The sequence below is a fragment of the Coregonus clupeaformis genome, chromosome 31 (genome assembly GCF_020615455.1).
Source record: "Coregonus clupeaformis isolate EN_2021a chromosome 31, ASM2061545v1, whole genome shotgun sequence".
Taxonomy (NCBI): Eukaryota; Metazoa; Chordata; class Actinopteri; order Salmoniformes; family Salmonidae; genus Coregonus; species Coregonus clupeaformis.
In genome coordinates, this window is record NC_059222.1 from 27780211 (window position 1) to 27841158 (window position 60948).

General features: G+C 45.2%; 1 protein-coding gene across 37 annotated transcripts; it reads left to right on the forward strand.

The window, feature by feature from the left end:
* Window positions 1-2802: 2802 nt before the first annotated feature.
* LOC121547350 (neurexin-1a) lies at window positions 2803-54373 on the forward strand. 37 transcript variants are annotated; one of them, XM_045209825.1, is made up of 29 exons: window positions 2804-3099; window positions 3903-5210; window positions 8095-8109; window positions 9455-9484; window positions 11770-11781; window positions 18114-18415; window positions 18953-18976; window positions 22097-22258; window positions 23840-23911; window positions 24072-24296; window positions 24441-24606; window positions 25667-25797; window positions 25896-26080; window positions 26709-26776; window positions 28854-29057; window positions 30063-30089; window positions 32056-32178; window positions 32467-32616; window positions 38578-38809; window positions 39276-39466; window positions 39638-39811; window positions 40157-40183; window positions 40841-40960; window positions 41083-41264; window positions 41430-41601; window positions 42586-42675; window positions 45063-45373; window positions 51068-51146; window positions 51600-54373. In XM_045209825.1, exons 2-29 carry the CDS (start codon window positions 4466-4468, stop codon window positions 51902-51904), a joined length of 4524 nt encoding a protein of 1507 aa, XP_045065760.1. In that variant the 5' UTR covers window positions 2804-3099; window positions 3903-4465; the 3' UTR covers window positions 51905-54373. The 37 variants fall into 37 exon arrangements, with proteins under 37 accessions (XP_045065782.1, XP_045065760.1, XP_045065761.1 ...); XM_045209826.1 differs by having other exon boundaries at window positions 51603-54373; XM_045209827.1 differs by having other exon boundaries at window positions 24444-24606.
* The last annotated feature ends 6575 nt before the right edge of the window (window positions 54374-60948 follow it).

Here is a 60948-nt window from a genome sequence, read left to right on the forward strand (position 1 = left end):
CACCTGCATATGGCATTTACACACACACACACACACACAAACACACAAACACACACACACATACTGGCACTCACTCTGTATGCTGACAGCTGAGGTTTTATTTTTGGCTGTATTTTCTCTCTGCCGGCAGTTCACATAAATACACACCCGTACACACGCACACACACACACACACAAATGGACATACACACAAACACACACAATAACACATACACAAACAGTGTGCCCTGACCTTCTCTCTGCTGAGTGGGCAAAGAGTCAGGGGTCACTGCTCACTGTCAGCCTGTCAGAGAGAAGGAGGGAGGGAGGGGATGGAGGGAGAGGAAGAGGGGTGGAGGAAGGGAAGGAGGGAGCAGCAGGGCCAGGGAGAGAGGGGAAGGAGAGGTAGAGAATGTTAAGCCAGTGTAAAGCCTGTGTTGATGCTGAAATGTAGGAGCTTATAAAAGGCTGTGGCCACATAGACATTTAATTACCTGTCAAAAGCGCTTTTCCACTTCCTGGCCCACAAGCTTACCGGGAGTTCTCGTATCAAAATGGCCGTAGGGTGATGGCGTGAATACAGCATCAATAGGAACACATAATTAGATACTTCCAAGCACAATCAGTCATTGTGTGTGTGTGTATGTGTGTGTGTGTGTGTGTGTGTGAAGCTGTGCATGCAGCAGCAGAGCTCAAGAGAGTGGGCAGCAGCTGTGGTATGGTACCCAGAGAGACCGTTCTGATGGACAAGACTCAGCTGGGACTCCCTCTCTTGAACAGATACAGTGGCTTGTGAAAGTATTCACCCCCCTTGGCATTTTTCCTGTTTTGTTGCCTTACAACCTGGAATTAAAATGGATTTTTTTGGGGTTTGTATCATTTGATTTACACAACATGCCTACCACTTTGAAGATGCAAAATATTTGTTATTGTGAAACAAACAAGAAATAAGACCAAAAAAAACAGAAATCCTGAGTGTGCATAACTATTCACCCCCCAAAGTGTATGTCTCTAGAAGCTTGGCACATATAGCCACTGTGATTTTTTCCCATTCTTCAAGGCAAAACTGCTCCAGCTCCTTCAAGTTGGATGGGTTCCACTGGTGTACAGCAATCTTTAAGTTATACCACAGATTCTCAATTGGATTGAGGTCTGCGCTTTGACTAGGAATTCCAAGACATTTAAATGTTTCCCCTTAAACCACTCGAGTGTTGCTTTAGCAGTATGCTTAGGGTCATTGTCCTGATGGAAGGTGAACCTCCGTCCCAGTCTCAAATCTCTGGAAGACAGAAACAGATTTCCCTTAAGTATTTCCCTGTATTTAGCGCCATCCATCATTCCTTCAATTCTGACCAGTTTCCCAGTTCCTGCCGATGGAAAAACATCCCCACAGGATGATGCTGCCACCACCATGCTTCACTGTGGGGATGGTATTCTCGGGGTGATGAGAGGTGTTGGGTTTGCGCCAGACATAGCGTTTTCCTTGATGGCCAAAAAGCTCAATTTTAGTCTCATCTGACCAGAATACATTATTCCATATGTTTGGGGAGTCTCCCACATTACTTTTGGAGAAAACACCAAACGTGTTTGCTTATTTTTGTCTTTTTTCTGGCCACTCTTCCGTAAAGCCCAGCTCTGTGGAGTGTACGGCTTAAAGTGGTCCTATGGACAGATACTCCAATGTCCGCTGTGGAGCTTTGCAGCTACTTCAGGGTTATCTTTGGTCTCTTTGTTGCTTCTCTGTTTTGGTGGGCTGCCCTCTCTTGGCAGGTTTGTTGTGGTGCCATATTCTTTCAATTTTTTTTATAATGGATTTAATAGTGCTCCGTGGGATGTTCAAAGTTTCTGATATTTTTTTTAGAAGCCAACCATGATCTGTACTTCTTCACAACTTTGTCCCTGACCTGTTTGGAGAGCTCCTTGGTCTTCATGGTGCCGCTTGCTTGGTGGTACCCCTTGCTTAGTGGTGTTGCAGACTCTGGGGCCTTTCAGAACAGGTGTATATATACTGAGATCATGTGACAAATCATGTGACACTTAGATTGCACACAGGTGGACTTTATTTAACTAATTATGTGACTTCTTAAGGTAATTGGTTGCACCAGATCTTATTTAGGGGCTTCATAGCAAACGGGGTGAATACATATGCACGCACCACTTTTCCATTATTAATTTTTTTGAATTTTTTGAAACAAGTTTTTTTCACATCACCAATTTTGACTATTTTGTGTATGTCCATTACATGAAATCCAAATAAAAATCAATTTAAACTACAGGTTGTAATGCAACAAAATAGGAAAAACGCTAAGGGGGATGAATACTTTTGCAAGGCACTAATTAATCCGAAATGCACAACTCACTGTAATAAACAAGTTGTGTGTGTGTGTGTGTGTGTGTGTGTGTGTGTGTGTGTGTGTGTGTGTGTGTGATGGGGAGAAAAAGAATAGAGAGCTAGATAATTGATGGCAGGAGCAGAAGGGAGAACGCCGCTTGAGCGGGAAGTAGAAACACCACTGTTGTTTTTCTCCCGCAGTTTCCTATCTCGAGCCATGAATGTTCTCTGTTCAAAAGTCTCTCTTGAACAATAAGTGATTAATTCATGACTAACGATTAATCACCTTAGATTCTTTGCAAATACTTTATCACACCGACAGTCATTATCATAGCGAATTGGGTAATGACTCGGATGTTGCCGCCGTATTCGGTGAGTCGTCTCCGGTATTCAGACGGTGAGCGCGCGCTGTCCAAGGTGCTGCAGCAGAGCGGCCCCGCCCATCCTCTCCTCCTCTTCTCTCCCCTTCATAATCCACGTGATTCACGGAGCAGCAGACTGCACCTTCGCCTCCTCCTCCGTAGAGAGAGAGAGAGTGAGAAAGAGAGAGAGAGAGAGAGAGAGAGAGAGAGAGAGAGAGAGAGAGAGAGAGAGAGAGAGAGAGAGGTACCACTGGGCTGTTTGATCGAGAAGAGGCTGCGATTGTTTCCGTAGGCCTATCTAACAGGTATTTACCGGGAAAGGTTTGGTTGCACTCAGCATCTCCTCTCACAACGCGGTGATTGTTATCAGATGACAAGGAGAAAATCGATGAGTAGCCACAACACCGACCAGAAGATGTGTGTAAGGTAGGCTGAGACGTTTTTATCTCGGTGTGTATTTGTGTGTGCGTGCGTGTGTGTATTATATTAGGGCTTTGCTGTAGGCTATATATACCTATTTAATTATAATAGCCTAATATGGGCGTTTTTCTCGCAGCTGCGTTTTCGGTATATGGATTCTTTCGCGCAGGTGAGGTAGATGGAAACCCGGAGTAACGGGCGAGCTCGAGCTCACAGGAGGAGAGGAATAGCCTACGCACGCACGCACGCAGGCACACACACACACACACACACACAGGGAGAGAGACTCTTAGGAGGGGGAGAGGAATGGCCGCTGATCGAGAATCGATACTTAAACCTGCTCTCATCTCACCGCGTCTATAAATACTGTGATTTGGAACCCTAATCTCAACCACATCACTACAGAGACAGACGCCGGAGATGTGTGTGTGTGTGTGAGGCGCTTTTTTCCCGTGGTGTGGTGAAAAAGGGGATAATTCGATAAACAAGGCGCATTTGAGTCATCCTCCGCATCGGACGAGAAACCGTTATTTGTGGCGCTTCCGAATCCCTTGCGGAGGCAAGAGGTTGTCATGTTGGAATGTTCAAGTCTTTTGCCGTCAGTGAGGTAAAACGTAAAGAACGTTGTAGATATTAACGAAATGAGCTGAAATGATACCCTGTTCTACCTGACTGACAATAAGTTATATACAACACATGAAATGCATCTGAATATTCTGTATCTTCCTGAAAAGACCCACCGGTAGAGAGAGTGTGTTTCCATGCATGTATCTGACCCAGGGTGATAGTGCTGTCTATTCCCTCTGTAGGTCGGTGGAAAGAAAAGAGTGATGACTCGGCAGTGAGGGACATGCTCACAGCGCTCAACCCATGAGCTCCTCTGATAGAGACAAAAAAGAGGGGGAGATGCTCTGATAGTCTCTCTGTTTACGGTGTGTGACAGTGTATGACCGTATTCTCCCTCTCTCTGAGGGGAACAGGCACTAACGAAGGCACCGATATGGTTCTCACACTGAACCCCTCATTTCTCTAACACACACACACCATTGAAGGAAGACAGTGGAGGAGGAACGAGGAGAGACCAAGACTAGAAGATAGAAGACTAGAATTAGGAACACTTGGAGCTCTATAAGGAGCCAGCTCCCTCACTCGACTGGCAGACAGAGGAACACCTATGGAGGGTATAGGGTGCTACTAACGAGGCTAAGAAGACTGTTGGGTGCTAGGAAGGGCCCTAGGAGGACTGTAGGGTGCTACAAAGGGTCCTAAGAAGACTTAAGGGTGCTCTCAAGGGTGTTTGCGCCATGAGCTGTAGAGCAGTTTGTGCTGCCCAGCTCTAGCCTTTGTGTGTGCGTGTGTGTGCGTTGTGTGTATGTGTTTGCGCGTGTGTGTGATGGCGGTGTGTGTGTGGGCCGCGGCCCCCCTACTGTGTGTTTGGCTTTGCCTCTGTAGCCTTGGAGGATCCAGAGGGGAGGTGCTAGAGTTTGGGGGGGTGTCGGGACAGTGGGGGCGGTTCCCGGTGTGGAACGCGTGCTGCGAGAGTATCCTGTCGTTCAGAGTTAGAACTCACAGTGAGGACGGACTGCTGCTTTACCTTGACGACGAAGGATTCTGCGACTTCTTGGAACTGTTGTTGCTACGTGGGAAACTCCGCCTACGATTCTCCATCTTCTGCGCCGAGCCGGCTGAGGTGAGTTCCGGGGTCGCCGTGAGCGATGGACACTGGCATGCCGTTCATGTGAAACGGGACTGGAGGAACACAAGCCTTGAGGTGGATGGAAGGATGGAGGGATGGGCGGAGGTGAAGAGCAAACGGAGAGACATGACAGTGTTTAGCCACACCTTTATGGGCGGGGTTTCCCCAGAGCTCCACGCCTCCCCTCTCCGCCTCACTTCCCCTGATGTCAGAGACCATGCCCCCTTTTCTGGCTGGCTCACTGCGGTGACCGTCAATGGATCGGCGGTTGTATTGGAAGGATCGGAGGGCGTTACTGTGGGGGGAGATGGGTGTGGGCCGGACCACGTGTGTCAGAATGGAGGGGTGTGTTCTGTCGTCGAGCAGAGGGCCGTCTGCGACTGTACCGACACCGGCTACAAAGGCAACGACTGCAGCGAAGGTAAGGCCTTACCCAAACCCTACCTTGAAACATTGTGATTTCAGCTCGCACACACACACATTTACAAACACACACACAGGGCCAGCTCTAGCCTTTTGGGGGCCCTAAGCGATATTTGGTTGGGTGGCCCCCCACCAAGTGCCAAAAATAAAATTGTGGCCCCCATCGTGACGGCGTAGAGACATTTTTTGCAGTTTTCTGCAGTTCTACACATTTTGCCATGGGACGGAGGGAACGTTTTGCAATTTTATAACAAATTTCATGCAATTCTACTTATTTTGCCATGGGGCAGAGATACATTTTTGCAGTTTTAAAGCAAGTTTTCTGCAGTTCTACCCATTTTGCCATGGGTTGGAGAGAAATTTTTGCAGTTTGAAAGATAATTTTATGCAATTCTACACATTTTGCCATGACTTATGCCATGTAAATGATATCTGAGTGAGAGTGACAAAATCAATGTGGGCCCCCTGGAGGTCAGGGCCCCTGAGCAAGTGCCCGACCTGCCTGATCAGTATCCGGACATGATTACTACAAGTTTAGATAACTGGCTAGACTAATTTACCAATCTCAAAATTGTTAGCTGACATGGCAAAAAATTGCTAATGCACCACCAAATTTCCAACCTTGTGTATTCTACTATTCTAACTCTCAACAGTAAGTTGAGACCCCGACGGAGGCCCTAAGCGACCGCTTGTGCCTGGAGCCGGCCCTGCACACACACACACACACACACACACACACACACACACACGCACACGCACACGCACACACACACACAGACCTCCCCCACACAGACCTCCCCCACACACAGATTGAAACTACTGGTGTCCTCTGTTATTTGAATTATTTAGTGTAGAACATTGAAACCCATATCTCTAAATAACTGTTGCATAGTGAATCACAGCACAAGCCATTCTTCCTGTCCTATACAGTATTGTTAGGGTTGAAGTCTCTCTGACTGGGTTAGCAACTTGTCCTGTTCCTAGATCCTAGTGGTGATCACCTCTGTGGTGATCAGTAGATCCTAGTGGTGGTCAGTAGATCCTATTGGTGGTCAGTAGATCCTATTGGTAGTCAGTAGATCCTAGTGGTGTTCAGTAGATCCTAGTGGTGTTCAGTAGATCCTAGTGGTGGGCTGTAGATCCTAGTGGTGTCTAGTAGATCCTAATGGTGTTCAGTAGATCCTAGAGGTGGTCAGTAGATCATTGTGGTGGTGGGTTGTGTTCAGAAACAAGCTTGTTTGTGTTCATCAGCTCTGTGTGTGTGTGTGTGTGTGTGTGTGTGTGTGTGTGTGTGTGTGTGTGTGTGTGTGTGTGTGTGTGTGTGTGTGTGTGTGCGTGTGTCTTTAGTCTAGGCCCCTCCTTTGTCTCCATAGCAACCCCGTCCCCTTTCTGCTGAACAAGTTACCATGGAGACAGCAGGGCTCTGAAAGAGAGACTCAGTTACATATGCTGCCCTATGTCTCTATCCCTCTCCCTATTTATCTATCACACCCTCTATTTACACCTCTTTTCAGTTTCATCCTTCTCTAATAGGGCGGTCAATCGATCAAAAAATTGTTTATTCCTTTGGATTAATTGGTTGGTAAATCTAGGTTTGAAACGCAGTGTCATAGTGTGTAGTATGTTGTTGTGTCATAAGAACATGAAATATGTGGCGAGTGTAGCGTGTTGATTAATGTGTTGGAACAAAGGCAAGTGACATATGTTGGCACGACAATTGTTTTAACAATACTGCAGCGCGGAGCACATTTTCGAGCACCGGGACATAAGCTGAAATTGGTGCCACATTGCTTAAACCTATCCAATTATTTCAGATCAATGGATAGGCACTGCACTGGGCATTTAATTAGTGAAAACCAAGCTATTAGCTTTTCTTTTCACTATTTCAAGGCCCAGTGCAGTCAAAAATGTGATTTTCCTGTGTTTTATATATATTTCCACAGTATGAGGTTGGAATAATATTGTGAAAGTGTGAAAATTGTTTTCACAAGTTTTCCCTTCCCCACTCCCAGACAGTCCAAGCAAAATTATTGCTTGAGAAAATGCTCTTTGCTAAGAAGCAATTAATTTTCTTTTTGACCATTTTATTTGAAAACAATCACAGTAGGGTACTTAATTGTTACCCAGAAATGATTCAATATTGAGATAAAAACGGCTGTATTGGACCTTTAATAAGGGACAGAGGAAAGGGACATTTGGTTCCGAACACATACACTCCAGTACTGACCCCAGCACTGCTATTTTCTATTATCAATTACCCATTATCCATTGATCTATTCATTACTGCAATGGTCAATGTGTGTGTGTGTGTCTGAGTGTGAGCGTGTGTTTGTGTGTGTGTGAGCGTGTGTGTGTGTGTGAGAACATGTGCATGTATTCTGTGCTCTGGTACAGGAGGCTGTAAGGTAAGTTCTGGGTGAATAAAATGTTCCAGATTCCAAACACACAGGTAGGAGCGTCCGCTTTCATCCACCCTGACCACTGTGTGTGTGTGCGTGCCTGTGTGCGTGCCTGTGTGCGTGCCTGTGTGCGTGCCTGTGTGAATGCGTGCGCTTGGTTTGGGGCAATTCAGTCGATTCCGTGTATTGAAATTCAAGTAATGTATTGGTAGGCATTTTCAATTAATTGAATTTTGATTAACTTCCTGAATTGACTAAATTGGCCGCAACCCTGGTGTGTGTGTGTGTGTGTGTGTGTGTGTGTGTGGAAGAATGTAAGGCTATCAGTGCCACATGTATCATGGTGATGTCTGGGTGGATCTGCATGTGTGTAACCAAGGTAATGGTGTGGGTGTGCATCTGTGTACCCTTGGTAACAGACGGCTGTGCATGGCGTGTTAATGAATGTCTGTCTCTCTCTCCCCTTCGTCTGGACGCTCCCAGAACACTACAACCCAGGTGGGTCTCTCTCCCTCACTTTCTCTCATCCCCCTCTCCACCTCTCCCTCTCAGTTCTCTTCTTCTTTATCCCCATTCCTTCTTCCATGTCTGATTTGGGCACTGAAAGGTGTGTGGGTTGTGTGTGTGTACTGTATGTGGGTTGTGTGTGTGTACTGTATGTGGGTTGTGTGTGTGTACTATATGTGGGTTGTGTGTGTGTACTGTTTGTGGGTTATGTGTGTGTACTGTATGTGGGTTGCAGTCAGACGGTAAGTAGACTCCCTTCATGGACAAATAAGTAGATGGATTCATGGACATACCTGAGGTTTCAAGTGGCTCTCCACTAAAGGTTAGAGACACAGTGTAATAATAATAATTATACATTTTATTTGCACCGTTCAAGATACCCTAGGACAATTACAAAGTCAAAATGTAATAAAATAGCAAATATAAACATGACATTACTAAGGTCAAAGTACAAAAAAACTGTATGGAACAAAAAATGGATAAGAGAGCAAGACCAGTGTGTGTGTGTGTGTGTGTGTGTGTGTGTGTGTGTGTGTGTGTGTGTATGTGTGTGTGTGTATGTGTGTGTGTATGTGTGTGTATATGTGTGTGTATGTGTGTGTGTGTATGTGTGTGTGCATGTGTGTGTGTATGTGTGTGTGTATGTGTGTGTGTGCATGATTCCACAGTTATTTGATATATGTAGAAGCCACACATATATACACCAACATGTGTAGACAACCAGTTTAAACATGGCGTGTGTCTTAGACGTGTGGGTGGCAGGGTTTGTTGTAGAACCTCCTCTGCCAGCTGTTGGTGCTCCACACAGATCAAAGGTGCGTTCAAAAATACTTTCATTTGCAGCGAACTGTCAGCTTGTAACAGTTACAGTTGAACGATTTGAATGAATATTCCCAGATTTTACAGAATGCGTCACTAGGTAAGGATAACCCTTGTAGTGTCTACAATTTATTTGTCAAAAATTGAAGTATCTACAATTTCCAAATTGTAATTCATGTCTACAATTTAAGTATCTACAATTTCCAAACTGAGAATCACTGTGCTATTCTAACTGTATACAGTATTTACTAGAAAGACTACATCTTTATCTGTGTGTTTATAGTGACAGTTTAGACCCTAAATTCCAAAACAGACACTTATGTTCACCGCACACTACCATTACTGTTAGCAAATGTTAGCAACGGTAGCTATGATGATTGTGTGTGTGTGTATGTTTGAGCGTGCGTGTGTGTGTGTGGACACGTGTGTGTGCCTGTGTGTGTATGTATGTGTGCGTGTGGACAAAATCACCCCATGCTCCTCTGCTGTGCTGACTGTGCTCTTGTCTTCCTTTAAGGTCTGGCTCACCTGATGATCGGCGACCAAGGTACGACCTATTACATCACTATGACATCACTTCCTGTTCCCGCTGCTCCCCCATCACCTCCCCACCTCCCCACCCCCACCACACCCCTCACCCCAAACCTCATCATCGCCGGACCCTAGACGCTGATCCAAGGTCAGGTTTGACTTTTCTCTATATTGGGTTATTTTGGGTATATTAGGATATGGAGAGGCTTAACTGATCCCAGATGTGTGGTTAAGGTGAGAATATGGGTTTAGTGTTAGGATATTAACTGATCCTAGATCAAGGTCTGGTTCCATGGATGGTTTGTTGTGTGTGTGTGTGTGTGTGTGTGTGCGCATGCGTGTGTGTTAGTGATGCATGGGTTGACTCATAACCTGCAGTCCCCCCGGTTATATCTGCGGGTTTAGGGTCTTGAAATATTGGTTGAATAAAGAGAAAACAATGCATTAAAAATCCATGAATGTATAATTCTTGTTCAATTCATATCTATAGGCTACATTAAGGTTTTTATTTCATTCTTTTGATTTGCCTTTAGTGCGTAGCCTAAACCTAAGCTTTAGGGCCTATCTGTACGCTCGCCAAATATACAGCAATTGCCAAATGGTTTTTGGAACTTGGGCAGAAAAGGTTAACGTCGATCCACTATGGCAAATAGGCCAATGTCGGAGTTTAATTCAATAAGAGAAAAGGTGCGAAATGGAGAGTTAAAAATAAATCGAAGGGAGGCCAGAACAGTAGCTTAATGTTTGGGAAAGATTTGGTGAAGTTCTAAAAAAGGATGATTGCAGTGGGTTAAATGGAACAGTAGCCTGAAATCTGGACACTGACTATGGTTCTATAACCTCTCACATAGCCTAATATAATATTAACTCCTGTAGAATTAAGCATTTCTTGTAGTAAAATGATACACCAAATGTACATTTTAACTCGGGAACAGGAGTGGAGAAATATGATTGATTTATTTCAGCATCTTGAGAGAATGAATGCACGGTTAGGGACCGTCTGTAAAAGTGCTATCGTTATCAGCGTCATAAAAGTTGATAGTATTTCAACCACATAAAATATGTTTCCAAGCCAAACTGAATTCTTATCAGAAAAAAGTTGGGTAGTTTTCACAGATTTTAATTTCCTTAAAACCGGTCCCTATTTTTTTGTTTGCTATTGCATTTTCTCCCCGGTCCCTAAACATCTTTGCTGATTGAGAGAAGCAGAGATGAAAGAGAAAACGTTACAGATGTCAACTAGATTGAAGCATTCATTCTATCGATTTATGACATCATTCTGGTGAGAAAAGGTTTATTTAGTATTCTAGGGCAACAAGTAATGCCAGAAGAGAAGCTGCATGTATTTAATTACAGAGAAGTTGACTAACAAATAGCCGCTGCAAATAAAATGTTGGAAATTAAAAGCAAGAACATAGGCTTATCTAAAAGGCCTGTCAAAAAATTGCTCCACCATCTCTGTACAGCGCATTTTCTATATTTGCGGGTTAGGGTCGGGTCCGGGCCTCAGATTTTCACTTTATCACATATAGTCGGGCGGTTGCGGATGGGTTTTATTAGCAATTGCGGGAGGGTGTGAGTGAACAAACAGCTGACCCGCGCACCACTAGTGTGTGTGTGTTGTTGCGGCTTGAATGTCTGTTGCAGGTTTTTGGTGCCTCATCCTAACCCCTCCCCGCTGCAATCCCTTCCCCTCCCATTGCCTGCCTCCTGCACATGGAACTCCCCTCTTATTGGCCAGTTCTCTGTTCATGTAGTTTTTAACGGTGTATGAAAATAAATACAAGTGTATAAAAGCAGTGCTGTCAAACACACCACTGTAGCTCTGTCAAATCTGTACAGGCACATGACAACTACACAAACACACCACTACTACTTTTATTGCTTATACTACTATTACCACTGCTCACTTTAGTGGTACTGAACCGTACTGCAACACACCACTTCAAACTCTGAGGTAGTCAAACACAGTTTGTAATGCATCAGTGACAGAATTTTGTAGTTTGTATCTCTTACATTCTAAACCTTCATAAAGCATAGTTGGTGGTGGGAGTGCTACTTAGCTTACAGTGTGGTAGGCATAGAGATATCTATAATACAATACAGTGTAATAGTGTTCTAATAAACTAGTATTCTGCTCCATTAGGAGTATTTGGGTCTTGTTTGACGCCAGTGCTGCTTTTCTACCTTTTCAAAATGGTTCCCCTTTGCTTTCTTCGTTTCACACAACCAACACTTACTCTCTCCCTCCGTCCTCCCTCTCTCTCTCTTTCCCCTTCTCTCTTCAATATCTGACTGTAGGAAAGCTCAGAGGTATACTATTCCTTCCTGCTTATGGCTATGTATGGCTATGAGCTCGAATGTATGGCTGTGAGCTATACTGAATGGCTACAAACTGTAATAATGTAAGATGCTGTATTTGTGTAGAATTGGAATGTTTCTTTGTTCATGTAGCTACTGTACATGCAGGTGGGTGTGTGTGTGTGTGCCAGTTGATTGGTGGAGTTATCTTCATCATTGTTTATGCGGGCTGTATAATGTGGGAGCACACAGTGTTGATTGGCTGAACTAAGATTAGTGTGACTGACTGGGTTTGAAGCCTGGTGGTCTGCACGCCACAAAAACGGTGTTATCCCACTGAACTAAAGCCTAGGAATTAGCTTAGGATTTATCTTCAGGTCTCAGGCAAGGTTACTTATCACACAAGCGTGGTGTGTGTGAGTTTGTGTGTGTGTTTGTTTGTGTGTTTGTGTTTGTGTTTGTGTACGCGTGTGTGTGTGTGTGCATGCAGAAATGTAAAGGCAGTCAGATGGAGCTGAAGTGGCCGTCGGCTCAGAGTAAAGAGGCTTTCTAAAGCTGACTATCTGAAATGAGTTTCTCTGAAGAAGCGGGGGAGCGGGGATTGTCTGTGGGCGTGAGAGAGGGGAGGGGGTAGATAAAGAGCGAGAGAGAGGGGAGGGGGTAGATAAAGGGCGAGAAAAGAAGTGAGAGGAAGGGAGAGAGAGAGCGCGAGAGGGAAAGAGAGAGAGAGAGATGTTAAGTCCTTAGATGTCTTGGGTCTGTATCTCCAAAGTGCCAGTCAGTCAGCCCTGCTCCAGTCAAACTCTCTCTGACATCAGTGTGTGCGTGCATGCATTCGTGCATGTGACTGGTGTCTGTCTCATCGGTCCCAAGGGAATGAAGTGTGTTGGATTTTATTTAGAAGACTACTCGTGTGTCATGATGTAAAATTCAAGTGTGTAGTTACATTGAGCTATCTAGACAGCATATCAAACACAAGTAAGACACAGACACGCAGTCTAATTAGCGATTTAATGTTATTCTTGAATAAACATTGCAAACATTGGCTAAGCAGGAGGCAGACAGGCAGTCAAAGTAGTAGTGGCTAGTGGCTACGATATGGCAACAACTACAAAGATTAGCCTACATCATCACACAAAACGCAGATTGTTTTTGCTCCAATGCAATGTGTAGGGACTGTCCTGCTTGTGCAACTGCAATATCTGTTACAACAGACAGAGAAGGTTGTAGCCTTCATAATGGCCTTGAATGTTCATTTATTTCAGCTGTTCAGAAATACAAACCCCATCTCCCCTCAATGGATTTCACTCATTCATCCCGTCATTCATTCATTCATTCATTCATTACGATTACAGTAACATTTACTTTTTACAGTATATACAGTCAATTTTATGGTATTGTACTGTTTCATTACACAGTACTTGCTTTGATACTGTTTTTAGATTACAGTAGGTGTACTGCAATATGAAATAGAGTAACTTACCACAAATTCATGGCAACCCCTTTACAGTGTGGCTGTGGTTAGCTAGTATAGGTGTGTGTGTGCATGTATGTGTGCTACAGAGAGGACAAACCAAACCATATCATCACACAACAAGTGCTCTCTAAACATGACCTTTGAGACACACACACAAGCTCACAGACACACACACAAATAACCTTTATCGAGTGCCTTCTTTCTGTGTGTGTGTGTTGTGTAAATATGCATGAGTATGTGTGTGTGTGGGGGGGCGTATGCACTGCAGGCGCATGAGTCTTTATGTGTTAAGAGGGAGGTGGATTGTGACTCATCACTTTTGACTCATAAAGTGTTGGCAATCAAAGGCACTAATTTTACACACACACACACACTCACTCACACATACACACACAAGCACACTACTAACCCTCACCACTACATAGACAATACACACACCAGACCGACAGAGAGAGGGGGAGGACGAGAGAGGGCAATGGAGAAAGGGAAAAGGAAAGAGGGGGATGTATTGGGAGGGGTTTCAAAGGAGGAGAGAGAAAGAATAGTGAAATGGGGATATAAGGGAGAGAGGGAAGGTCAGAGAGAGAGAAAGAACATCAATGGGCAGAGCCCTGATGTACCTGAGAGAGACAGAACAGCCCTTCTGATAAGAAGGGGGAGAAGGTAGGGGAGGGAGAGGGGACAGACAAGGTACAGTATATATCTGGGCAGAGATAGTCTTCACCAGTCTGTACACCATAGAAGAACAGGCTTGGCTGTCCTATTTGGCTGTCCTCCCAAACACACACAGACACAAACACAAACATGTACTGTACTTATGCTGCGTCCAACTAGGCAACTCATGGCGGCAAGACGAAGCTGGATGTCATTGTTTTCAATTAAACATCGACAGCGAATTCGACCGAGGCAGGTGGAAACAATAAAACAATCAATGTGTAACTGATGTTTTATTCTCAGGATATGTTTAGCAGGGCTTTCAGGTGATAATAAAAAAGTTGTACCTATCTTTTCCCAGGAATGTGCTTGGAATTTAGTAATACTGTGTTATAACATTCATCTGTCAACTGGCTATAGTTACTACCTAATGGCAGCTTCATCTTCCCAATGGTTTCACTTACTTCCTTTGTGCTAGCTAAATGGCTAGTTACTGGGCATAATCAATCGCCAAAGGTAAAGTTATGTTTCATGGCTGACATAGATAGCCCCCGACTAATTCACAACTTTATTGTAATATAGAATATTAGAAAGGTTCAATTTGGGTCAAGTGCCTAACCAATAGACCTTATTCACACAGGGGATAACATGTTTTAAAACAACAACATTGTTGCCTATGTGGGTGCAACATCATTCATTGCACTTGTCAGTTGTAACTAGGCCAGCTGAAGTAGCCAGACCATTATTTATAAGCCCATTATGTTATTGATGCCCATTCCGAAGCTGTTTCTGACTTTATCATAATTTCTTAATGACCTGCTTTAAGGGGTTTGTGTGTGTGTGAGTGTGTGTGTGTGTCTTGGGATAAAACTGATCTCATCCAGCTCATCATCTAACTGGAGAGATTGTCATGGCAACAGAGAGGGGGGGCGACTAGGGGTAGAGAGAGACAAGGCTATAGGTGACAGAGACCAGGCTGTAGGTGTTAAATAGTGCTAGAAGCTAGTGTGTACTGTATATTTTAAGGGTTCTAGTTTTAGGGCGGCAGGTAGCCTAGCACTTAGAGCGTTGGGCCAGTAACCGAAAGGTTTGAATACCCGAGCCAACAAGGTGAAAAATCTGTCGATGTGCCCTTGAGCAATGCATTTAACCCTAATTTGCTCCAGGGACACCGTACTACTATGGCTGACCCTCTAAAACAACACATTTCACTGCACTTATCCGGTGTATGTGACAAAAATATATATATTGTTTTAAAGAGGCGATTTGCCTGGCTACCAATCCACATCGCTCCGGCTAAGTGATGTTTCTTCTCCAAGATGAGTCTGGATTTGTCTCCCTCCCTGACGATTTCTAGAATGTGAACACAGTCTTACCATTCTGATTGGTCCCAGAAACCGATGGGTTGGGCCAGAGCTGGCCTTCATGATGATGTCATCAACATTGATACCTCTGATTGGTTAGATGTATTAGAGACCATCCAAACGCTGATGAATTTGTTTTGTACAATGCCCCTCATTTTGAAGTCAAACAAACGACTTCTGGGATGGCAGTTTCAGACTGAATGTATGTAGCGATCAATAGAGCAGTGGAAATAAATTCTGGGTGAATCGTCAGACAACTAGGTGCTAGGGTGCACGTGTTAAGGGGGTAGGATACAAGTGTAAAGGGTTTAGGGTGTAACTTGGCTGTATGTACCAGACTGAAAATTAATATCTGGAGTCTCCATGTATTAGCAAACATTAGCATCACAGGCAGCTGGTGGCACCTTAATTGGGGAGGACGGGCTCATAGTAATGGCTGGAATGGAATAAATGGAATGGTATAGACACATCAAACACATGATTTCCTTGTGTTTGATACCATTCCATTCAGTCATTATTATGAGCCGTCCTCCCATCACTAGCCTCCTGTGATTAGCATACATTCTAGAGCTGGACATCCATTTGTATGTGTGGGCGAGTGTCTCAACATATGCGTGTGTTAGCATGCACACATGGTGTATGTACGACGTGTAGACTTGTGTGTATATGCAGTATGTGTGCTCATTCATGTGTGTGTGGAGGCTGAATGGAGCTGATAGAATAAGTGCATGGTTAGCTGAAATGAGGTGCAGTGTGTTATCTCCACGACTACAGGACTACTACTGTGAATTTAGATACACCAGCATATGTCTCTCTCTCTCTCTCTCTCTCTCTCTCTCTCTCTCTCTCTCTCTCTCTCTCTCTCTCTCTCTCTCTCTCTCTCTCTCTCTCTCTCTCTCTCTCTCTCTCTCTCTCTCTCTCTCTCTCTCTCTCTCTCTCTCGCTCTCTCAGGTAGTGTTGTCAGCCTGCTGTTTCTCGATCCGCCATTTTGATTCAGTACAGCTGTCCCTGATAATGTACCGTTCACTCAATCACCCTCTCTCACAAACACAAACACGCGCGCACACACACACACACACAGCTGTAGCCCTATTGCATGGGGTTACCATGGAAATGGCAAATGAGTATGTGAGAGGCTGAGAAGGAGAGAAAAGAGCCGCTACATCAGCTGCAGTGTGTGTGTGTGTGTGTGTGTGTGTGTGTGTGTGTGTGTGTGTGTGTGTGTGTGTGTGTGTGTGTGTGTGTGTGTGTGTGTGTGTGTGTGTGTGTGTGTGTGTGTGTGTGTGTGTGTGTGTGAGATAGAATAGTGAACTGGCCCACAGATCGATGTAGAGATGTTTTATGTGCTGCTGTCTGATCTAATGACATGACTGTAAATAGCCAAAATGTCAGAATGGTTGCCTGAAATTGAACGGCATGACAGTAAACTAGATCTAGAATGGTGGTGGACAGGTCTGTGTTTTCTTCATTGTGAGAAATTGTCTTCTCTCACACTCAGCCCTGTCGTGTGTGTGTGTGTGTGTGTGTGTGTGTGTGTGTGTGTGTGTGTGTGTGTGTGTGTGTGTGTGTGTATGTGTGTGTGCGTACGTGTGTTTCCTGCTCACTCTCGCTCTCCCTCCACGGTAAAGACTCGCCGCAGGCTCTGAGTTGGTAATAGCTTTCCTGATTCAAATACACCAATATTTACACACACACACATACACACACACACTCTGGGAGGGAGGTAATTACACCCAGAACACGGTCACACGCATGATCACACGCTGGCAAATACATTTCTGTTCACACTTATATCCTAGCACACATACTGGAATACATTTGCTTTTACAATGTTAAAATATATTCTTATCGTTACATTTTCTTGTATTGTATTACATTGTAGATCATTACATTCTATTGTAGTCAGTAGTGACGTGTAGAGGATGCTGCCAATGCCAGAGGCTCAGGAGGTTGCCTTAGATACTGCTGGAAGGAGGACAGGAGAGGAGGGAGGTGTGAGAGATAGCAGGGAGAGTGATAGAGGAAGCGGGGAAGGATGACTCGGAGAGGGGGATGGGTGTGAAAGAAAGATAGATAATGTTGCCTCACTCATCTCTTCCCGGTGTGTGTGTGTGTGTGTGTGGTTGTGTGTGCGCGTGTGTGATGTGTGTCTGCCTGCATGCGTGTGTGTGTATGTGTGTGTGTGTGTGTGCGTGCGTGAGTGCATGCGTGTGTGTGCGTTTGTGTGATATACAATGAGATAGTCTGGTGTCCTTGAGGGTCAGTAAAGGTGGACATGGTAAGTAGCTATATTGGCTTGAGGCTGTCTGAGCTGTGGTTGGCTGTTCTGGATGTCTGAGCTACTGGGCTGTGGTTGGCTGTTCTGGCTGTCTGAGCTACTGGGCTGTGGTTGGCTGTTGTGGCTGTCTGAGCTACTGGGCTGGCATTGCTGGTTGCTGATAGGTGCTTAAGAACACATCACTTCAAACTACACAGCATTCCTCTGTAAACAAGATTACAGATTTCATAATGACTGTTGAATGCATCAGAAAGCGAAGTATCACGACAGATCCACATGGTTTAATGTCAACCCACTCATGAATGATCCAGTCAACTCATACCAGACTACTGGATGAGCAACCAAAGAGTTAGATATAGAAATGCCTCATGTTCACACATTCAAAATGGGGCTCTTGATATCATATTATAAACATTATTACATATTAAAAACAAACATTGAATGTTTTCTATTTCTCTTTCTCCCCACTTCTTTCCCCATCCTTTCCTCCCTCCCTCCCTCCCTCCCTCCCTCCCTCCCTCCCTCCCTCCCTCCCTCCCTCCCTCCCTCCCTCCCTCCCTCTCCCCTCCAGCCCGTGAGGACTACTTAGCAACATTTAAGGGATCAGAGTATTTCTGCTATGACCTGTCTCCCAGCCCCATCCAGTCCTCCAGCGATGAGATCACCCTGAGCTTTAAGACCCTGCAGAGGAACGGCCTGATGCTCCACACAGGCAAGTCGGCTGACTACGTCAACCTGGCCTTAAAGAACGGAGCCGTGTCACTGGTCATCAACCTGGGGTCCGGGGCTTTCGAGGCCCTGGTGGAGCCGGTTAACGGGAAGTTTAACGATAACGCCTGGCACGATGTCAAGGTCACGCGCAACCTGAGACAGGTAACCTGGCAACAGCAGGGGAGGGGGATTTGGGAAGGAGGGGAGAGAAGGGAAGGGAGAAAGAGAAAGGGATAAAGAGGGTGAGATGGAAAGACAGGCAGAGAGAAAGAGGGTGTGTGTGTGTGTGTGAGAGAGAGAGAGCGAGAAAGAGACAGCGAAAGAGTGAACGAGGGCGTATCTGTGCTAAACTCACTATGTATGTACAGTATGTACGCGTGTGTGTGTGAGTGTGTATGTGTGTGTGTGTGTACACTTGCATGTGTGTGTGTTAGCGTCAGGGCTGGGGATACTATGGTGCTGCTAACTGTAGTCTTCTGCTGTTTGCCTGTGTGTGTGTACCAACTACTAACTACTAACTGTACTTACTAACCTGCTAGTAATACTAACTAACCTCCATCCATGGAATGTGTCATACTACTAACCTGTTGCCTTCTCCACTCCTCTCTAACCTTCACTGGCCTTCTACCTTTTCTTTTCCTTTACGGAAGTTGTTCTGTTCACACTTTTTGCTTTCCTTTCTCCCCGTCTCCCACAAAGCACTCAGGCATTGGACACGCTATGGTAAACAAACTCCATTGTTCGGTAGATACCATTCTAATCGTTTCTTAGTTTGGGTTTGTCTATTTTCTTTTTCTGAGCCGTAGAACAACTAAAACTATACTAGAACAGGATGATGGCGGTTGGTACTCTACGCTTATCACTCCCCTCCTCCTAGCCACTCTATTTTTTTCTACCTTTCCTTTGACCTTTTTCCAACATTCACCCCATCTCCCTGTGGTTGATATGTAGGCGTGTCCTGATTGGCTCATCCCTCAGTTGCACGCGACTGGCCACTCCCCCTGCATGGTACAACTTCATGGTGCCTCTCTGATTGGTCCATTAGACACAGAGAGAGGCCAACCCCCCTCCCCCCTTTTTAAATTTGATCCTATTCTCTCTCTCCATTCCTCCTCTGCATGCTGTCCATCATGCTGCTGAGCCCAGGCTCTTCTGTTGTCATTTGTTTTCTCGTTCCTGTCTTCCTCCTGCTGTTGACTGCATGCAGAGAGAGGAGGCTGCATGTGTGTGGAATGACTAACCCATCTAACTTTGCGTGTCCGTGTGTGAGTCAGTATGTGTGTCACATCATTCAGACCTACTGATCTGACTAACTCTCCACTCCACACACTCACATACGCACACACAATCTAACCCATCACCCCTACCCCCTCACACACTTTAACCCCCAACACCATCATCACTACTAACATCTTGTTTATCACTAAACTCTACACTACTAACCGCATTAACACCATTTACTATCACACTACTAAATACCATTACTAACACACTACAAACTACTATTCTACTAACCTGGAACTGACTACTAACTACTAGCTAACACACTAACAGCTACACGCTCACTAACACACTAACTGATTGTGGCTGCTGAGCCTCTGTTGAGGCCTTACTAACACTTGCCTGATTTACCTGGTTAGCTACTGATGTTAATGCTATATAGTCAGGGTAATCCTTGTTAGCTACTGATACTAGTGTTATATAGTCAGGGTAGTCCTGGTTAGCTACTGATGCTAATGCTACCTATAGCCACTGTAATCCTGGTTAGATACTGATGCTAATGCTACCTATAGCCAGGGTAATCCTGGTTAGCTACTGAGGCTAATGCTACCTATAGCCTGAGCTAGCTACACATGTTACTGTAAACTACCCAGTGGGTTAGCCTTTGTTGCTAATCAACAACAAGCTTGTTTGCGTTTTATAGAACCAATGTTATTCCGTTGGTTGTTCTCATGGCAGATCGATTACAATTGGTCCTTGCAAAAAGATCAAGAGGTGTTGTGGATTCACTGACAAAGAAGACTGAGTGCTGCTTTTCTTTAGCATCAACGTTGCCATAAGAAGTTAAAACTCTACACATATCTTATTACTGCTTTAACTGGAGCCTGAAAATGATTGAAAATAGCATTTATTGGGTGACTAGATTCCCTAATGCACAATAGGGGACATTGCTTTGGGGCAGATTCCGCCTCACGTTGAGCAGAGTAAGCTCAATACACCTAGTAGGGTTGGGTGGTATCCAGATTTTCATACCGTCATACAGTTTCTGTACCATATCGGGGTATATGGTATTACCGGAACAGCACACGCTATACTTAAAAAAAAAAATATTTGATTGGAGGATAGCTGTGAGGGTTATCGAATTAGGTTTAACTCCTCTATATAGAATGTTCATATTTGAAAATGGCAGAAAGGCCAGTCTCTATGGCAATGGCATGGAGTGGAATGTTAGCTAAAGAGACTGGTACTCAGGCTAGAATGTCTCTGCTGTAACCAAGAAGCTTGATCTTCACATCTAGCCACTTAGCTAGCAAGTTAGCAAACCAAATGCAAAGCTGGAGCCCTGAGCTGGACATAATTAATTGATACATCTTAGATTTCTTATAGTTATACTTAACTTATAGTTATAAGCAGTGGTGTAGCACACACTCCCTCAGCCCCCGGGAGGCGGGGGTGCCCCCAATGGTATTGAAAATTCGTATCTTCGATATTTCGAATTACCCCAGTATATGGTATAAAGGGTTATCACTTAAGCCTGATATTTAGGCAGAGCAGCAGAGAATTTATGCTTTTTGCGCTCTTCAGAGTGGTGATACAGAAGTGAGGCAATGAATCTACAAGAAACACCTCCACCAATTCGCCAACACACCATTGTCTGTGGATGAAATAGGGAGTTCCACATTCCCTCCATGCAATGCTCCACGCAAGAAGTATAAATTACCTATTAGTCAGCTAATATTAACTACGTGGCTAGCAATGCTACGCTAATACCATACCTGGCAAAATAATGAACGTAGATCGCTAGCGTGTAGCTAAATATTGGAACTGACTGTTAAGATTCATATTGCCACGAGGAAAGAAATGTATGGGTGAGGGCAAAGGACTTCAAGCACAAATTGGTTAAATGGTTTTAGGGCAGTGTTGTAGTAATCGAGTCCAGGACTCTACGATTTCCATGACTTGGAGCTTGACTCGGACTTGGCCATTGTTGACTTGAACTTGGACTCGGACTCAAAGACTTGTGACTTTGTCAGGTAAATTCTCTCCCTAGCATTACATGTATATCCAGTGCAACATCCTAGCTACAACAGCAAATGTTAGGTAGCTACAGTATTAGCTAAATATTTCAAATGATGAACTTATCTTGAAAGATTTTTGGACCGCAGCATTTAGCACTAACAAGGGAATTGTGACTCGACTAGAGCTTGTGTATAAAGGACACGGACTTGGACATTTGTTCTGCCTCCATGACAGATCTGCCCTGAGAATGGAGTTGGTTCCATAATACTCCAACGAGCCCAAACCACCTCATGACACAGACAGGAAACAGGTCCAAACACAGCTAAACCAATGAAATCAGAGAATAAACACAGTTAGACCAATCAAATCACACAAACCAAACACAGCTAGACCAATCAAATCACAGACCAGTTCCAAACAACTGAACAACCAATCTAATCCAACTGACCAACCAATCCACTGACCAACCAACCACAGCCAAGACCAGACCACCTCCCCAGACCCTACCAAGCCAGAAGGGGGCAGACTAATTCGGCTGGCTAGCGCGTAGCGCTGCATTTGGTGTGAGTATAGCGTGTCCTTTCCCTGTGCTTTGTTGTATAGGTGACAATCTCTGTGGACGGCATTCTGACCACTACGGGCTACACCCAGGAAGACTACACCATGTTGGGCTCAGATGATTTCTTCTACGTGGGAGGAAGTCCCAGTACTGCCGACCTCCCTGGATCTCCTGTTAGCAACAACTTCATGGGCTGCCTCAAAGAGGTGGGGAGTACACACATACACACTAACACACTTGTACACATCTATACATCATACACATGCATACACACATCTACATTTGCAAATATCATTCACATACAGAGCTAGGCCTACAGGCTTATCTACACACTCATGATCCCATACTCTATACAGTAATAAGGGACACAGAGAGATACACACACATTTGGCAGCGACACACAAACACACACACACACACATTTGGCAGAGGCACACACACCCATCCTCCCATGTGCAGGCTGCAGCATCAGAGAGAATCAGCGATGAGTGTTGCTGAGGGAGCAGACGCAGCGCTAAGCGCTAACATGCTAATTAGCTCTGCCACCGAGACCCTCTATCCATCCGCTCTGCTCCAAAAAAGGGCCAACAGCTCACACACACACACACAAACACACACACACACACACACACACACACACACACACACACACACACGGACATATGCACACAAATGCATGTGCACATACACACACACACACAAATAAACAGACACATAAAAACTCACAAACAAACAAACTGACAGATGATGTGCCAACAGAGTGATATCAGTAATAGTAGCATGTGGGGGGGTTGGTTATTCTATCCTTGTGGGTACCTAAAATCCCCACAATTCCCCACAAGGATAGTAAAACAAGGAAAATTTCACCCTTGTGGGGACATTTCCCACATCCTCATGAGGAGAGAGGTTTTTTAGGTTAGGTTTAGGGTTAGGGTTAGTATTAAGGTTATGGTTAGAATTATGGTTAAGGTAAGGGTAAGGGGTTAGTGGTTAGGGTTAGGAGTTAGGTTTAGGGGTTAAGGGAAAATAGGATTTTGAATGGAAATTAATTGTAGGTCCCCACGAGGATAGAAGAACATAACGTGTGTGTGTGTGTGTGGTTGATTGGGACTGATGGTGTTGTAGGCAGGCTGCTGTCAGAGATACATTTACATATTGAATGTGATCATATGCTAATCCATGGGAAATAATTAAGATGTACGACTGAACACACTCGCAAGACTGATCATCAGCCCTGTACAACATTTCATGCACACCAACACACAAACCCATGCACATACACACACATATATACACACAAGCACATTCTTTCTCTCCCTCACACACACACACAAAAGGGTATTTCAGTGATGCGTATTGCTGAGTTCTGCACAGTTCACAGACAAAGGTCTGACGTATGAAAGCAGAATGTTTGTGTGTGTGTGACATTGCAGCCATAATAATGCTGCTCACATACTTGGAGACAAAGATGGAGAGAGAAAGAGGTTCTATATTGAACCCTAATAAACTGAAGCCTTGCGCTGCACCTCATAAGTTATTCTTCTCCTCGTCTCCTCTCCTCGTCTTCTCTCCTTTAGCTAGACTGGTATGGAAACACAAGTTTGGAGGAAGCAACATGACAGAGCTACCTGAGGCTTCGCTTCTCCTGTCCAACTAGCTCTGATCATTGTCACTAAAGGAGAGGAGACAAGGAGAGGGGGATAACAGACTATTGATTTGCACTCTTGCTCTCTCCCCTAACCTCTTATCCCTGACCTTTACCCTGACCCTTCAACCCTGACCTCTAGGTGGTGTATAAGAACAATGATGTACGGTTGGAGCTGTCTCGGCTGGCTAAGCAGGGAGATGCTAAGATGAAGGTAAGACACCATAGTTTCTTATTCACTGGTCTCAAATCATATCCTAACCCTTTAGTAGTCTATTGCTGCACAGCTCTATTCCTCACTGTTTCACTTTATTTTATTGTGTCTATTTGATGTCAAATATGTTGCATGTTAAATGCTCTTTCCCATCCATCAGGTGAGCGGTATAGTGGCGTTTAAGTGTGAGAGTGTGGCAACCCTCGATCCTGTGACCTTTGACACCCCAGAGTCGTTTGTGGCATTGAGCAAGTGGAGCGCCAAGAAGGCGGGGTCAATCTCCTTTGACTTCAGAACGACAGAACCCAACGGATTGATGCTCTTCAGCCACGGGAAACCACGACAGCAGCAACGCAAAGACCCCCGCACACCCCCCACCCTAAAGGTAAGGACACGTACACACACACACATAAACCACACACCGACCCTCGCACCCACCGCACCGTAAAGGTAATAACACACACACATTCATATTATATTGATGTTTATACTGTTGTTGATATTTATTTTGTACTGTTTTTTTCTATTGTTGCCGTTACTGTTGCAGGTGGATTTCTTTGCCATCGAGATGCTGGACGGTCACCTGTACTTGCTGCTGGACATGGGCTCAGGAACCACCAAGACCAAGGCCATCGACAGGAAGGTCAACGATGGGGAGTGGTACCACGTCGACTTCCAGAGGGATGGACGCTCAGGTATCTTATTTATTTATTTGATTTAACCTTTATTTAACCAGGTGTAGGAGCCATTTATCATGTTTTGTGTTATATTTATTTTATCCCTACATCTACCTATACTTACACTATATATACAAAAGTATGTGGACACCCCTTCAAATCAGTGGATTCGGCTATTTCAGCCACACCCGTTGCTGACAGGTGTATAAAATCGAGCACTCAGCCATGCAATTTCCGTAGACAAACATTGGCTGTAGAATGGCTTTACTGAAGAGCTCAGTGACTTTCAACGTGGAACCTTTATAGGATGGCACCTTTCCAACAAGTCAGTTCGTCAAATCTCTGCCCTGCTAGAGCTGCCCCGGTCAAATGTAAGTGCTGTTATTGTGAAGTGGAAACATCTAGGAGCAACAACGGCCCAGCCGCGAAGTGGTAGGCCACACAAGCTCACAGAACGGGAAGGCAGAGTGCTGTTGCGCGCAGTGTGTAAAAAAAACTGTCTGTGCTCGGTTGCAACACTCACTACGTCACTGGGCATAGTTCCCGCTCAGCCCAGTCAAAACTGTTCGCTGCTCTGGCACCCCAATGGTGGAACAAGCTCCCTCACGACGCCAGGACAGCGGAGTCACTCACCACCTTCCGGAGACATTTGAAACCCCACCTCTTTAAGGAACACCTGGGATAGGATAAAGTAATCCTTCTACCCCCCCCAAAAAAAAAAACAAGCAACTATCCTGCACCATTCCCAGAAAGTTGTGGGAAGGTTGTCTGCAAAATAAACATTGGACAACCATGCTCTCACCAAGCTCTAAGAAACATCTGGTTCTCAGAATGTTATGTGCTAGCTGGGTAGTAAGTGGCATCATAACTTTTTGGGTTTTTGCCATTACACCGGGCAAGTAAATTAAGAACAATTATTTATTTACAATGACGGCCTGGCAAGTGTTGAGGGGCAGAGGGGAAAGGTCTTTTAACATTTACATTAACATTTACATTTTAGTCATTTACCAGACTCTCAACTTACAGTCAGTGCACCCTAATCATTGACCTCCCTTAACCCTAACCTGTGTGTGTGTAGGTACTATCTCAGTGAACTCACAGCGTACAGCGTACACGGCTCCAGGGGACAGTGAGATTCTAGACCTGGATGATACTCTGTACCTGGGAGGATTACCCGAGGACCGCCAAGGACTCATCTTCCCTACTGAGGTGTGTGTGTGTGTGTGTGTGTCTATGTGTGTGTGTTCGCTCACTTGAGTGTATCGTGTGTGTGTGTGTAATCTGTGTGTCTCTCCTTCTCTCTGTAGGTGTGGACAGCGTTGTTGAACTACGGCTATGTGGGCTGTGTGAGAGACCTGTTTGTGGACGGTCAGAGTAAGGACATCCGTCGTCTGGCTGAGGCTCAGAGGGCTGTAGGGGTTAAACCCTCCTGCTCCAGAGAGCCTCCTAAACAGTGTCTGTCCAACCCCTGCCAACACAGCGCCACCTGCAGGTACTACTGTACTACTGCACCGCCACTTACTCAAGTCACGTCTACTGTACTGTATGGAACTATTTTGATGTATGCTTGACTGTTTCTAAAGGACTTCCTGCACTTTTAACTGAGTTCTAGACAGAAAGAAGACATATTCTAGACATATTTACAGAATGTATTTAAAAAATATATATAATAATATTGTCACATACACCGGATAGGTGTATTCTTCACCTTGTTGGCAACCTTTCTCTTACTGGCCCAACCGCTAGGTTACCTGCCGCCCGTTATCAATAAAGCACCTTGAATTAATATATTTAATTTAGCAGACGCTTTTATCCAAAGCGACTTACATGTGTGCATATATTGTACGTATGGGTGGCCCTGGGAATCGAACCCACAACCCTGGCGGTGAAAGTGCCATGCTCCACCAACTGAGCCATACATGACCCTTCACTAAGCCCCGCCCCATAATTTTGGCCAACCAATCGCAGCACTCCATTGGATAACAACTGCCGCTAACCAAGCTCGAGTCCGGTGCCTAGGACAAGCCTTAGTGGAGGGTGAATTGAGGAATTCCAGTGTTTGTAGTCTGAACTACTCTGGCATGACCCTTGTCTTGACACTTGACCTTTACCTTCTGCAGGGAGGGCTGGAACAGATATGTGTGTGACTGCTCTGGGACTGGATACCTGGGACGGGCCTGTGAGAGAGGTGAGCGGGTGGGGAGCGAGGGAGGGATGGAGAGAGGGGGAAGGAGGTGGGATTACTTAGTCTCTGGTTTATTAAAGCATTGTCTACTGTATAGTTACTACCTCTGAACAGTCATACTGAACCAATAAAACATATAAAAAGAGACAGACCGAGAGAGATGAAAGAAGGAAGACTGAGTGAGTGATGGATGAAGTGAATCCCTTAGAGAGGGAAAGCTGAAGAGAGAGACAGATGGAGAAAAGAAAGATGAGTCAGAGAGAGGGAGGAGAGAGAGCATGTTGTCATGGTGAAGCAGCTGATTCTGTTACCATGGTAATTCATTTTCTTGCCAATATCTAACAAACACACACACCTCAGATCTGTCCTCTATAGGGAGATGAAATTGAAAAATGTGTGTGTGAGAGAGAGCGAGAGAGCGAGGGTCAGCCTCAGTAACTGGTGGTTCAGTGGATTAAAGGATGGACAGATGGAGAAACAGATGGAGAGAGTGATTGGCCATGTTTACTCCTACCTGCAGTTCTACTTCTTTCTCTGTCTCTCTTTCTCTCCATCTCTCTCACTCTATCTCTCTCTTTTTGTCCCCAATATTCTCGCAGATCTGTTTGTTTCTTCAGTTTTAATCCAGAACAGTCGTCACAAGGACACGTTCAGACATACTGCCTTCATCAGCATCCCTCCTTCTCCATCTCCTGCCTCTCCCACCCTCTCCCACCCTCTCCCACCCTCTCCCTCCCTCTCCCACCCTCTCTCACCCTCTCCCACCCTCTCCCTTTTTCTACTACCCTCTCCCACCCTCTCCCACCCTCTCCCACCCTCTCCCACCCTCTCCCTCCCTCTCCCACCCTCTCCCACCCCCACCCCCCCACCCTCTCCCTCCCTCTCCCACCCTCTCCCACCCTCTCCCACCCTCTCCCACCCTCTCCCTCCCTCTCCCACCCTCTCCCACCCTCTCCCTTTTTCTACTACCCTCTCCCTCCCTCTCCCACCCTCTCCCACCCTCTCCCTGCCTCTCCCACCCCTCCCACCCTCTCCCTCCCTCTCCCACCCTCTCCCACCCTCTCCCTCCCTCTCCCACCCCTCTCCCACCCCTCCCTCCCTCTCCCACCCTCTCCCTCCCTCTCCCACCCTCTCCCACCCTCTCCCTCCCTCTCCCACCCTCTCCCTCCCTCTCCCTCCCTCTCCCTCCCTCTCCCACCCTCTCCCACCCTCTCCCTCCCTCTCCCACCCTCTCCCACCCTCTCCCTCCCTCTCCCCCCCTCTCCCCCCCTCTCCCTCCCTCTCACACCCTCTCCCTCCCTCTCCCACCCTCTCCCTCCCTCTCCCACCCTCTCCCACCCTCTCCCTCCCTCTCCCACCCTCTCCCTCCCTCTCCCACCCTCTCCCACCCTCTCCCACCCTCTCCCTCCCTCTCCCACCCTCTCCCACCCTCTCCCACTCTCTCCCTCCCTCTCCCTTTTTCTACTACCCTCCTCAGTCAGGTGCTCTGCTGAAGCGCCATTTTATCATTTCAATTAGTCAGCTGTTTAGAAATTACTCAGGTGTGTGTGTATGTGCACTTGTATGTGTTAGTTAGTTAGTTATGTTATCGTGATGTAACAGGCTAACCTCCAGTTAATGAGGATTCATTTGCATTTTAGCCAAAAGCTTTTCTCCCGCTCTTCCACTCTCTTCCTCTCTCGCCTTCTCCCTATCTCTCCTTTGCTCTAGCCTTCCTCGCTTTACTGAACACTCCTCTGTTCCCTCTGAAATTCACTCCCTTATTCACATTCACACACACACACACTCTGAGCTCATTAGTATGCATGAGGCCTCTCTCTTCCTGTTCTCTTGTTTTCGCCTCCAACGGTCTTCCACGGAAACAGAGATAGGAGGAGAGAGAGAGAGGAGGGAGAGAGAGATGAACGAAGGAGCTTTGAATTTTATATTTTCTGGCATTTAAATCAAACTGGAGACACTGTTTGATCTGGATTGGTCTGGACTGGTCTGGACTGGTCTGGACTTGTTTTTTCTTGTCACTGGCAGATATTCATGTCTTCTTCTGCTTCACTCCTTTCTTCCATCCCCCCCACTTCTCTAGATGCGACCATCCTGTCCTATGATGGTAGTAAATTTATGAAGGTCCAGTTGCCCGTAGCGATGCACACGGAGGCGGAGGACGTGTCACTACGGTTTCGCTCCCAGCGAGCCTACGGTGTTCTCATGGCAACAACATCACGGAACTCAGCCGACACGCTCCGACTGGAGCTGGATGGGGGCCGTGTCCGCCTTACTGTCAACCTAGGTACACACAGATACTGTCAACCTAGGTACACACAGATACTGTCAACCTAGGTACACACAGATACTGTCAACCTAGGTACACACAGATACTGTCAACCTAGGTACACACAGATACTGTCAACCTAGGTACACACAGATACTGTCAACCTAGGTACATACAGATACTGTCAACCTAGGTACACACAGACAATGTCAACCTAGGTACACACAAACACATTTTGTTAGCCTAGATACACACAAGCACACAGACACTGTCAACCTAAGTGCACATATACATTTACACCAAAATCTGATATTACACACATACACAAACACTCACATCCACTCTATTGTACTGTACTGTATTGTCTGTCTGTCTGCCTGTGTATTGTTGAACAGAGGGTTGGTCCTCACGGTCCGAGGCTGCATTCTCTGCTTACTCCCAGATGACCACTGCACCCCTAAGTTCACACACACAGATGCAGGGGTGTGTGTTGGTCTCTGATTGTAGCATCTGCGTCTCTGCTGTGGTTGACGACACCCGACACACTGAGGTATTATGGGAACTATGACCTCTGACCTCCCATGAGCCTCTGCTCCACCAGGGGCGGGATTTGGTACTCTGTTGCTAGGTGACGGAAATATGGGGCCATGCCCACCTCAGTGTCCTGATGTTATGGATGTCATGGTCACTGAGGCCGTCACTCTGACCTAGAGTAGCCAAAGACACACCGGTTAAACTGAAACCTCTCATTCTCCCTCAGCCAATTACATAGCAAGCCAATTCAGAGATCCACTAATCTTATCTGCTGGATTCACTGTGCTGTTATGCCATTTGCTCAGAGCAGATTGCAGACAGCCATGTCCCCTGCTCTGATTGGCCCATAACCCCCTCCAACTTGCCCCCAGGAGGCGGGGAGAGTGTATGTTCTCAGCGAGGTGTGTAGGGTGTGTTGGTGTGTTTGTCCCCAGCGCGTGGTATTCTGTGTTTGTGCAGCGTTAACCCTCTGCTCTGCTCTCCCTCCAGACTGTATCAGGATTAACTGTACCGCCAGTAAGTCACACTCCATCTCACACTACCTCTCAGTGTGTGTGTGTCTGTGCACGCGTGTTTGAATTTGTGTGTGTGTTTGTGGATGTGTGTGTGTGTGACTGTGTGATTCTGCTAGAGTCCAGGGTTACTAAGGCAGCCATTTTAGAGAAAAGGCAAGAGAGTAGAGTGAGAGTGAGGAAAGAGGGGGGTGGGGGGTGTTAGTGAAGGAGGTGAGGGGGGAACAGGAAAAAGAATGAGGTACAGAGGGAAGACAGAGAAGAGCAAAGGGGAGAGAGAGAGAGAGAGAGAGAGAGAGAGAGAGAGAGAGAGAGAGAGAGAGAGAGAGAGAGAGAGAGAGAGAGAGAGAGAGAGAGAGAGAGGGAGAGAGAGAGAGAGAGAGAGAGAGAGAGAGAGAGAGAGAGAGAGAGAGAGAGAGAGAGAGAGAGAGAGAGAGAGAGAGAGAGAGAGAGAGATGTACAGAGGAGTGTGAAGGTGTGGTGTTCCATCACGGTGATTGTCTGAAAGCTTCTTAGGGCTTTTGGTTAATTATGTCTCCTTCACGCTGGAAACAAAAGACTCTCTATCCCTCCATCCCTTTACATCCACCCATCCCTCCCTCCCTCTGTCTGAGGGCTTTGTTTGTCTGGATGTTGTTTTCGTGACTTGAGCTCTGTGTGTGTGTCCTTTCACCACGGAAGTCGACTCTATGTCGGTATCCTGGTACTGGCACAGGGAGAAGGTGCTGCCATAGGAACAATACTAGCCAACTATCCTATCTCCATCTGCAGTATGTAACATAATGCATTTTATAAGCATATAAACCTTCAAATGGATTATGATTTTCTAATGATCCTGAGTTATCAGCCACTTTGAGTCAAAAATACTACCATAGAAAGAGCTTAATATTCTGAGTTGATTATAAAACATAAAAAGAGTTGATGATAATGTCACCATTCAGTCTATGGGCGTGCAAAAGGACAATCAATTATATTACATACATTGGATTTGTATAAGTTCCATGGACATTGGTTCCGCAATTAGCCACTCTTCCATGATCTGTTCTCAGGTTGACATGGATCACTGCCTCACATAAGCCCATTCACCCCATCACACACACACACACATACACTCAGGCAGTGATCCATGGTAACAGGATGAGATGCTCTTGCCCAGAGCACAGCTGAGACTCCTCAGGGGAGCCCTCTGTCCTCTCCTGAAAACTAATCACACCTAACATACCTCGCACACACTCACACATGCATGTACACACACAGAGAGACCTCACACATGCGGCAATATGCTATGTGTATGTGTGTGTGTCATGGTGCTGACATTTCCCACAGCAGAATCTGTCAGGCTGTTTACCTCTCGCCTTATCATCACCACCCCCCCACACACACACACACACACACACACACTGACACATTGGTCTAGCCTGGGGAGATTTCACTATTTGAGAGAGAGAGAGAAGAAAGACTGACAGGGAGAGACAGTAAATGAGGAGAGATGGACAGAGACAGAGAACGAGGAGAGGGGGGATGAAAGGAGGGAAAGAGAGAGGGACACAGAGAGAGAGATGGACAGTGAGACAAAGAGCGAGAGAAAAGGGCAGGGAAAAAGAGAGAGAGATGTATGGAGAATATTCCTCCTGCTGAATGCCAGCTCTACGTCCAGCCCTTCTAGCTACAGGGCTGAGTATCTAGTGCCACCATGTGGCCAGAAACGGTAGGACACTATGGTAGGAGACATGGTGTGTGTGTGTGTGTGTGTGTGTGTGTGTGTGTGTGTGTGTGTGTGTGTGTGTGTGTGTGTGTGTGTGTGTGTGTGTGTGTGTGTGTGTGTGTGTGTGTGTGTGCCTGCCTACCTGTGTGCCTGTGTGTGTGTGCATGTGTTAACCCTACAGTGTGTGTGGGTGTGTGAAAGTATGCCTAAGGTATTTGTGTGTGTACAGATATGTGTGTGTATTAACTAACTGGAGTGTGTGTAGGTAAGGGTCCAGAGACCATCTTTGCGGGGGTGGGGCTGAATGATAATGAGTGGCACACGGTCAGAGTGGTGCGTCGTGGGAAAAGCCTCAAACTCACCGTCGACGACCTGCAACCTGTAGAAGGTAACCATAGCAACCCCCCAACACTGTCAACCCTGACCTTTCAGTTCTAACCTTAACCGCTGACCTCAAACCCATAACCTGCAGACCTGGCTCAAATACATACAAGCACTTGAAGTGTCTTGTATTTAGCTTACCTGGTCCAATGTAACCAATGGAATAGTCCCAAAAGTGCAAACTCCACTCTCCCGGCACTCTGGTCAAGCTAAATCAAGCGCACCTCAAGTGTTTGAATGTATTTGACACCGGTCTGCTACCTCTCCCCTGACCCCTGACCTCTAACCCCTCCAGGTCAGATGGCAGGCGACCACACCCAGCTGGAGTTCCACAACGTGGAGACAGGCATTGTGACAGAGAAGCGCTTCATGCCCGCTGTGCCCTCCAACTTCATAGGGCACCTGCAGGGCCTCACCCTCAACGGGATGCCTTACATAGACCTCTGTAAGGACAGAGTACACACACACCTTACACACACCCACACACGCCTTACGCACACCTTTCACCAGGGGTGTCAAACATACAGCCCGTAGGCCGGTGGTTTGAGTAAAAATAAATATATATGTGTACAAAACATTAAGGACACCTGCTCTTTCCATGACATAGATTGACCAGGTAAATCCAGGTGAAAGATGAAAGCTATGATTGCTTATTGATGTCACTTGTTAAATCCACTTCAATCTGTGTAGATGAAGGGGAGGAGACAGGTTAAAGAAGGATTTTTAAGCCTTCAGACAGTTAAGACATGGATTGTGTGTGTGTGCCATTCAGAGGGTGAATGGGTAAGACAAAAGATTGAAGTACCTTTGAACGGGGTATGGTAGTAGGTGCCAGGCGCACCAGTTTGTGTCAAGAACTGCAACGCTATAGAGTTTTTCACACTCAACAGTTTCCCTTAATGGCCATGTACTCTTATAATCGCCACCGTCACTGCCAGAAGAGGACTGGCCACCCCTCAGAGCCTGGTTCCTCTCTAGGTTTCTTCCTAGGTTCCTGCCTTTCTAGGGAGTTGTTCCTAGCCACCGTACTTCTTCATCTGCATTGCTCTTTGGGGTTTTAGGCTGGGTTTCTGTATAAGCACTTTGTGACATCTGCTGATTTAAAAAGGGCTTTATAAATTAATGTGATTGATTTGATTGATTTCCCATGTGTATCAAGAATGGTCCACCCCCCCCAAAGGATATCCAGCCAACTGTGGAGTCAACATGGAGTCAACATTGGAGTCAACATGGGCCAGCATCCCTGTGGAATGCTTTCAACACCTTGTAGAGTTCATGCCCCACACATTGAGACTGTTCAAAGGGAAAGGGGAAAGTGTTCTTAATGTTTCATACACTCAGTTGGGGAAAACGAACTCAATATACTTCACAATGACTAAAACCAAATAGAAACTGTATAGAAAATAATTATTCTGTATATTCATACTGTTTCTTGACTGTGTCCAGCTTGCTAATAATCACCTAAATGAAAGCTAGACAGTCAGGGAGCATAGTAAATTCCAAAAACGATGGATAGAGGACACTTTTCTAAAAATGTTCACAGCGAGGAAATATAGGCAATTTGTTGTGCGGCCCTCAGGATCTTGTTGAAGACCGAAAATTAGTTTGACACCCCTGGTTTACACACACCTCGCCCTCAACGGCATGCCCTAGACCTCTGTAAGAACAGAGCATTCACCTACCAACACTACTTATACCCACACCTACACACACACCTTAAACATACACAACTGCACTTACGCTGAATGACACGCCATACATAGACCTCTGTAAGACCAGAGTACAGACACACCTTATATGCACCTCACGCTGGTAGGCATGCCCTATAGACCTCTGTAAGGATAGAGTACACAAGCCTACACACACCTTACACACACATACAGTGCCTTCGGAAAGTATTCAGACCCCTTGACTTTTTCCACATTTTGTTACTTTACAGCCTTATTCTAAAATTGATTAAATGCATTGTTTTCCTCATCAATCTACACATAATACCCCATAATGACAAAGCGAAATCAGGTTTTTAGAAATTTCTACAAATATATTAATAATAAAAAACAGAAATACCTTTACATAAGTATACAGACCCTTTGCTAGGAGACTCGAAATTGAGCTCAGGTGCATCCTGTTTCCATTGATCATCCTTGAGATGTTTCTACAACTTGATTGGAGTCCACCTGTAGTAAATTCAATTGATTGGACATGATTTGGAAAGGCATACACCTGTCTATATAAGGTCTCACAGTTGAAAGTGCATGTCAGAGCAAAAACCAAGCCATGAGGTCGAAGGAATTGTCCGTAGAGCTCCGAGACAGGATCGTGTCGAGGCACAGATCTGGGGAAGGCTACCAGAAAAATTCTGCAGCATTGATGGTCCCCAAGAACACAGTGGCCTGCATCATTCTTAAATGGAAGAAGTTTGGAACCACCAAGACTAGAGCTGGCTGCCCGGCCAAACTGAGCAATCGGGGGAGATGGGACTTGGTCATGGAGGTGACCAAGAACCTGATGGTCACTCTGACAGACCTCCAGAGTTCCTCTGTGGAGATGGGAGAACATTCCAGAAGGACAACCATCTCTGCAGCACTCCACCAATCAGGCCTTTATGGTAGAGTGGCCAGACGGAAGACACTCCTCAGTAAAAGGCACATGACAGCCCGCTTGGAGTTTGCCAAAAGGCACCTAAAGGACTCTCAGACCATGAGAAACAAGATTCTCTGGTCTGATGAAACCAAGATTGAACTCTTTGGCCTGAATGCCAAGCGTCACGTCTGAATGAAACCCTCCACTATCCCTACGGTGAAGCATGGTGGTGGCAGCATCATGCTGTTGGGATGTTTTTCAGCGGCAGGGACTGGGAGACTAGGTAGGATAGAGGGAAAGATAAACAGAGCAAAGTACAGAGAGATCATTGATGAAAACCTGCTGCAGAGTGCTCAGGACCTCAGACTGGGGCGAAGGTTCACCTTCCAACAGGACAACAACCCTAAGCACACAGCCAAGGCAACGCAGGAGTGGCTTCGGGACAAGTCTCCGAATGTCCTTGAGTGGCCCAGCCAGAGCCCGAACTTGAACCAGATCGAACATCTCTGGAGAGACCTGAAAATAGCTGTGCAGAGACGCTCCCCATCCAACCTGACAGAGCCTGAGAGGATCTGCAGAAAATAATTGGAGAAACAAATACAGGTGTGCCGGGCCTCCCAATTGGCGCAGTGGTCTAAGGCACTGCATCGCAGTGCTAGCTGTGCCACTAGAGATCCTGGTTCGAGTCCAGCCGCGACCGGGAGATCCATGGGGCGGCGCACAATTGGCCCAGCGTCGTCCAGGGTAGGGGAGGGTTTGGCCGGCAGGGATGTTCTTGTCCCATCGCGCACTAGCGACTCCTGTGGCGGGCCGGGCGCAGTGAACGCTGACACAGTCGCCAGATGTATGGTGTTTCCTCCGACCCATTGGTGCGGCTGGCTTCCGGGTCAAGCAGGCATTGTGTCAAGAAGCAGTGCGGCTTGGGTTTCGGAGGACGCAGGGCTCTCGACCTTCGCCTCTCCAGAGTCCGTGCGGGAATTGCAGCGATGGGACAAGACTGTAACTACCAATTGGATTCCACAAAAAAGGGGTACATTTTTTTATAATAAAAATAAATAAATACAGGTGTGCCAAGCTTGTTGCTCATACCGAAGAAGACTCGAGGCTGTAATCACTGCCAAAGGTGCTTCAACAAAGTACTCAGTAAAGGGTCTGAATACTTATGTTAACGTTTTTATTTTTAATACATTTGATAACATTTCTAAAAACCTATTTTTGCTTTGTCATTATGGGGTATTGTGTGTAGATTTATGAGGGGAAAAACTATTTAATCCATTTTAGAATAAAGCTTTAACATAACAAAATGTGGAAAGGGGTCTGAATACTCTCAGAATGCACTGTACTTGAATCAATGTGTAGACATGTCTACACACACCTTACACATACAGTTGAAGTCGGAAGTTTACATACACCTTAGCCAAATACATTTAAACTCTGTTTTTCACAATTCTTGACATTTAATCCTAGTAAAAATTCCCTGTCTTAGGTCAGTTAGGATCACCACTTTATTTTAAGAATGTGAAATGTCAGAATAATATTTAGAGATAATTATTTATTTTAGCTTTTATTTCTTTCATCACATTCCCAGTGGGTCAGAAGTTTACATACACTCAATTAGTATTTGGTAGCATTGCCTTTAAATTGTTTAACTTGGGTCAAACGTTTCGGGTAGCCTTCCACAAGCTTCCCACAATAAGTTGGATGAATTTTGGCCCATTCTCCTGACAGAGCTGGTGTAACTGAGTCAGGTTTGTAGGCCTCCTTGCTCGCACACGCTTTTTCAGTTCTGGCCACAAATGTTCTATAGGATTGAGGTCAGGGCTTTGTGATGGCCACTCCAATACCTTGACTTTGTTGTCCTTAAGCCATTTTGCCACAACTTTGTAAGTATGCTTGGGGTCATTGTCCATTTGGAAGACCCATTTGCGACCAAGCTTTAACTTCCTGACTGATGTCTTGAGATGTTGCTTCAATATATCCACATAATTTTCCTTCCTCATGATGCCATCTATTTTGTGAAGTGCACCAGTCCCTCCTGCAGCAAAGCACCCCCACAGCATGATGCTGCCACCCCTGTGCTTCACGGTTGGGATGGTGTTCTTCGGCTTGCAAGCTACCCCCTTTTTCCTTCAAACATAACGATGGTCATTATGGCCAAACAGTTCTATTTTTGTTTCATCAGACCAGAGGACATTTCTCCAAAAAGTACAATCTTTGTCCCCATGTGCAGTTGCAAACCGTAGTCTGGTTTTTTTATGGCGGTTTTGGAGCAGTGGCTTCTTCCTTGCTGAGCGGCCTTTCAGGTTATGCCGATAGGTCCTTTGCTGTTGTTCTTGGATTGATTTGCACTTTTCGCACCAAAGTACGTTCATCTTTAGTAGACAGAACGTGTCTCCTTCCTGAGCGGTATGACGGCTGCTTGGTCCCATGGTGTTTATACTTGTGTACTATTGTTTGTACAGATGGATGTGGTACCTTTAGGCGTTTGGAAATTGCTCCCAAGGATGAACCAGACTTGTGGAGGTCTACCATTTTTTTCTGAGGTCTTGGCTAATTTCTTTTGATTTTCCCATGATGTCAAGCAAAGAGGCACTGCGTTTGGTAGGCCTTGAAATACATCCACAGGTATACCTCCAATTGATTCAAATGATGTCAATTAGCCTATCAGAAGATTCTAAAGCCATGACATCATTTTATGGAATTTTCCAAGCTGTTTAAAGGCACAGTCAACTTAGTGTATGTAAACTTCTGACCAACTGGAATTGTGATACAGTGAATTATAAGTGAAATAATCTGTCTGTAAACAATTGTTGGAAAAATGACTTGTGTCATGCACAAAGTAGATGTCCTAACCGACTTGCCAAAACTATAGTTTGTTAACAAGAAATTTGTGGAGTGGTTGAAAAACTAGTTATAATGACTCCAACCTGAGTGTATGTAAACTTCCGACTTCAACTGTAAGTATTGAACCCCCTGAGTCAATACATGTTAGAATCACCTTTGGCGATTACAGCTGTGAGTCTTTCTGGGTAAGTCTGGATTATGCAACATTTGCACGTTATTATTTTCTAAATTCTTCAAGCTCTGTCAAATTGGTTGTTGATCATTGCTAGACAACCATTTTTAGGTCTTGCCATAGATTTTCAAGCAGATTTAAGACAAAACTGTAATTCGGCCATTCAGGAACATTCACCGACTTCTTGGTAAGCGTCTCCAGTGTAGATTTGGCCTTGTGTTTAAGGTTATTGTCCTGCTGAAAGGTGAATTCATCTCCCAGTGTCTGGTGGAAAGCAGACTGAATCTTGTTGATCCATCCTCAGTTTTCTCCTATCACTGCCATTAGTAGCTATTTTAAACTCACCATTAGCCTCATGGTGAAATCCCTGATTGGTTTCTTTCCTATCCGGCAACTGAGGTAGGAAGGACGTCTGTATCTTTGTAGTGACTGGGTGTAGTGATTTACCATCCAAAGTGTAATTAATAACTTCACCATGCTCAAAGGGATATTCAATGTCTGCATTATTTTTGACCCATCTAACCATAGGTGCCCTTCTTTGCAAGGCATTGGAAAACCTCCCTGAATCTATTTGAAATTCACTGCTCGACTGAGGGACCTTACAGATAATTGTATGTGTAGGGTACAGAGATGAGGTAGTCATTCAAAAATCATGTTAAACACTATTATTGCTCACAGAGTCCATACAACTTATTATGTGACTTGGTAAGCACATTTTTACTTTTACTTATTTATTTACACTCCTTACATAGACCACTAAGACCAGAGTACACACACACATCTCATCCTTGGTCATCTTGATCCTAGGTAAGAATGGTGACATCGACTATTGCGAACTGAATGCTGTGATTGGTTATAAGAGCATCGTGGCGGACCCGGTTACGTTCAGGTCACGGTCGAGCTACGTGACCCTGCCCACGCTCCAGGCTTACTACTCCATGCACCTGTTCCTCCAGTTCAAAACCACCTCACCTGACGGACTTATACTCTACAACAGAGGAGACGGAAACGACTTTATAGTGTTGGAGCTGGTCAAAGGGTACGGCATAATTACTTAATTAACTACCTATTGATACTATAGTCTGTCTACTACTGATACCGTACAACAGAGTATAGCTAACTAGCCAACTATCTATAGCTACTATTTACATTAATGATACTGTACAACAGAGGATAGCTAACTACCTATAGCTACTATTTACATTACTGATACTGTAAAACAGAGGATAGCGAACTAGCTAACTACCTATAGCTACTATTTACATTACTGATACTGTACAACAGTGTATAGCTAACTAGCTAACTACCTATAGCTACTATTTTCATTACTGATACTGTACGACAGAGGATTGCTAACTACCTATAGCTACTATTTTCATTACTGATACTGTACGACAGAGGAGATTAAAATCACTTGGTGAAGGGACATGTCAGAGTGAGACAACTATCGACTCATGGATATACAGTTCATATTATAATATTCTAATCCTAATCACCTTCCGCAGCTACCTCCACTATGTGTCCGACCTGGGGAACGGTGCTCACCTGATCAAAGGGAACTCAAACTCTCCTCTGAATGACAACCACTGGCACAACGTGCTCATATCCAGAGACACCAACAACCTGCACACTGTTAAGATAGACACTAAGGTCACTACACAGACCACTATGGGAGCCAAGAACCTGGATCTCAAAGGTAACACACACACACCACACACACTGTACATACCATACTACCCTTCTACTACTATGGAATCTCTCTGCCTCAGCCCTTGTTCCCTAACAGCAGAGGGCAGTATTGTCAGCTAAGAGAGAGACAGGTATTGGTGCATGGAGCTGTCACTCAAGTTGTGCTGTGTTCCTATAGGTGACCTGTACGTAGGGGGAGTGGCTAAGGAGATGTACCGGGACCTTCCCAAGCTCGTCCACTCCCGCGAAGGCTTCCAGGGTTGCTTAGCAACCATTGACCTCAACGGCCAACTACCCGACCTGCTGGCCGATGCTCTAGCTACCACCGGACAAGTGGAGAGGGGCTGTGAAGGTACACACACACACACAGGTACACACACACACACAAACCATGAGTACCGACACAAAAAAAAGTATAGAAAGACACACACACACCAGGACTTTCTCCTTACCATTGCATATCATAGCATCTTTTTTTTAACTAATTCTTTCGCTCTTGCTCCAGCTAACAGCTATTTGTATTATGTTGGAGATTATCCCCCTTGCTTTGGCATCTGTCTTTTTCTTCCATCTTTCTTTCTCTTTCGCTCTCTCTGTTTTTTTGTTTGTTTTTTTACAGGCATTTCTATGCTTTGTTTTTACTAACCATCTAAAATATTTTGCTTGTTGTTTTGTTTTTGTTTTCGGCTGACAAAAGTTGCATTGATGAAAGCTGACTTGCAAGGTAGATCGCTGTGTGTGCGTGTATGTGTCTGTGTGCGCTTGTGATCGACTGGGTTCGAACCTGAGTCTCCTGCGCACCATAAGTCTGTGTTAGCCTACTAAGCTAAAGTTTAGACATTAGCTCAGCTAACGCATGTGTTCAGGTCTCAGGCAAGGGTACTCGTTACGCGAGCAACCTCGGTTACACTTGTGGGTGCATGTGTGCGTGGTGTGTTCTGACGTGACCTGTCCAGGTCACCGTAGTGACATCATCCCCTCAGTGACACCATTACTGTTTAATTTAGACCACACAACCTTCACCTCCTTCACTTGGAAGCATGATTCTAACCCCACCCCCTGCTTCTAACCCCACCCTCTTCTGTTTAACCCCTCCCTCCCTGTATCTAACCTAGTGCTGGCCAACCTCATGGACAGCTACAGGATGTCCAGTGAATTGGAATTCCAATTCAACAATCCAAAAGTGCTATTCATTTTCAATGAGGATCAACTCTTAAAGGAATGATTCACAAAAATGTTTGAATTAATGTTTGTTCTCTGGGCTGTTGTCGATTTAACCAGAGCATTTTTAAGGGCTTATTCTGATTATTTTGTTACTTTCAGCAGCCTCTGGTTGACATTAGCCTTTATCGTTTAGAAGTTAAAGGATTTGTCTTTCCAGGTCCCAGTACTACTTGTCAGGAAGACTCTTGCTCCAATCAGGGCGTGTGTTTGCAGCAGTGGGAGGGATTTAGCTGTGATTGCAGTATGACATCATTCGGAGGACCGCTCTGCAATGACGGTGAGTCAATTATTTTTTTCTATTCCTATGTCCTATTTCCTGTTTACTACTTTCAATTTCCTGTTTACTACATCCTGTTTCGGCTCATTTGACAACAAGTCATGTAAATCTGTTGTCCACAGCGGGGACCACATATATCTTTGGTCGTGACGGGGGTGTGATTGTGTACACCTGGCCTCCTAACGAGCGCCCCAGTACACGGGCTGACCGGCTGGCGCTGGGCTTCAGCACACAGCAGAAACACGCTACGCTGCTACGGGTCGACAGTGCCTCGGGACTGGGGGACTATCTACAGCTACAGATAGTAAGAATTACATTGTTTAACACTTGCCTCTACAAACCAGCACTCTGCTACACTACCAACTATAACTCTTTCCCTTTCTCCCTTCCTATCCTATCCTCTTTCTCTATCCCTATTTGTCCCTCAATCTCTCTCTCTCTCTCTCTGTCTCTATTTTTCACTCCTCAGGATAAAGGAAATATTAGAGTAGTGTTTAACGTGGGAACAGATGACATCAACATTGAAGAGACTGCTAAATTCGTTAATGATGGGAAGTACCACATAGTTCGGTTTACCCGCAGCGGAGGCAACGCAACCCTGCAGCTGGACGACCTGCCAATCATAGAGCGTTACCCCTCAGGTAAGGACCGACCACAGCCTACACCTGCCTGTCACAGCCAATCACACTAAAGGGCTTCGCTTCACTTCCTGAATAAAAGGAAGTGACTATATATCGTAACTGTTTCTTTCAGTTTTAATATAAGGATGTTGTAATGTTGCTGTTACTGATGTTATTACTACATCATAGCTACGTTACTATTACGACTTGTGTTATGACTTGCTGAAGATCAAATGTCTATGTTATGATGTAATTTTCCTGTTAAAACATAAAAAAGAAATATGTAGTAACACTTCCCCTGTTGCCTTTACTCCAGGGAGTCTGTACTGACTGGTCATTGATGTTGCTATGTTAAATAGTGTGATACATAAATGAACCATGTAAACATTTAATACAAGTAGCAGTTGTGTTTTATTTAAAAAAATAAAATAATAGCCATTGGGGCATTTGGCCAAACAGCAACACAATAAAAATGTCATTTTCTGAGTAAACTAGACTGGGGGAAAAAACGAAGAGAAAAAATGATTGTATTTTTTTTTGCATTGGGTTTTTAAACATTTGTTGTTGTTTTTATATAAAAGTAGTAATCATATATTTTCGAGAGTTATTTAGTTATATGTTAGCTAAAAGGCTAAACACTAGACAGAGAGGTGTATGAGGGTTGATCTGTTAGCTTTAACAGTGATTATCGTTATTATTATTTTGTTTTATCAAACTCTCTAAACCCAGTCAGATGAGATGTCTCCTGTCTGTCAGATGTTAATTAACTGTTTAAATGTCTCTTTAAATTAAAGCCCATGAACAGAAAGTCAATGTCCGCTCGCTGGTTGCTGCTCCTGAATCTAACTCTTATTGAAATTAATGACACAGCAACAATGTTTGGACCGACTAACAGGACCTTGGTCAGGACTTTGACTTTCTCTTCATGGCTGTTTATTTTGTTGTCCAGCTCCTGTGCCAGGTGTTGATGTGCGTAATTACTGTGTTTTCATCTTTAAATTAAAGGCAACATTGATAACGAGCGCCTGGCCATCGCTAGACAGAGAATCCCCTATCGACTCGGTCGAGTAGTTGACGATTGGCTACTCGACAAAGGTAAAAACATCATTAAAATTACTTAAAACTTTCAGCTTAAAAGTCAACCTGAAGCAAGTTGAAACTGTGACCATCAACTAACATCTAAAATTATAAATCCATAACTAAGTTTAAACGTTATAGTAGCTGTTAGAGTGTAATATTGTCAGACTGTGTAAACTGTAGTGTAACTGTACTGTTCTGTAATACACTACTTCACTGTAAACTGTAGATAGAAAGGTTGATAAAACCAGGTTAAAGGGACAATGGAAAGATTAATCTGAATAAATGTGAAACTAGTACAGATAAAAAGTGCTTTATTAAGATTCTGTCATAATGTTGTTTCTCCAATTGTAAACATTTAAAGGGTTCACTTAATAATAACTCCTCGTAATAAAGCATTTATAATGGTTTAGAAAATAGTTTATTCACCCTTTACTAATCATTAGTTAAATACTTTATAAATGTTTTGAGTGACCAGTGTAATTTCTCACAAAAAGATGGACAAGCCATTCATAGATATTCCAGCAGTACCTGATGCTCCTTAAAGGTCCAAAGCAGCCGTTTTTATCTCAATATCAAATCATTTCTGGGTAACAATTAAGTACCTTACTGTGATTGTTTTCAATTAAAATGGTCAAAAATAAACAAAAATAGCTTTTTAGCAACGACAAATTTCTCAAGCAAGAATTTAGCTAGGATTGTCTGGGAGTGGTCTGAATGGGGAGGGGAAAACTGATAACAGGTACATTGTTACCCATAAATGATTTTAGGCTTTATTGAGATAAAAGTTCCTGCATTGGACCTTTAAATTCTTCCGGTGCTTCAGTCTTTTAACCACAGACTATTTTCACACATGGCTTTGTTTGGCTGCACCTTTACTGGGCCTTTAAAAGTAGTAACTTTTTAAACGTAATTGTATAGTTCAGCAAAATTATGTATTCAGATATTTGTTTCCTTACCTCGTAAGCAGTCTATGGGCTGCTCTTAATCTCTCATGGAATGATTCTGTGCGTAAAATCTATTGAGCAGCAGTAGTTCCGGTGTTTGATCACTGATTATTTGGCCATACCAGGATTGGGTGAAAGCGGTACTTAAACTTTGACTGCGTCATGCATGTGGGGAAATTAGCGGGTGGCGATTTAGCAAACTGGAACTCCCAATTTCTAACATGTATGGACCCACGCAGCTGACCAAATTATGAGATTACACTGCTCTAAGGAGTGACTGCAATCAACACTTTGGTTTTGGTAGAAAAGTCACTGCCAAGAAATGCTTATGTTACCATTTTCAGACAAAAAACATTATTTTACTCAACATAAGGTGTGTCTGAAGTTACACATCACACTATTACAATAGTGTGACTTTTGGAATAAAATGTTCAATATATTTTCTTAAACATCCTCTCTTTAGTGCTTATTGTTTAACCACTCATATGTTCTAGGGGCCATTTTGAGACCTTAAGGAGCATCAAGCACTGCTGGAATGTCTACCAATGGCATGTCCGTCTTTTTGTGAGAAATTACACTGGTCACTCAAAATGTTTATAAAGTATTTATAAAGTATAAATAGCCCACACTTTAGATGAGGCCATGCAGAAAGACTTAACTAATAATTAGTAAATGGTTTATAAGGACCTATATTAAACATCTTATGAATGATCTTATGAATCATTACTAAATACTTTAAAAGTTGTTTATAAATTTGTGAATAACTAGGTTACTAAAATGTACAAATGTGGGAGTAATGATGAATAAATGATGAATAAACTATTTACTAATCCATTATAAATGCTTTATTACGTAGAGTTATTATAAAGTGCTACCACATATATCAATGTTGAACATCATAATCTGTATAGTCAAAGTAAAGTTCATAATCAGATATTACTTGTAAGACTTGAGAGATGTTAAATGCACTGTTTTTTGTATTAACCTCTTAAACTTCAGCAGAGCTCCTTTAAATACCTGAAGTCCCTTTAACAGTGACCAGAGACAGAGCTATGACCTGTGCATGCTTCATAGAGCTTCATATGGCTGTATAATGCTTCATTAGGCTTCTTAGGGCTTCATAAGGCTGTAATAACCATATTTGTGGGAAATCAATCGATATGTCTGATCAACATGATGACTTGCTCCTGATGCGTCTCCAGAGCAACCATCTCTCAGCTATCTCATGTCCTCTCTCTTCATCCTCCTCTTCCTTTCATCCTCTTTCCTCATCTTCTTTTCCTCCTCCTCTCTTCCTCCTCCTCTCTTCCTCCAGCCCCCCATTCCACAGTACATCTCAGCCTTTGGTCATGTCCCACATCATACTTACAACACGCTAACATTACGATTAACGTGTATATTGTCATCACACCGACGACTCCTATGTATGCGTCTGTATGTGTGTGTGTGTGTGTCCAGGCCGCCAGCTGACCATCTTCAACAGCCAGACGACAGTGACGGTGGGAAGAGGAAAGGAAGCAGGTCAGTTCCAGGGTCAGATGGCCGGTCTCTACTACAACGGACTGAAGATACTCAACATGGCCGCCGAAGGACACGCCCACATCCGCCTGGAGGGCAGCACACGATTGGTTGGGGACATGCCCTCCTCCATCACGCCCCAATCCAGCGCTGCCGCCGGGGCAAACCGATCAGACCCTGCCGCCAATGCCGGCGACATCACCACGACAACCGCCACAAACAGGAAGCAAGGAGGAGGAACTACGCAGCAGGTAGGAAACTAACTATGACACTAAGGCATAAACAGGCTAACTAAGCTATTCATAACCTCACAGATATAGATACTATATTCTGTATCTGCTATTACCAGTCAGGAGGTTATGATGAACAGGCTCTCTTAGTTTGTGTGTGGAGAGGGATTCTGGATTATCAAATAGTCTGTCGCACTCTGAAAAAGAATAATTTCCAATGATGTGAGTTGCCATGGAGATAGTGAACCCTCTTAGGTATTCTCTCTCTCTCTTTCTCTCTCTCATGCTCCATAGTGTATAGCTCCTCTGTGTATAGGCTGCCAGATACCTCAGACATAAATAATGGAATGCAGAGCCTCAGGCATCAATAATATATATAGATGGATGGATGGCTAGATGGTGGGTTTGAGTGATGGAGTGAGACACTGTGTTCCTTTTTACACCTCAGACATGCGTGTGTGTAGTTGGTGGTGTAACTGGTTTGCAGAGAGCATTGCAGATGAGTCAATATCCCAAGATGGGAACTAGGTCAGACAGAATGTATGCTCGATATGGTGCAGTGTGTGTGTGTGTGCATGCTTGTGTGTGTGTGTATTGCAGTTTGTGTGTGTTTAATAAGAAACACTGATCTACTGCTGGGGTTACCTAGCAACCAAGCTGTATTCAACAAGTGTTAATGGACACACACAAACATATAGAGGTAACATGTAGGCTGTACTTAGTTACAGTCAGTTGCAGCAGAGGGAGGAGCAGTGAAACCACTTAATGATGGATCAGAGCATGTCATCGATTTTGTGACTGTGCGCGCTTGTGCGCGTGACGTGTGTGTATATGTGGCGTGTGTGTGTGCGTGTGGCGTGTGTGAGTTTGAGTGTGTTTTATGTGTTTCTTCCTGCAGCCCTGAGTGTAGTGAGACTCTCTCCTATGAAGTCTGCGTTACTAATAATGCAAAAGAGTGTGTGTGCTGCATGGCTCTGTTTTTCGCTACAGTCTGCTCTGACTCACTCTGCTCAGTTTAGTTTTGATGTTATCGGTGTGTGTGTGTGCGTGTGTGTTTTTGTGTGTGCGTGTGCGTGCGTCCGTCCGTCTGTTATATGGGTAGAAGCAACTGTAGCAATCTCAGTCTCCTCCCTCTCTCTGTCTCCCTCGCACTCTCTCTCTCTCAGCAGTGATAGGTAGTCTCCTCTTGTCTCCGCGCTGACAGAGCTGCAGCCAACAGAGTGTGTGTGTGTGTTAAAGTAGAACTATGGCTGTACGGCGGAAGCAGTAGAGCAGTGTGTGTACACCGTGTGTGAGTGTGTGTGTTATGTGTTATGTGTGAGCTAGGCAGTCAGGCAGGCATGGACGCTCGCTGGCATTGTTCGGCTGCTCAGGTACTGATTTTACTCCTTCAGCATGATCCCATCTGTCTCCTTCATCTCTACCTTTCCTTCATTCTTTCTTTATCTGTCTCTTTCCTTTTCGGTTTCTCTTCCCCTCTTTCTTTATCTCTCACTCTCTTCCTTTCTTTATTCATCTGTGCTGGAAGGCGGCGTGCATCGCTGCTAGATTGATAAGGCTATAGAGGAGAGATGGAAGACGGAGAGAAAAAGAGATGAGGCTATAGGAAGATGTTGGCATGCATTGTTCAGGAGTGTGAGTGTGCATCAGTGGAACAGACTTGGCTCACTTTTAATTGACAACTTAAAGGGCTGTGGTTTGATTGACAGGTCTGTAGTTTTATTGACATGTGAGTAGAGGTTAGCTGAGGAGACAGTTCCATTTGGAGTCTAGAATGAGTTGGAGTCATTAGTCAAATAATTTATCAGCTTGATGCAGAGAGATGGAGGGTTAGAGTTACAGGTATTGAAAAAGCATTGATCTAAACATACACATCTGCTTACAGTTGCTCTTGATCAATCACGTTCAGGCAATTGGGGCCATGGGCACCCTATAAGCAGACAACGTTATGTTTACTTTTCTCCCGGGATTTTTGATTGTCTAATTAGCAAAAGTGAAATCTATCACATCGTTGCAAGATGTATCTGGCTGATGTAGTCATTCATGTGAGGTTAGCTTGTATAGTGCTTTTTACTAGACTTCTGTAGTGCTGTATTTCTGTTATCTTGGGATGCATTACGCTAAATGTATTTGTATAGATTTTTTGTGAGGGTTTTTGTGGGTTCTAGTCCCGTTCTATGTTGGGTTCTAGACCTGTTCTATATTTGGTTCTGCTGTTCTTTCCAGTCCCCGTACTGAGGTTAGTTATGACTACTGCAATGCATCACACTCCCATTTTAATACACCACTGACTCTCAGTGTGGGTTTAAAACACGCACACACACACACTCTCTCGCACACAAACACACGCTTATGCACACACACACACATTTCTCAGCGGGCGATGTTTAACTAGCTCATGAATATGCACACTTGATTATCATGATGTTAACTTAAGCTGCAACACTTTGATGTCTCCTTCCTTCTCTTCTTGTGCTTTCCTTATCCTTTGTCCCTCTCTCCCTCCATCACTCTCTTCCTTCATCTCTTTCTCTTCTATCATCTGTCTCTCTCCCAACATAGCTCTTTCTTTTTCTCTCCCTATATCCATTACTTACCTCTCTCTCTCTCTCTCTCTCTCTCTCTCTCTCTCTCTCTCTCTCTCTCTCTCTCTCTCTCTCTCTCTCTCTCTCTCTCTCTCTCTCTCTCTCTCTCTCTCTCTCTCTCTCTCTCTCTCTCTCTCTCTCTCTCTCTCTCTCTCTTTCTGTCTGGTGGTGAGTGTCAGTGTTTCAGGTCTCTCAGCGAAACACTCCCTTAATTTTAACGGCCTGAACTTAGAGTTGCCATGGCAACAGGAAGGAGAGTAGGAGATGAGAGAGGGCGCTGCCAAAGAGAGAAAGGGTGGAGGAGGAGAGGAAGTATAGAGAGAGAGTGAGTAAGAGGAGGCGGGGGGGTTGGCCAAAGGAGCATCTTCCCAACTTGTGTTGCTCATTGAACACAGAGAGAGCAGGGCATGGACATGAAGGGTTCATAGTTAATACACTGTAGTTATTGTTGGTTAGTTACTGTATTACAGTTACCTTAATATACTATATATGTACACACAGTCCTCAGAGATCAGCAATCAGCACATAGGTGGACCACAATACAAAGAGGAAAGTAGGAAGGTAGGAGGAAGGAGAGATGGGGATGAAGAAAGTGGGAGGGATTGAGGGAGAAGATAGGAAAAGGAGGAAGGGCCAGAAAAATCAAATCAAATTAAATGTTATTTGCCACATGCGCCGAATACAACAGGTGTAGACATTACAGTGAAATGCTTACTTAGAAGCCCTTAACCAACAATGCAGTTTTTTAAAGAAAAATTTAAAATAAAAAAAGTGTTAATTAAAGCAGCAGTAAAATAAAATAACAGTAGGGAGGCTATATAAAGGGGGGTACCGGTACAGAGTCAATGTGCGGGGGCACCGGCTAGTCGATGTAATTGAGGTCATATGTACATGTGGGTAGAGTTAAAGTGACTATGCATAAATAATAAACAGAGTAGCAGCAGCGTAAAAGAGGGGGGTGGGGGGGGCAGTGCAAATAGTCCGGGTAGCCATGATTAGCTGTTCAGGAGTCTTATGGCTTGGGGGTTGAAGCTGTTGAGAAGCCTTTTGGACCTAGACTTGGCGCTCCGGTACCGCTTGATGTGCGGTAGCAGAGAGAACAGTCTATGACTAGGGTGGCTTGAGTCTTTGACAATTTTTAGGGCCTTCCTCTGACACCGCCTGGTATAGAGGTCCTGGATGGCAGGAAGCTTGGCCCCAGTGATGTACTGGGCCGTACGCACTACCCTCTGTAGTGCCTTGCGTTCGGAGGCTGAGCAGTTGCCATACCAGGCCGTGATGCAACCAGTCAGGATGTTCTCGATGGTGCAGCTGTAGAACTTTTTGAGGATCTGAGGACCCATGCCAAATATTTTCAGTCTCCTGAGGGGGAATAGGTTTTGTTGTGCCTTCTTCACGACTGTCTTGGTGTGTTTGGACCATGATAGTTAGTTGGTGATGTGGACACCAAGGAAGTTGAAGCTCTCAACCTGTTCCACTACAGCCCAGTCGATGAGAATGGGGGCGTGCTCAGTCCTCTTCTTTTCCAGAATCCAGTTGCAGAGGGAGGTGTTTAGTCCCAGGATCCTTAGTTTAGTGATCAGCTTTGAGGGCACTATGGTGTTGATCGCTGAGCTGTAGTCAATGAATAGCATTCTCACATAGGTGTTCCTCTTGTCCAGGTCGGAAAGGGCAGTGTGGAGTGCAATAGAGATTACATCATCTGTGGATCTGTTGGGGCGGCATGCAAATTGGAGTGGGTCTAGGGTTTCTGGGATAATGGTGTTGATGTGAGCCATAACCAGCCTTCAAAGCACTTCATGGCTACAGACGTGAGTGCTACGGGTCGGTAGTCATTTAGGCAGGTTATCTTAGTGTCCTTGGGCACAGGGACTATGGTGGTCTGCTCATGTGAAAAATGTCAGTGAAGACACTTGCCAGTTGGTCAGCACATGCTCGGAGTACACGTCCTGGTAATCAGTCTGGCCCTGCGGCCTTGAAAATGTTGACCTGCTTAAAAGTCTTACTCACATCGGCTACGGAGAGCGTGATCACATAGTCATCCGGAACAGCTGATGCTCTCATGCATGCTTCAGTGTTGCTTGCCTCGAAGCGAGCATAGAAGTGATTTAGCTCGTCTGGTAGGCTTGTGTCACTGGGCAGTTCGCGGCTGTGCTTCCCTTTGTAGTCTGTAATAGTTTTCAAGCCCTGCCACATCCGACCAGCGTCGGAGCCGGTGTAGTACGATTCTATCTTAGTCCTGTATTGACGCTTTGCCTGTTTGATGGTTCGTCGGAGGACATAGCAGGATTTCTTATAAGCTTCCGGGTTAGAGTCCCGACCCTTGAAAACGGCAGCTCTACCCTTTAGCTCAGTGCGGATGTTGCTTGTAATCCATGGCTTCTAGTTGGGGTATGTCACTGTGGGGACGACGTCATCGATGCACTTATTGATGAAGCCAGTGACTGATGTGGTGTACTCCGCAATGCTATCTGAAGAATTCTGGAACATATTCCAGTCTGTGCTAGCAAAACAGTCCTGTAGCTTAGCATCTGCGTCATCTGACCACATTTTTATTAACCGAGTCACTGGTGCTTCCTGCTTTAGTTTATGCTTAGGATAGAGTTATGGTCAGATATGCCAAATGGAGGGCGAGGGAGAGCTTTGTATGCGTCTCTGTGTGTGGAGTAAAGGTGGTCTAAAGTTTTTTTTCCTCTGGTTGCACATTTAACCTGCTGGTAGAATTTAGGTAGAAGGAGAGAAGAGGAGGGGATGGATAAGTGATCCCTTGTGATTAGCTCACAGCTCGTAACTAACACCTCTCTCCGCCTCTTCTCTTTCTCACTTCCTTTCTCTCGCTTTCTCTCCGCCTCTCTCTTCACAATTTGGAAGTTTGCCAGGACTCGGGGCAGTAACAGTGTATGTGTGAATACTGTGTGCGGTGTTGTCATGTTCATGCATCTGGAAAATCTGAAAATCGAAATGTATTTGACTACAAGATGAGCGTTTTATTGTGTTCTGTTTGCAGAATGAGAGGAGCTCTCTGAAAATACTTAACATGTAAATAACATTAACATAAAAGGATACAGTGATTAATAAATATTACAAAAAAACAATAGCGTGTGTTTAATGATACATTGTCTCTCTCCAGTCAACAGACGACCTGCTGGTGGCGTCAGCTGAGTGTCCCAGTGATGACGAGGACATTGACCCATGTGACCCCAGCTCTGGTAATATATACCATATACAGTACAAACTACTACTATACTACTACTATACTACCACACTACTACCCTGACACACTAACAGTCTGGCTAGTAGACTAGAGAAACATTTTGGTTTAGTGTGCAGCAGAAGGTTTACCCTGCGATCACACATTTGCAGAATTGCTGCACTCCATTCTGTAGTGCAAGTGAAACTATAGAGCACTGTCCTATCTCATTTTTCCATTAATAATACTAATAATACTAATAATAATAATACATGGAATTTTTATAGCGCTTTTCAAGAATCCACAGACGCTTTACAGTATCAAAGAAACAAAAACCAAAGCAAAAACAATGCCAGACTAAACAGAAAGATGATGGACAATGATGGCAACTAACATGGAGGAAAACGTTAGACTATACAGACAACTCTCTCTATCCCCCTCTCCCTCCCCTCTCCCCTCATCCTCCCTCCAGCAGCCCACCCCCCTCTCCCGGAGGTCAAACCGTTCCCGGGGACATCAGAGGTAGTGAGGGAGTCCAGCAGCACCACAGGCATGGTGGTGGGCATCGTGGCAGCCGCCGCCCTCTGCATCCTCATCCTACTCTACGCCATGTATAAGTACCGTAACCGCGACGAGGGCTCGTACCACGTGGACGAGAGCCGCAACTACATCAGTAACTCTGCCACCCAGCCTAATGGCAGCACCAAGGACAAGCCGCTGGGCATCGCCAAGATCTCCAAGAATAAGAAGAACAAAGATAAGGAGTACTACGTGTGAGGAGGGGGGGGGACACCCTAATGACATTTATATATACACATCTACACTTATACAGACATATGCACACATACAGGAGGACATGCTCTGAGACACACACATACACACACAGAAAAGAAAAGAAAAACACACAGAGACAAAGAGACTGTCATGAGGGCAGAGACCCATACTGTACAGTAATAATAACCACTAACCACAGCCTCTCTGTGTGAGGCCTGTGTTCGACCAGATTAACCGGTATAACAAGCAGAGGAACCACCAGATAGACTCCTAGTAAAGGACCAGTTTATGACAAGTAAAGGACCAGTAAAGAGCAGTTATTTTAAAGGACCAGTCCCCTGTCTCTCCCTGCTATAAACTGTCCTGTAGACTGGGAAAGAACACAGAGAACGCTAGTCTTCTTTCATACGGAGTCACAATCAGTATATCCAGATTAACACCCTGATAAACTCTCAGTTACAATTGGGTGTAAGGCTGGTGTTGTCCAATGGGGGAACACCAGATTACCTGAACCCTGCCCCTAACCCCAGCCCACCAGTCAGCAGAATGGACATTACCGCGGCAATAAGACAGGAAGAGTCACAACCACCAGGGTTGCCATGGTGGCTCTGTTTGCCGACTTGCTGGGGAGGGACGGAGTAGGGGGTGTACGTGGAAAAAGGAGCTGTGTGTGTTTGAAGTGTTGCTGGGACATTTATTTTACAACTTTATACAACGTACGTTACAACGTTGTATCAACCCACCAAGACTATGAAGACAAGAGAGACTTTGACTCTGGAGAGGAGACCAGACACCAGAACTACCTACCTACCTACACATAACACACACACACACATACACACACACCTCTTACAACACCACCAGAGCTTCATTACCAGAGCTTCATCACTGACCGGTGGCAATGATATCTGCGATAATGATGATATTATTATGATAATGCTGAAGTCGATGAAGAAGAAAAAGAAGAATGATGATGAACATGTGGGCAGTTTAGACTCTTTGGGGAAATTGTTGCACGTTGAATTATCTTACTCCATGTGTTTCTAACAGAGCAGAGACTACATGGGTTACTCCTAAACCCACCACAACCATAACCAACCACCTGGCTCACCAAAGCCTACCACATGATAATAAACTACTACCTGGCTTATATACATTCACTTCAATGTAATAAACTTAATTTACACCCGAGGGACAATTATTACTGGGCTTAATAGTGACAGACAGACAACACATAACAGGATAAGATAACTTCAGAACTAACATCATATAGCAATCATCAATAAGAAGACAGGACAAATGCTGTACACAACTTTCCATCGCCTCCAACACACAGCAGATACAACTGACTAACAGAGTGTGACCAGGCTCCATGGTCTCTGAGAGCCAGGGTGGTGTGTTTGATTTGGGTTGCGGTTTAGTGAGTAACCCTGGTGTAAAGGCTGGGTATGTCCCCTGCAACAGGGCCAGCCCTGTTTTAAAGCCTGTCCTATAGACGACTATACGTGCTCTGATGAACGTTTTATATTTTAAAAAAAAATGTCTGTAAAATAATCGAAAACAGAATATTAAGTGTTATCATGTGTTTCTATAATGATAGAGCTGTTCATGATGCCATTGGCTAATATAATTTGAGTTGCTTTACTTTCATTGGCCCTCCCTCTCCGAGCATCCTGTGTGTTCACATTGGTTGATTGTCCCGCTAATTGTCCAGGTGATCAATCCCAGCCAGGCAGGAGTGGTGGGGGGGGTGGGGGGCGGGCTCTGTGGAGAAGGTTGAGGGTGTGACTATGATGTCATTCAGTGCATGTAAGACTGTGTAGGTCTCAAATGGCACTCTTTTCCTCTAATAGTGCACTACTTTAAACCAGAGTCCTATGTTGCTAACCCTAAACCTACGTGGATCAAAAGTAGTGAACAGGAAATAGGGTGTAATTTGAGACACATACCAACTGTAAGAACAGAACAGATAGAAATTCACTGTCCAGAACAGGCAGTAGTCTCCATAGTGTCTAATCTGGCCATTGTATTTCTATCTCCTGTCAGCAAGCACGCTCCCCCAGGTCTTCCAAGCAATATTGCCAACCAATCACATGCATGGGAATCAGACTGGGGGCGGGACATAAAGCATTAAAGACATAGTGATAAAACCTAAAAATTAGCCAGAAAAATGTAACTAATTGATTCCTTCGCTCCTACTCTTTATCTATCCCTTTATTCTTATTTCTCTCTGTTCCTCTCTCCCTCTAGTCGACGCCTCTCTTCCTCTCTCTCTTTCTCCCTTTCTCCTCTCTGTTTCTATCTGAAGTAAAGGAGGAGCATTGAACTGTGGTATTCTTCATCTAAGTGTTCATTTAGCCTTTTAATTTTATATATATATATATATATATATATATATATATATATATATATATATATATACAATTTTTCTACAGTATTTTACTTTTATTTTTATTGTTACAGTTCTTTGAAGAACATAAAGTGGAACTTTATTATGAAAAATAGTTTTGAAGATCTAACGAGTCAATAAAATATTACCCAAGTGAAGTTACCTTGACTTTTATTCTATTCTATTCTCTTCTATTAAAAAATATTACACAAGTGAAGTTATTTTACAAATTTCCTGCACAACACTATTTCTTTATCCCCTTTTGGTTCCAGGTAGAACCCTTTTGGGTTCCATGTAAAAACCCTTTACACAGAGGGTTCTACATGGAACCCAAAAGAGTTCTACCTGGAACCAAAAAGGGTTCTACCTGAAACCAAAATGGGTTCTCCTATGTGGACTACCGAAGAACCATTTAGGAACCCTTTTTAGTGTTAGAGAGAACGTTATGTCCACATTGTTCCCCTCAGACACACAGACTAAACACACTCACTGGTCCCAGCCAGGTCCTCTTTCAGCCCCTAACTGCTAGCCTCAACACATTACACCCTACTCCCTAGCGGCTTATACATTTACGTCATTTAGCAGACGCTCTTATCCAGAGCGACTTACAGTTAGTGAGTGCATACATTTTCATGCTGGCCCCCCGTGGGAAACGAACCCACAACCCTGGCATTGCAAGCGCCATGCTCTACCAACTAAGCTACAGGGGACTAAGTGATTGGAAAGGTATACGTGATTTAATCCAGCCTATCAGAGAGCAAGGTTACTGTATTACAGTAAGAGTTACTGTATTTCTATATTGATTTTGATTTACCTATTTAATTTAGATATCCACAAGATCATCTGCAGTTAGGGGAAGGGGACAAAGGGTAGGGGTTAGGGAAAGTATCCAGGGGATTGGTGGATAAGTGAACAGTTTATCAACCCCGTCTCCCAAGGTCTATGTTACACTGTGACCATCATCACAAACACACACCACTACAGGAAGAAACAGCAGCCTCTTTCAATCTCTCTGTCTCTCTCTAACACACTCTCTCTCACACACTCTGTCTCGCTCTCGTACACTCTCTCCCTCTCTCTCTCAAACTCATGCACACACACTGCTGACCAGAGAGATGGAAAAAGAAAGGAGTGATGAGTTTCTGGGAAAAGAGGAGTGAAGGCACTGCTGAAGCAACTGTGTGCATGTAAACATTGACGGAGGAGATGTGTTGCTGATTGAACACGGAAATCAGGGCAGGGACATGAAGGGTTCATAGTTACTACACTGTAGTTATTGTTGGTTAGTTACAGTATTACAGTTTATAATATATACAGTCAACACATTTCCACATTTTGTTATGTTACAGCCTTATTCTAAAATGGATTACATTTTTTTCCTCATCAATCTACACCCAATACGCCATAGTGACTAAGCAAAAACTGTTTTTTAGAGATTATAGCAAATGTGTTAAAAATAAAAACAGAAATACCTTATTTACATAAGTATTCAGACCTTTTGTAATGGGACTCGAAATTGAGCTCAGGTGCATCCTGTTTCCATTGATCATCCTTGAGATGTTTCTACAACTTCATTGGAGTCCACCTGTGGTAAATTCAATTGATTGGACATGATTTGGAAAGGCACACACCTGTCTATATAAGGTCCCACAGTTGACACTGCATGTCAGAGCAAAAACCAAGCCATGAGGTCGAAGGAATTGTCCGTAGAGCTCGGAGACAGGATTGTGTCGAGGCACAGATCTGGGGAAGGGTACCAAAAAATGTCTGCAGCATTGAAGGTCCCCAAGAACACAGTGGCCTCCATCATTCTTAAATGGAAGACGTTTGGAACCACCAAGACTCTTCCTAGAGCTGGCCTACCGGCCAAACTGATTAATCAGTGGAGAAGGGCCTTGGTCAGGGAGGTGACTAAGAAGCCGATGGTCACTCTGACAGAGCTCCAGAGTTCCTCTGTGGAGATGGGAGAACCTTCCAGAAGGACAACCATCTCTGCAGCACTCCACCAATCAGGCCTTTATAATAGAGTGGCCTGATGGAAGCCACTCTTCAGTAAAAGGCACATGACAGCCCGCTTGGAGTTTGCCATAAGGCACCTAAAGGACTCTCAGACCATGAGAAACAAGATTCTCTGGTCTGATTAAACCAAGATTGAACACTTTGGCCTGAATGCCAAGTGTCACGTCTGGAGGAAACCTGGCACCATCCCTACGGTGAAGCATGGTGGTGGCAGCATCATGCTGTGGGGATGTTTTTCAGCGGCAGGGACTGGGAGACTAGTCAGGATCGAGGGAAAGATGAAAGGAGCAAAGTACAGAGAGATCCTTGATGAAAACTTGCTCCAGAGCGCTCAGGACCTCAGACTGGGGCGAAGGTTCACCTTCTAACAGGACTACAACCCTAAGCACACAGCCAAGACAACGCAGGAGTGGCTTCGGGACAAGTCTCTGAATGTCCTTGAGTGGCCCAGCCAGAGCCCGGACTTGAACCCGATCGAACATCTCTGGAGAGACCTGAAAATAGCTGTGCAGAGACGCTCCCCATCCAACCTGACAGAGCTTGAGAGGATCTGCAGAGAATAATGGGAGAAACTCCCCAAATACAGGTGTGCCAAGCTTGTAGCATCATACCCAAGAAGACCAAGGTTGTAATCGCTGCCAAAGGTGCTTCAACAAAGTACTGAGTAAAGGGTCTGAATACTTATGTAAATGTGATACCAGTTTTTATTTTTAATAAATTTGCAAACAAAAATAAAAACCTGTTTTTGCTTAGTCATTGTGGGGTATTGTGTGTAGATTGATGAAGGAAAAAACAAACAATGTAATCCTTTTTAGAATAAGGCTGTAACGTATCAAAATGTGGAAAAAGTCAATGGGTCTGAATACTTTCCGAATGCACTGTATGTACACACAGTCCTCAGACATCAGCACATAGGTGGAACACAATACAAAGAAGAAAGTAGGAGGGGAAGAGAAAGGAGAGATGGGGATGAAGAAAGTGGGAGGGAATGAGGGAGAAGATAGGAAAAAGGAGAGAGGAGATGGATAAGTGTATTTCTCCCTTGTGATTAGATCACAGCTCGTAACTAAAACCTCTCTCCTCCTCTTCTCTCTCTCACTCTCTTTCTCACTTCCTTTCTTTCGCTCTTAACAATTTGGCAGTTTTCCAAGACTCTGGGCAGTAACAGTGTGTGTGTGTGTGTGTGTGTGTGTGTGTGTGTGTGTATGTGTGTGTGTGTGTGTGTGTGTGTGTGTGTGTGTGTGTGTGTGTGTGTGTGTGTGTGTGTGTGTGTGTGTGTGTGTCCATGCATGCAGAAAATCTGAAAATCTAAATCTGTTTGCCTTCAAATTGAGAATTGTATTGTGTTTGCAGAATGAGAGGAGCATTCTCAAAATACATAACATTTACCTTGTTACGAAACCCATATCTACATTTACATTTTAGTCATTTAGCAGACGCTCTTATCCAGAGCGACTTACAGGAGCAATTAGGGTTAAGTGCCTTGCTCAAGGGCACATTAACGTCATTTAGCAGACGCTCTTAGCCAGAGCGGCTCACAAATTGGTGCGTTCACCCTATAGCCAGTGGGATAACCACTTTACAATTGGGGGGGGGGTAGAAGGATTCCTTTATCCTATCCCAGGTATTCCTTAAAGAGGTGGGGTTTCAAATGTCTCCGGAAGGTGGTGAGTGACTCCGCTGTCCTGGCGTCGTGAGGGAGCTTGTTCCACCATTGGGGTGCCAGGGCAGCGAACAGTTTTGACTGGGCTGAGCGGGAACTATGCTTCCGCAGAGGAAGGGAGCCAGCAGGCCAGAGGTGGATGAGCGCAATGCCCTCGTTTGGGTGTAGGGACTGATCAGAGCCTGAAGGTACAGAGGTGCCGTTCCCCTCACTGCTCCATAGGCAAGCACCATGGTCTTGTAGCGGATGCGAGCTTCAACTGGAAGCCAGTGGAGTGTGCGGAGGAGGGGGGTGACGTGAGAGAACTTGGGAAGGTTGAACACCAGACGGGCTGCGGCATTCTGGATGAGTTGTAGGGGTTTAATGGCACAGGCAGGGAGGCCAGCCAACAGCGAGTTGCAGTAGTCCAGACGGGAGATGACAAGTGCCTGGATTAGGACCTGTGCCGCTTCCTGTGTAAGGCAGGGTCGTACTCTCCGAATGTTGTAGAGCCTATGGATATTGTTGCACTCACTTTGTCTAGGGGTCCTAGGCCTAGTTACATGGTCTGTAACCTGAATGAATTTGTGCATTTATGTGAGAAATCAGCATTTGAGGACCATGTTAAATGCACAGGAGACAACAACTTACCGAGTTCAGGGCCAGCTCCGTCTTGACCTCTTGGTCGGCCAGTCCAAGCAGATTATTAGTTGTTCAGATGAAAATATACTTACAAAACAGAAAACAACAAATAGGCATGCCCAAAGTAAAGACTCAAAACCAAACAAAAGGCCTCATGGTGTGATGAGGTGATGACGAAGGAGTCAGGCACAGGAGGGTAAATCACAGAATGACAGGCTTTATTCCACAACTACAGAGTTACGCAGTAACACGTCAAAAACACTCCAGTGCGCAAAACAGGCGCGCTGGAAAATACAAGGCACACAGGGAAATATCCCGGCGATTCAAAATACAAGGAGCTCCACCGAGCTTCACTATCCTCCACAATAAACAATCACATACAAAGACAAGGGGGCAGAGGGAACACTTATACAGGTACTGATGAGGGGATATGAACCAGGTGTGTGTAATAAACAAGACAAAACAAATGGAATGATGAGATGAGGAGCGGCAGTGGCTAGAAGGCCGGAGACGACGAACGCCGAAGCCTGCTCGAACAAGGAGAGGTGGCAGCTTCGGAGGAAGTCGTGACAGTACCCCACCCTTGATGCACAGCTCCAGCAGCGCGCCGACACCGGCCTCGGGGACAGCCAGGAGGACGCGGAGGAGGGCGAGCCGAATGGCGACGGTGAAAATGCCGCAATAGGGAGGGATCGAGGATATCCCTCACCGGAACCCAGCACCGCTCCTCCGGACCGTACCCCTCCCACTCCACGAGGTACTGAAGGCCCCCCACCCGACGCTTTGAATCCAGGATGGAATGGACGGAGTACGCCGGGGCCCCCTCTATGTCCAGAGGGGGCGGAGGAACCTCCCGCACCTCAGACTCCTGGAGCGGACCAGCCACCACCGGCCTGAGGAGAGACACATGGAACGAGGGGTTAATACGGTAATCTGGAGGGAGTAATAACCCATATGTAACCTTGTTTATCCTCCTCAGGACTTTGAACGGCCCCACAAACCGCGGGTTCAGCTTCCGGCAGGTCAGGTGGAGGGGCAGATTCCAGGTCGAGAGCCAGACCCGATCACCCGGTACCAAGACCGGGGCCTCACTGCGGTGGCGGTCAGCATTGGCCTTCTGGCGACGCACGGTGCGCTGGAGTTGGACGTGAGCAGCTTTTCACATCGCTTCCGTGCGCCGAAACCAGTCATACACCGCAGGAGCTTCGGTCTGGCTCTGATGCCATGGTGCCAGAACCGGCTGATAACCTAAAACACATTGAAAGGGCGATAGGTTAGTAGAGGAGTGGCGGAGAGAGTTCTAGGCATATTCTGCCCATGGCAAGAACACCGACCACTCCCCCGGCCGGTCCTGGCAGTAGGACCGCAGGAACCTAACCACATCCTGATTCACCTGTTCCACCTGCCCATTACTCTCGGGGTGAAACCCAGAGGTCAGGCTGACCGAGACCCCTAGACGTTCCATGAACGCCTTCCAGACCCTGGATGTAAACTGGGGACCCCGGTCAGACACTATGTCCTCTGGCACCCCGTAGTGCCAGAAGATGTGAGTAAACAGGGCCTCTGCAGTCTGCAGGGCCGTGGGGAGACCATACACCCTCAAATCCTTAGCCAAGGTAGGCCACCAGTACTTTCCGGTCAGGCAGCGCACTGTACGACCGATACCTGGGTGACCAGAGGAGCGGGACGTGTCTGCCCAATAGATCAGACGGTCACGGACAAGAGACGGCACGTACTGCAGCCCAGCTGGACACTGAGGTGGAGATGGCTCTATGCGTAACGCCCGCTCTATGTCCGTGTCCATCGCCCACACTACCGGCACCACAATGCAGGAGGCCGGGAGTATGGGGGTGTTGTCTATGGGCCTCTCCTCTGTGTCGTACAGCCGTGACAGTGCGTCTGCCTTCATGTTCTTCGTACCTGGGATGTAAGATAGTGTAAAATCAAACCGGGTGAATAATAGGGCCCACCTGGCCTGGCGAGGGTTCAGCCTCCTCGCTTCCCGGATGTACTTCAGGTTATGGTGGTTTTCCAGACGAGGAAAGGGTGTTTCGCCCACTCGAGCCAGTGCCTCCACACGGTCAGGGCTCGGACAACAGCCAACAGCTCCCGATCACCAACATCGTAGTTCTGCTCCGCCGGGCTGAGCTTCTTGGAGAAGAAGGCACAGTGGCGGAGCTTGGGTGGCGTGCCCGAGCGTTGAGATAGGACAGTGCCTATCCCTACCTCGGACGCATCCACCTCCAATACAAACTGTAGTGATGGATCGGGATGGGCCAGTACCGGGGCTGACGTGAACAGAACCTTCAGGTTACTGAAGGCCCTGTCAGCCTCAGCAGACCAGCGGAGCCGGGA

Bases quoted from the DNA above. Each gene is read 5' to 3' on its own strand.
- LOC121547350 (XM_045209825.1), top strand. From the start codon at position 4,466: ATGTGTTTGCGCGTGTGTGTGATGGCGGTGTGTGTGTGGGCCGCGGCC. The intron at 24,607-25,666 runs GTATCTTATTTA...GTGTGTGTGTAG, and splicing joins CCAGAGGGATGGACGCTCAG to GTACTATCTCAGTGAACTCA. The intron at 39,467-39,637 runs GTAACACACACA...GTGTTCCTATAG, and splicing joins CAAGAACCTGGATCTCAAAG to GTGACCTGTACGTAGGGGGA.